The sequence below is a fragment of the Dermacentor andersoni genome, chromosome 1, assembly GCF_023375885.2.
Source record: "Dermacentor andersoni chromosome 1, qqDerAnde1_hic_scaffold, whole genome shotgun sequence".
Classification (NCBI taxonomy): Eukaryota; Metazoa; Arthropoda; class Arachnida; order Ixodida; family Ixodidae; genus Dermacentor; species Dermacentor andersoni.
The window spans coordinates 23,402,594-23,454,134 of NC_092814.1; the positions used below are offsets into that span (position 1 = coordinate 23,402,594).

At 46.2% G+C, this 51,541-nt stretch overlaps 1 long non-coding RNA gene across 1 annotated transcript; it reads right to left on the minus strand.

Moving 5' to 3' along the window:
* Positions 1-16,240: 16,240 nt before the first annotated feature.
* On the minus strand, positions 16,241-51,288 carry LOC129380412 (uncharacterized). The gene is made up of 2 exons (XR_008608420.2): positions 51,214-51,288; positions 16,241-16,372 (listed from the first exon to the last, which is right to left on the minus strand). It is a non-coding gene; the product is annotated as an uncharacterized lncRNA (long non-coding RNA).
* Positions 51,289-51,541: the final 253 nt, after the last annotated feature.

Genomic DNA, 51,541 nt, shown 5'->3' on the forward strand with positions numbered 1-51,541 from the left:
GCTGTGTGTGTTACTCTTCTTTGTGTGCCGTCGAATTGTTGTGCGATCCAACTTCAGATAGAGCATTGGGCCTCTTTGGTGCAGGACCGAGGAAGTGTGAGCTATTCGACACCATGCCAGTGCCTTGCCACACAATTATGGAAGTCTGAAGGTTTGCAAACAAAGCTTTGCTTTCAAATCCACCTGCTCATGTAATACAAGCACTGATTGAAAGAACCATCATACAAAAATAATGGTGAAATGAATGGCCTTTGAAAATTTGTATGTTGACACTAATGACATAATAGGTGCCACAGCAAACTCGACAGTTGTACTGGACAGAGCACTTTGTTTCCTATGTGAAGCACAAGCTTTCATTACATGCTGTGCAGATAACCAAGCTCAGTTTGTTTTAACGTGGTACACAACATTCACTGTAATCTGTTTTTGATTCTAAAGTGCCAAACACCACCTCTTTTTCAAGAATGTCATGGGAATATTTGGTGAGAACTGTTTACAGCCCCTCATAATAGAAGTGTGGCCAGCCAGCTTTGGTTGGGTGCCTTTATAGATTTCTGTTCCTGATCATTGTGTGCTATCAAGTTGCTAAAGTCTATGCAACCAGTGCAAGGCATTACGTGATTCTATAGTCGGATACAACTTTAGGAGGCCGCAGAGTCTGCACTTCAACGGCAGGTGAACACAAGCCTGCACCTATGGGCACACACTCTACACTGACGTCGTGCCGCTGGGCGCACTAATACCCGCTCATTGGAGAGGGACTATTTCTTTAGATGTGGAGGCAATCGACTGGTGCGCTTTGGTCATCTGGGCGGGGCCTCTCCTGTCTTGTGAAGTTGTATCCAACTAGAGGATGCCGCTTTTCATACAACACAAAAGGACAAAGTGTACAATTATTTGGCCTATGAAATGGATACATCATAAGTGAGTTATGCATGCGCTTAAGCTGTGTGAAAATTAGTACATGCAAATATATGACATTGTTAAAGAATATGTGGTATCGAACATGCATGTAATGGCACGTTTAAATCGGGGAGTGTTGCATTCATGTGCACAGTCTATAGGTGATAGCATTATTAAGGTCATGCCGTTTCCTGTCTTTTCATTGTTAAATACACACACCGTTCATCTTGTGGCTAATCAACACCCACTGTATTCTTGCACATAGAAAGAACAAACTGCACAATGACGTATATGCTGCATTAGTGTCTTTTTCATTTACACAGTCCAGGTTGTCTTATGTGTTTGCCCATTTTGAAGAGACATCAAGTGCATGTTACAAGTGTCCCAATATGCACAGCACAATGTTTACTGCAATAATTTTATTCATGCTCTTGAATGATAAACAAAATAATAAACTGAAAGCTCTTTTAAAAGGTGTGTTCTGGAGGCTCGACTGGAAAGCAGTGAGTGCACTGATCCTACTGTTGCAGAGCAGCCCTCTGGACCTTGCCACACTCTCAAGAGCATGTGCCTGGCGCTCGCCTACTGCCACCAGGCGGTTGAGTGCCTCCAGCAGCAGAATGTGTTGCTGCAAAAAAAGTGGATTGTTGGAATGAATCAACCGCATATAAACCATTATTTACAAATAAAAATGCTCATTGCACTATTGGCACTAACTGCCCTTGACTGTGGAAGCCTTTAGTGTATGCATAACAAAACAATTTGTCGGGACAACATTGCTTTATTTTTCATAACGGGTTGTATTTTTCAGAGCCAATTGTAATGTTTATTAGTGTACCAACAGCTGATGTGTCCTCGAACCTTCAAGAGTCTCTACTGTCAGCACCACAAACCTATTTTTTGTTCACTGCAAAATCAATGGCGCTCCCTACACTCCCGTCTTATGCGAGCTGACTGCATCCTATGCCTACAAACATCATATTTTTGTCCCATTGCGCAATTTTCTACCATCCTCGGCTGCAGTTCTCTCTCCTTGACATCCATTCTGTCACGCTTATGTAATCACCTGTTATAAATTGGCAGCAAGTGATTGAAGATGTGTATGGCCTGCCCACCGATTCCATTTTTTTTTCTTAATCTCAACTAGCATATCAGTTGCCACGGTTTACTACGCCACTGTCTTCCTGCCTTAATGCTATCTCCAACAATTTTTGTTACTTCGCTTTCTGCACAGTCCTCGACTTCTCAAGTTTCTTTGTTAACCTCCAGGTTTATGTCCCATATTGCATAACCGGTAGAATGCAACGATTCTAAACATTTTTCAAGGATATCGGTAACGTGGCGATCACGATTTGGTAATGCCTCCCATGTTCTGTTCAACCCATGAAATTTTTGTATAAGTTTCCTGCTTTATATCAGTACCTGCTATTGATATTTCACCTGGATAAAGATACTCTTTTATAGATTCTGCGGGCTGAATGTCACTGATGAACTTCTGTTATATCACTAAGTTAGTGAAGGTTACCTTTATCTTTTCCATATTTTCGCGGGCCCACGTACATGTAAAAGCACGAACACTCATTGGCTCTCAATGCCTTTTTTAAACTGCAGGACATTCAGTTCGTTACTACGAAAGTGACTTAATCCGTGCACTATTATTATGCTAAATATGAAACAGTAGAAATATACTTATCTACAGTTTGTCGATGCCTCCGTCACTGTGTTGGTTGCGAGATCCATCGTCGGCACCACCTCCTTGTCGCATCGTAGCTATATCGGCTGTCTTCCTTTTGCACACACTATGCAATATTCGTGACGCTCGCAGTCACGCAGAGTGGAGGAACTCAGCGCACTCACAGAAGCAGCACCGGATAAGTTGTTTGTTCAGGATTGTGCCGTGAACAGTAAGTACGCGTTGCGATCTGTAAAATCGCCTAAGCTATTCGCAGTCTTTCGGGGTGCACGGAAAGATTGCTCACGGAGGAACAGAACTATCCAAGAAATAGTGGTCATCGTCGAGCCTGATCACTACGTCGCGCACTGCAAGCTCGTTGTACGTGTTTGTTTACACTGGGCCTCTTCGATGTTCAGCCGCCATGCTCGCCCGATGAATGTATGTGATGACGCCACCACAGCGTTCCCTCGTGGTATAATGCGAAGCGTACTAAATTACAAATTAGTCGAATACACATTCAGTGCACATCTTGTAAGCTTTAAAATGCTTTTAAACCACGCTAAACTAACTAATAATATTGTATTAAATGCATTTGTTTTATAACTCGCTTGTGCGTGCAATCCACTCAGTGGAACGACAAACAAGTGAAAGAAGGCGCGACCATGCACCGACGGTATGATCACGTGAGCCCCAGTTTGTCGACCGCCCAGAAGGCAACGCCCAAGGAATGATAGCCACCCAGAGTGAATCTAGATAAACCAATGAAACAGGAGGCTTCTCGAAAGATAAACTGTGTCTCAGTACCATTTGTGCTTTCATCTTGGGGTGTCGCCAGAGCTCGTGAAGATCCCGAGTTTCGCCAAACTCGGCGCATCCTGCATAGCACCCCTGGTAAAGTTTAATCTAGTGTTTTTTTTTCTCCTTCAGAGCCATAAATAATATAATTCTAGCTAACATCTTGGGTGGAATTCCTCCAGTAAACACACAGAAAACTAGATTCTCTCGTAATAAAAATGTCTTGTTGCCAAGCATGCACACTAATTATGGTAGGCGCACAGCTTCCTTTACTGCACTGTCGATTTGGAATAACCTAACATCTCACTTTAAAAACATGTCATCATTAAAACAGTTCAAAAAAGAACTATCTTGTCAACATCTAATACCCCGCACTTCACCAAGCATTCGACGATCTCCTTTATATTTTCACTTCTGCTTTGGTATTATGTTCCTTGTGTTTCATTTCGTGCGATAATTATTAGAAGTATTGTTTTTGTTGCTCTTGGTCGGCTGCTTTATTTCACTTGTTTTTTATATAACGACCTGACAAGAGGTCTCCATACAGCCCTGTGCTCTCGGACCTCCTTCTGAATGCGTTTCTTTTTTTATGTATGAACAACATAAACGAATAAACTTGAAACAGGAAACCTGACAAGGAGGTGTCATGTATAAATGAGCGCCTTCACAATGCTACACATATTCTCCATCCCACCATACCAGTCACGTGCCGCCAAGCTGCGTGGCTGCACGTGAGAACTCACGCTTGGCAGCCACGTTCAGGGCTGGTTCGTACCACTCTCGATGGTGACTCTCCCGTGTCTTGAAGGCCTATCGGACACGCGCCAAGAGGCTGTTCGCCCAGCGGGGAGGCGAGCTTCCCCGCAGAGCAAAATAGCCACGCTGATTGGCCGTCGGCCACGGGGGACTGGGACTTCGTTAAGGCAGCGGCCACTACTGATCGCTATTGGTGTTTGCTTGAGGCCCGAAAGGCTTCAAGCCACAGCCGTAACCGCCGCGGGCTGCGAATTCCTCACTGTCTTCAAGCGCTTGCTTTTGTTTGTGTTTCTTTCTTCTTTCTTATCTTCATCTCCCAGCTCTTCTCGCCTTCCGAGACCATCGTTAGAGGCTATGCAGCGCAGCTCTTCCTGCTCGCTGTGGTGCTGTGAGAAGACGGGATTCGCTGGAGACTAGCAAAGCAGACTGAAAGGAGCCGAAGATATTCGCCGCGGCGCTCGAATCATACATTCTAGCGAAACCAAGCTTAGACTTTGCGGCTTTAGACTAACTGCGGCTTCCGATTTCGTGCAAGTTAGTCGAGTGCAAAACGCTAAAGTTTCAATGTAGCAAACATGAAAACTTGGACACCCGTCCGAGGTCATCGCAGAAGGGAAGACATTTTCGTTGTCGCAACATGATAGCACATTTATTCGCGACGATGGTTAACGAATAAGGTTTGCATGACGTGCGGTTCCACATCTCCCCGTGCGTACTCGACCATTCGAGAGCCGTTAGCTGAACGTATTAATGCGTCCAGCAGGCGAAAAGATTGGTTTATTGCAGCCCATCCTTATATTTCGCCCACTATAAGCCCACTTTATTAAACCTCTGTCGGAGTATGCGCGCAAGTGCGGTGACGCTGAGCTTCGACCGGTTTACAAGTCTGTTCGAACTTTATATACTGTGTCGATGGCTAACGCGGAATAGATTTGGCAAACTGGCGTAATGAGAGACGTGCCCCCACATTTCAAGGATGCGTTCATTCACGAAACGCGCACTGATTCCAAGTGTTCGCGATAAATAGATATGATCGATACACAGCAACTTTCAGATAAGGGCACTAGTGTAGTGGCTGAGAAAATAAAATTAATTAACTTAAATTCTTGGGTTTTACGTACCGAAACCACGATCTGATTATGAGACACGCCGTAGTGGGGGACTCGGGATAAAATTTGACTACCTCGAGTTCTTTAACGTGCACCCAATGCACGGTACACGGGCACTTTTGCATTTCGCCCCCATCGCGGTGCGGCCGCCGCGGCCGGGATTCGATGCCGCGACCTCGTTTTTAGCAGCGCAACACCATAGCCACTGAGCGACGACGGCAGGCATAGCTGCGAAATGTGAGGGGACCATGCAGCTAAGTGGAGCACGCCAAAGTTCTCGCGTGGTAGTCGAAGAACACCTGCTGCGTCCTTGGGAAGCGATGACGATCATATTATAAAGTGCGGTTTGCTCGTGTTCGTCGCATCGTGCTTCCCGCACAAAGCTTCTTTGTGTGGCGAAGTAAGCAAAGCGTCCTGCTCACTCAGCCGTGTCACTCATGGAAAGTCGGTCAGCGGTTACTTATGCGTGTCAGAGGAATCGGGAGACACACGTTTCCAAGTTCACAACTAGCCGTGTTAGGGAACGCAGCTTCTCGACGTCGCCGTGTATAAACAATTGAAAAGGACATTGATCGGTATCCTTGACGGAGTCCCATTCAGGGGTCACAGATACTGATGGGCATTAGCCAGAGGCCGCCGGCTAGAATAAAACAAGCACGCCGTTGCCACGAACTCTCAAAGTCACGCGATTCAGCCTTCGCGCCCCACGCCGGAAACAGCGTCGTCGTCGGCGCGTGCCGCGGTAGCGCGCGTGCCGAGGGGCTGAGGCCCCAAGGGAGGGCGCGCAGCCGCGCTCCCGGCCGATGATGGAGAGCGGGGCGCGCGGGACGCGGGCCCTGAGCAAGATGAATCAAGTGGCGGCGCAGCGAGCGCGGGGCTCCCTCGGGCTCTGGGCGCAGGAATCATCTCGGATGGCTCGAATCCATCACGGGCCGGGGCCCCCGGGGACGGCGCCCGCGGGAGAGCCCGAGTCTTTGTTCCTCGCAGGGATGTGCGCTCGGCTCTCGCCATTAGGCTGTCCCTGCCAGGAACGGACAGTCGGCCTCAGCAGTTGCATGCGCCGCAGTCACAACTCCGCTTGCGAGCGACGCCGCCAAGTTACTGCGGCCATCTTTGCTGCTAGCGTTTCGTCTTCCAACGACGTGAAGCCTGGTTGCTTCGATACCACTGCGAATGACGTAGAGAAACGACCCCAGTAACATGCTGGATGCGTCGCTGGACTAACTCCGCGTGACAGCTTGTTCCTCCGCTGCACGCAACTAACGGGCCCACCAGGAATGTGCGCTGCGGCCGGAGGACGCGCCTCGTCCATACCTCCTCTGCATGTGAGAATATGCGAGAGCGTTCTGTGGAGCAGTGCCCCCCGAGAGAACTTTGCTTGACCTATAAATGCACGTTTCCTAGGAGTACGGGGCACGCGTGGGGCTCTACCTTTCATCGGGGAATTACAGGCTCGCTGATAGCGGTATAGAACGCATTGCCCAAGTTTGCGATTCTCGAGTTTCTAATTTTTCTTTGTTATCTCGGGGCTCCGTATGATAGAGGACATTTAGTCGGGCTGATGTGACTGCTGTCTCGTGAGTCCATCACCGCATCATTTTTAGCGATGGAGGCTTGTGTTACTATGAGACCCCAGGAAAATACGTAGAAAGTACTTGTACATCTCCGTCGGCGGAAACCACCGCCGCGCTTCTTTAGAACTATGTCTCGGGGCACCAGGAGTCGACAGCGACTTGACAGTGCACGATAATAACAAAACATTTTAGCGCCAGCAGACAAGGACAAAAGGAAGACGTAGACATGCTGTTTGCCTCGTTGAAGCCACGCGTGAATGTGACGCCGGCAACTACGCTCAGAGTGTTCTTCCGAGACTGTCAATGCACGATGGGCGTTTCTGTAAGAAGGTACCTGCGGGTGATTTATGAGAAATTTATTCCTTTGGAGGACAACGCTTCCCATGCTTCCACGGCGACCTAAGAAGCTGACCCATGATGGACGGCTGGTCATATTAGGCGACTCCCAGATGCCTTATTGTTACCGAAATGTTCTCAGCTTCGTCCCCAAGCCATTTGAAGTTAAAATAGCGCACACATTTTGCACGATAAGGCACCTTCTGCTGGTAATGCCATAGTTGCCAGGTCTGAACGACGACGCGGCGCCATTCAGAATACCGGCTGCTTGATTGACTTCTTTCTGACCTGTGAGTTTCTGACCTCTGGCTGAGAAGAAAGGTTCGTCTGTGGTCATCCCTCATTACGTCTGCTCTGGGAAGGCTTTCTCTGCGCTACACACAAGATTCAAGCCTGTTGATTGTAAGGCCACCTCTAGGAAAAAATGAACGATAGCACTCAATGAACTTAACCTGTACCCTGCTGTAAAAAAATTCTAGAGGTATCCTTCTTTGAACCTTTATTACAGCGAAGACACATATAAGCTTGGTGTAGTAACTTTCCGGGGCTATCGACAGGTCTCTGCCACCGTTTATAAACTCGGGGCGCACCTTGAAGTGTGCGCGTGACTAGTGCTCACTCTCTCTCTCCCTTTGCATTCTTTCTCTGCTTTATCCTCTTTCTCCCAGTGCAGGGTAGCAAACCGGACGTCCGTCTGGTTAACCTCCCTGGCTTTACTCTCTTGTTCCTCTCTCTCCCGGGTCTACTGTGCCGGAGGGGGTTTCATAACACCAGGCCGTGCCCAGTTATTCGATGAAGCATTTGAGCACTCTATGCATGGTCCATGTGTTTGTTGTCAGTAATTTTAAACAAATCATTCCCTCTATAAGCGCATACAACCCTAAGTATAGGACATATTTAATGTTCGCTTTCAGGATTTCTTGCCTTTTTCTCTCGTGGATTTGAATGATTTAATGCCACGTGGTTCTACTGCAGCCGGTTGAACATCCACGTCAAAAAAGTTGGTGCTGGGTTCCAATACCGGCACCCACCTTGCCCATCGGTTTTTATAATGGATGGGTGCGTCCCTCGGTATGGTGCTCGGCTGCGTGAAAGCGATTCTTATCATCTTGAATGGGCTATGGTTCTGGCGGGAGCGCCGCACGCTCTTTTCAAGTTGTTCGAGTGTCCAACTCCTTCCAACCACGTGTGACTTGGTATCCGCTATGGCCGTGGTGGGCAGGACGTCACTGCTGCCGGGTAGTATGAGCCATGCGCAACGTACGAGCGCACGACAAAGCTCTTTCTCTGGTTGTATAGCGGCGCCGTGTTGCCGACTTAATAGAAGAGGTTTTCGCTTTGCTGGGTTCGAACATCGCCCCTTCACGTCTGCTTCCGCCTTCTCTCCCAGGCTAGAGGACGAGATCTTTCTTTCAAAAAAAAATAACCTGGACAGACCGGTCGCTGGCCGCCTTTTGTGCGAACTGGGTATCGTTCATGCATGTGAAAATCAAAACTGCCGCCACCTCATTCTTTCGTGCATAGTTTGGTGTGTCGTCACACAGGTTTCTATATTACCGTTCAATGTTCTACATCTGCCATTTCCTTCTTTCTGCGCGCAGTCGCAATATATGCAATGTAAGCGTCGCTGCGAAGTCGCTGTCTCTTATCTGCAACACTTCAATGGTTAAAGTGCGTGGTGCAATGATTGGCGCATAGCTCAAAGTAAAGGTGGCCACCGTCTGTCCGTATCGTTCTTTTGAGACCAAGATTTTATGCTTTACACTGGGGAAGAGGGGGAAAGCAGGCATGAAGGGAGGATGCTCAAAAAAAAAAATGGCGAACCCTCTTTGTTTTAGGTCGGTAACCGCTATGCAACCTAGGAGAGCGTACTGCACCGCGCTCGTACGCTGTAGGCCGATCTGCTCATCGTTGAGGAGGAGTTCGATCTACAGCGCCATACTTCACACTGGGGCTCGTCGTGTCTTGCAAGGAGTCTGACCCCTCCGATCATATAACTTAATGCATTACCAAGTGTGCAGCAGGCTTTCGCCTTCACGTGTTACAGGAGTGTAACATGCTGCCAAACTTTTTACAAAAAAAAAAATCTGTATGGCCTAAAAATACATCCTGTATATAGAACCGGCCTTGGAGCGGAGCACCTGCCTTGAAATGTGGCATATAGGCTACGACCGAGTGGTAGTGATGCAAAACTATCGAAAATGGTAACCTTGTGCGCAGCTTTTCAACAACATAAAGGTTGACGAAAGACAATGGTGCCGCAATACTAATTTTAGTGCTCGCAAAAGAAGGTTTATACACCGCGGAAAAAAAAAACGCAGTTTGTCTGGCAGTGAACTTTTACTGCAGCAATACTTTCAAACCGTTGTTGCCTTTGCCACAATTTTGATTGCCGCCGTCGCATCATAGTTGCTTCTGGCAGTTTCGTCACTCTAAGGCTTCAACCCATGGGGCTTACACGAAGAAGCGCGATTCACACGGGCCTAGGCCGGTATTTTGTAGCGATGCCTTTTCCGATTCTATACCCGCCGTGGTGGCTCAGTGGCTATGGTGTTGGGCTGCTGAGCACGAGGTCGCGGGATCGAATCCCGGCCACGGCGGCCGCATTTCGATGGGGGCGAAATGCGAAAACACCCGTGTGCTTAGATTTAGGTGCACGTTAAAGAACCCCAGGTGGTCAAAATTTCCGGAGTCCTCCACTACGGCGTGCCTCATAATCAGAAAGTGGTTTTGGCACGTAAAACCCCAAATATTATTATCCGATTCTATGCCTTTTCAGGCTTTTCGTGCTTGGCCACCGGTCAAAGCGACGGTCTGCCCACATTATCAACGCGATCAGGCGGCCGTGTGTGGTGGATGATAAGAATAGCATAGAATAAAGCATAAGGCATCGCTACAAAATAGCGGCCCTAGTTTCGTCAGGGTTTGGAAGTCCCATTATAGCTTTTAAGCTCAACGTTCGTAGTCCGTTCACACCAGCGTATCCTAACAACTTGCACACCGCTTCACAGCGGAAAGCCGTTCACTCATTTCGGCACCGGATAGGCAGAACCAGCTGGGCGTGGTCCTCGCTTCGTTTCCGATTAGATCGAGCCTTTCTAGCCAAGCTCGCCGGTGGCGTCTAACAGACGCGAACTTAACGGCAGTTCTTCGCGACGCACAAGCGAAATGTGGGCTGAGTGCATCGTCACTCACCTTAAGCTGTCTGCGGCGAAGTCACCTTTTTGCCCCCTTTTTTACTTTGTGTTACCGATACGCTACATCTTGAAACGTTTAGCGACGCGATATGTTTTGCTGTGTCACTTACTGAAAACATATAGGCGAGTTTCACGAAACGTACACCACGCCGCGAAGCTCTTCATCCGCGCGAGCGAATTCCGAAGCCACTGCGTCTGCTGCGTGGGTGGGTCACATGACAAGCTCTCCTCCGATGTCGTCGTAAGAACGCCGCAAAAAGAAATCGCGAGAGCATTGCTGCGTGCCTTTTGGCACAAGCAAAGGATGGAACATTCTTGAGGCGTCATTCCATCGTTTCTCAAATGCCAGCTAGGCGAAGAGGACCCAGAAACTACGGATGGCCCAACACATAACGTCGACGATGGCTGCACGCTTGAGGCATTTTAAGCCAGCTGACTATTTTTGCAAGGTAAGAGAGCTTACATGATTTAACGTTCTTCCTTGAAGACAAAGCAGTTTAACTAAATTGGTGCACAGCTAAAGCTTTTAATTATTCGACTTCGCACATTCGTCTACAACGTTCCGGTTAAAAATGAAGAGTTACGGGCCGAACCGTTCATATGGTAGCGGATTAGCCAGCGAAGCTGTCGATCGCAGACCGAGCAAATGTGGCCAAACTCTGCGTTCAGAAACATTCTCTTGAATTTGAAATTCGCTCCGGTGAAACTCGAAGGAGGTGGCAACTCGCGCTTCTGCCGCTTGGACGCAGACTAGCCTGACGCTTACGAGCGCGACCTTCGTCGGTAGCTTGCGCTTGACGATGAGACTCCCGAACCTGCTCTCGCTGGCGTTCATCGGAGGCAGAGTCACTGGCCGCATTCTCCACTTTCGCACGGGCACGTCGTAGTTAGTTCTAGTCGCGTCTCTGCCTCGTACTCGGCTTGTGCCTCGGCCGTGCGCACAATGCGTGGTCTTGTTATTTTCCCCATTTTTGTTGGAGTTGCAACCGTTGCAGTGGTGTACCTCTGCATTGCGCAATCGTGCTTTTACACCCCGCGGCGGCTATCGCGGCGCACATCCCCGTTTTTCCCGCCACAACTGCCGCGCCGTTTCATTAGACAGCTTTAGTTACACGTACGTAGAGGCTTTGCGTACGTAGAGTTTCTACGTGTCAGCAGTGCGCATGCGTACAACGTAGCGGGCGCGCGCGCGTCTCACGGACGCACGTGAGATTCAATTCTTTGCGTGCGTTTCTTGCGCACGTAGACAGCTTCGCGCGGGAGTTCCGTGAGATCACGAACAAGCGATAGCGGGCCGCGCGCGCGCAGACGGCTTGCATCGAAACACGGCGACAGGATTGAATTGGCTACCGCCGTGTTCACATTTCCCGATAGATGTAGCTACGGGGTCCCTCTTGGCGTGCGTAGCGTACGTGTAGCTAAAAGCGTGTCAGATGGCGTGCACGTAAGGCACGTAGGCTTTTCACGTTTGCGTACGTGAAGCCTCTACGTACGTGTAACTGAAACTGTCTATTGAGGGCAGGCGACAGCAGACGCAGCCGGCAGCAACGGCGGCCAGCGCGGGTTGCACTCCCCCACTACGACACGTGAAATCACGTCTCGTTTCTTTCTTCTGCGCCGTTCGTTATCTTTTTTGTTCACTTTACAGACGTAAGCCAGCCCAGATAAGCCCCCTACGAGACCACGCCTGTGGGGGGAAACTCCCCGGTTTCGGTGGCAGAGGTAATTGGCGCCATCTCTGTAATGGGCGAACGCAAAAATTCGTTTCCCTTGCATGGCCTCGTAGATCGTCGCGCGCACGCGCGCCGATCCAGGTGGCCGAGCCCTTCCCCCTCCCCAACTCCTCTTCAATCGCCCTCTCTCGTTATTACCCTCGCAACTCCCTCACCTTCGACTGTCTCCGCGCGCACGCCGTGCGGCCCCGCCGGCCAGGAGCCAGCTCAGCCCGCTGCATGACGTTTCATGTTTCGTTATCTGCTGTTATCGCGAAGCGTGCGCTGCTGTGCGTTGACCGGCGTGGCTAGTTTCGTCAGTTTCGTGGTCCTCGGTAGCTGTGTGCTTGCGCTCCGCGATGTTTCACCCGTTTCACGACTCGTACCCCTCGTGCATCGTGCAGTGGTGCACAAATACCTCAAAAACAAGTCCTGCAAGGTTGTTCCGGGTGCCTAAAGACAACAGGTGAGCGCTCAGACCCAAGGACATCAGAAGGCGCATGTACACGAACACAGCCCTGTCCATTTGTGTGCTCCATGAGGCTCCGGACGTCGCTGCGCCTTGATTGTGCTACGCTTGCCTCTTCCCGGTAGAGAAAGCTGACAAATAGATGTTCCTCCTCATTGTCACCTGGTCTGTGACTTGTGTTTTTCTGTGCCAAGTCTCATTCTGCAACTTCAGTAACTTGCCCAGCTTTCCATACCACCCTCAGTGCTTTTTCTGTGTGGCACGTTCTACAAGCCTATTAACAGCTGAAAAATTACTGTTAGTGTTTGTGTCCTATCTCAGTAACCCCCGATGGGAAAACCGCGCGAACAACCTTCATGTGTAGGCATGATACGCTTTCTTTTTCTGCTGGAAAGCATTAGCATTGCAAGTGTCCTACATGCAGATTTTTGCAGTTCGTGTTTATTATACAAAGGAGAGCCCGGTAGGTACGACTTAGTGCCTTAAGTGACGTAATTTTATTGCTAAGCATTGCATTTGGGTCGAAAGAAAAGTTGTGTTGTTGGCTTATTTTACCTGGTCTTTGATTGAGGAATAAGACTTTCTTTCTGCGAATGTTTTCTATGTGCTGCTGCAAAAGCCGACTACCTTCTGTTCCCCTTGCCACTGTTACTCAAGTTGTGGCGAAGTGCAAAATAATGTGATACTGTGTGTTTGTTTTTAGTACAATGTTATTTTTATTCTGCCATGTTTTTTTCAATTTGTTCAGCAGTAATGAACATGTCACGCATTTCATATACTTTCGTGCAGATTTATAAGTAAGCTTTCTTTTGGTATGGGGGGGGAGAGGCTCTCAATCAAACAATGCTAGCATTTTATTCTATTTTTTTAGGTATTTTGCGTGTCATTGTTTTTGCCATTACCAGTGAGTTTTCCTTTTTTATAGTTGTCATGATTAAGTCATACACGTCGTCCAATTTTGAGCAATATCTTAATGCATATATCAGGAGCTCGTCTACATTTCGGTCTTGACGTTATATAAAAATCTTTTTTTATGTGTGTACGTGAAACGGCCTTCGCGTTTTCTAGCGCTTTCTTTTATTATTTCACCCTCTGTGAACTTTTGTCTTTAGTACTCTTGTATATGTCATGCACCTTTCACTTTCGCTCATTTTTTTAGCGTGTATCACACCACTTTGTAAAAAAAATCTGTTTTCGGAAACGAAGTCAATAAAGCGAGACTAAACATCTGTTGTGTTGGAAGTGGAATTTTTTTTATGTCCTGGCACATGCTGGTATAATATAAGTATGGGCAAGACTGCGTGCATGCCAACGCATAGCCCACGGCGCGCCACGCGCCAGCTCGCAAGCAATGCCAATGCGTTGCGTAGCGCGCGCATTGCTTGCGAACTGGCGGGTGGCGCGCCGTAACAAGCGCGCTATTAAAAAAAAAAAAACGCCCCGCTTACGGGTATAAACAAAAAAAAAGTGAGCGGTGCGCGCGGCATGGGGGAAAGGGGGAAAGGAAGTAGAGCGGGTCGGCATAAGCATAATAAAAAAAAAGGAAAGAAAAACGTTTGGGAGAGGAGGTGCCGCGCGGCTGCTGTTGCTGTTGCCATGACAACGTAAACAATCATGTGCGCCGCCACTTTGCTTCTGCGTCGCCCATTGGTTAGGGCCGTAACTGAAGGGGACCTTGGCGCTAGCGTCGAAAGAGCGTCTGCTCGAAAACGGCCAATGGGAGCCATACGGAGTGTCCCCCCCTGATCACGCAGTGCCGCCATATATTTTGTTGACTTTACGGACGTTAGCCAGCCCAGATACCGCCCAAGCTCCCTCTGCGAGACCACGCGTACTGCTCATTCAGACAGGTCCGTCAGGTAAACAGCTTCGCTGCAATACAATAATTTTCCCTTTCAACGTGAATTACGAGCAGCCACCGTTGTCGCTTGCTTGGTATGCTTTCGGACTGAGATGATACGCGAATTCTAATAAAGTCAGCCTTTGCATTCAGCATTCAACTCACTCGTCGATTAATGCGAGTGTCGGAACATGCTCCAGCGATAACAAATCTTGGATTATACGAAAGCATTGCACAAATGCATGACACACTTCCTTAACATATTCATAAATCTGTTTGTCACATTGGAGGCGGACCTCGCCAACTGCAAGCATCGTGCACACGATCGCATGCGCCGAATGGCACGTGCCGGGTGCGTCTTTTCAATTGCGAGGCAGCACAGCGGCCGGGGCTCGTCACGCCATGGCCGCAATTTCCGCCGCTCTGAAAAAGTAGGCGATGAGGTCTATCGTGCTGAATGCAATGTTAAACATACTTTCGCAGCGTAAGAAAATAGTGTGCGCGACGCGTACTGCTGTAATCGACACCTGTTTTCATGGCGATTGAGGGGGCGTGGCGACCTTTCCAAGCACTAATGGCGGCTCTCATGCGAACGGACCGAGCAGCGTACGGCCACCGTTGACCACTTCCCCGTGCGCTGTACCACGCAGGGCGAAATGCAAGTAAGTGTTCGCATGATACGCTGTCTAGGCAATAGGTTGGCAACGTGACGCCTATGCTTGGGTGTCCAATGCTGCACCCAACTTCTTCTCATCGCGGGACTCTGCGTGGCAGGTAATAACTACGCGCTTCCCGCGAAGTTAAACACGCTGGTGGGCGCCTCACATCGGACAACAATCCATCTGCGATCTGAAGGGAAAAAGGTCGTAGGGGCGGTTTCTGCAGAAGTTGTTCCGAAGGCACTTGTGTTAATCGAGTGAGTAGATAGCTGCTACTTCTATGCACGAAGGGGGCGCCGAAATATCGTGTCTTTACATTCGAGTTGCCCCTATACTAGCGTCGGAAATAATTATCCTTCTTCTAGTGATCACCACGCGAACTGAATTGTTGCACGAAGCAACACAGTTATTACTGAACACGTATTTCTTTTTTCTTTCAAATCTGCCATCAGGCAAATTTCATTCATTCAGGCAATTATTCAGGCATATCTATTTTTTCTTACAGACATTCGCACTAACACTTCTAATATCATTTGGAAATGCGAAATTTCCACACTTATTAATAAAATTCATTGGGAAACAGTGCACATACCACCAGCAAAGGTGTCAAGGTTAAGCTGGCTCACCATGTTTAGAAAACACCCAACATTGTTACAAATATTAAAGTTCTTGTAACTGTTTCACAATATGCACTGGCCATTTGCAGCTTCCAGCAGTTCGGCTAAAAAAATTGTCTATTCTCTGTAGCAGTATTATGCAAAAGGTGTCGGTGAGTCTTGTATAAATGAACCTGCATAACTGACAATTCCTCCAGGAAGGTTAAGCTGTTGAAATGCACTGAAATAAGAAATTGTTTTCTAAATGTATAGTTCCCTTTACTGAAAGTAGAGTTCTCAGAGAAAAAAAAACATAGCATCCCCCCATTCACCTGTACTATGCTACTGGGTGCTGGTAAAGGGCAACAGGGCGGTAGTGGACGGGGTGCATGTGAGAATTTTAAGTCATCGCTTAAAGTTTGTGCGGCTCCAAAAAGTATGGTGAACTACCTAAGAAGTCCACACACTGGAGGATTGGCGAACTGACCGAATTCTTGCTAACAGGAGTGTGTTAATGGAGTTCACATCTGAGCTGCAAGAACTTCAACTGCCGTGATGTTAATCTTTTTGCAGCAAAGCAGATGAAGTCTGTCCTTGAAGAAAAACAAATAGCACCACATGCAAAATAATGATCTTTCTCAAAAGCTATTTATTGCAATAAAGATAAAGAAAACAGAAGGAACGTTATGTCAACACTTGCAAAGGTCGGCTGCTGGCAAAACTTCACACTTCAGCACCATATGGCATGGGCCTGTGAAAAAAAGATCAACAATTGATATTTGTCTGCATTGATAACAGCACAAAAAGAAAGCCAGAGCTTTGCCGTTGCACCAACATATTCCATCACTCAGGTCATGCATGCTATGCGCTCATCTAGGTACACGACTGGCAAAAAGGTAAGAATCCTAAGCAAGCTAACAAATATGACAGCCATGGTGCAGCGAACAATTTCAAGAACAGATTTCAAGTTTCAGGTATAGAAATAAGTACACATCTGCAAATTGTGCTCTTTGTGCAACATTACCTAAAGAACTGCCCGCGACGGATTTGGAGCAGTCGTGAAACATCACATCGCAGTGTGCAACTCTGGATGTCCTGCCATTTCTGTGAATAAATTGATGGCAGATATGGTGTATCTGCGCAGTACACAGTTACGAAAAGTAGTGTTATTTTTATGTCCAAGAAATTGAGGTTAAAACATTCACGAAGCTAAAAACAAATGAATGTGAGCATGTTCCTGCTCCACTAAGAAGCCAATCCTGGCATTGGTGGCAGTGCAGGACCACTAACGCTTCTGAAGTAGAGGTGATCAAAGCAAGATTTCATTCTTAAAAAAAGAATGAAGCGTTTGTACAGGAGCTATATTTTTAACAAAACATGTAATTTAATTATTTTTCACCCTTCATCATTGGCTCAGCCACTGGAACACCACCATTGTTGCTGTTATCAGCTGCTCAGCACAACGCATGATAAGAAATGTCACGTAAAAGTTATACAGACAAGTTTAAATTGTCTGCTTTTGCCCACGCAATCAAGAATGATATCTGGGCACCAAGGTGACGCTTCGCTGTTCCCAAAAGAATGATTTGTGACTGGCGGATAACTTCTGAAAATATCAGATCCATGAAGAGCACAAAAGCGGTGGATGAAGGTAAAAAGGTAGAATGGTCATAACAGGAAGCTCGCCTTTGATCATGGGTTCCAGCACAATGCGCTGAAGGTAAGGGACTATCAAAAGCGCAGCGGTGCCTGAAGGCACGGAAATTCGTGCAATAAATGGATGCTGTGGGTTTTGTCAGCAGACCATCATGGTTCATGTGTTCAACATTCATGAGGCACGACTTGGCAATTCAACCTCGCACAACCCCGTTCTAGTTGATAGTCAAGTCTAAATAAAGAAAAAAGCAACTGGCATTTAAGGGGGATGCAAGGCTGTAAGGTCAACTTTTTAAATATTTGACCAATTTTAGCGCAACATTAGGTAACAGTAGAAAAGCCCTCACTGTGCCAAGCACCGTTCGACAACTTCTCAGACTGCGAGTTCGAAAGCAACTTATTTTCGTTGGCGAAGAACCCCTAGTGCTTTGCAGTTGCACAGTCAAGCACATGCGTTGCGTAGACTACGGTTCAGACAGCGCTGCGCTTTGTGCAGGCTGGCCGCTGAACTGGCACTCGGCAGTGCAGCTCGTCCTACGGCGTTGCCAATTGCACAGTCGCAGATTTCGAACAGGTGTCAAATTCAGCGATGCGCGTCGCGCACGGTATTTGTTTCACTTTATGAATTTTTTTTAACATTACAGACACCGCAGTACACTTACCTTCTCGTTGACTTTTTCAAACTGGCGGAAGTCGCGGGACCTGCGACGGCGTGCCGCGCTGTGCGGCCTAGCAATCTTAAAGACGCGTAACGGGCAGCTCGGTTAAAGTCCACTTTACGCAGGTGTCTCACTTGACACTGTCCCAATGATAGCAATGTTGGTTCTAGCAGAGAGCAGGCAAACGCTGGGGAATCACTTCGGTTCAGTGATCATTGTGTCAATTATGCGTTCAGGGTAGAACAAGGTATGTTCATTTGCGGACGGTGGTGCACGAAGGAGGGCAGTCAGCGGCTGTTCAATTTTACACAGCAACATTTTTATGCGGTCCATCAACCATGAAGTAACACATAATTACACGTTTCGTCCTCACGCCTCGGACGCGAAGAATCGCCGTCTGCGCGAGTAGCAGCGCATGACCACATATTAGCAGTAAAACCATTCGGCGCTTTCTCTAAGCGCACGTATACGCCTGCACTTCGCATCAAGATTTCAAGATCTATAATTTGCGCACTCACGTTCGCTATATTCCGAGCATGTATAATGCGCTGCCGTAGGCTTTGCACTGAAAAGCAGGCGAGTAGCCGCAGTCGGTGGTACGAGTTGGCTGCCTTCTGTATCGCGAAAAATGGCAAATTAAAGCATTTCCTACCTGTCGCAGTATATGAGATTACTGGTGAGCAGCTTGCATTTCCCTTATCTTCCCGTTGTGCAGGAACATTCAGTGGCACTGACGCAGACTTTAGTGAACACATCACAAAAACGCGCTTCGCTTTCACGGCAGAGGTGCATAGGCCAATGATTGCTTTTCATTTATTTATTTATTTATTTATTTATTTATTTCTACATACTGCAACCACAATGGGGCTATTGCAGGAGTAGGATGAACAACAAACATACAAAAATTTTTAACGAAGCTTCCGTGAATTGTTTCAGTGGTAGTGAACCGATATTGCCCGGTAATGAAAGCCAGACTTCAATTGTTGATGGGGAAAAGCGGTATTTAAAGGAATCAGTGCGGGCACAAAAGGTTGAGATATTGAGAGCGTGGTGACTCCTCCTAAATGAAGGTGTGGAAAAAGTCAAATAGTTATCTAGAGAGGACAGACGAGGAGAATGGATTAACGTGTGAAGGAATTTAGGTATTGAAGTTTCTGACGCTCTGCAAGAGGAGTGAGACCAAGTAGGGGAAGAGAGTTGGACGGTGAAAAGTCATTTTCATAACTCCTGCGAACAAAACGCACTGCCTTTTTTTTTCCACCGGTTCTAGTTTCTTTTTTGACGTCACAGTGTTTATATGGATTCAATACAATGCAGCCATATTCGAGGATGAAGCAAATTAGGATTTGATATGTTAGAAGTTTAGTTCCTTGAGAAGCAAGACGCAGCGTACGATGTAAGTAGCCTAGTCTTTTAAGGGCCTTGTTACAGGTGACATCAATGTGTTTCGACCACGACAAATCGAGTGTTAGTAGGATACCTAAATATTTGAATTCGAACAATCTATTTAAAGTAATATTAAAGGCACAGGCAACGAAGGAAGGGCATGAGCGTCGTGTAAAGGACATTGAGACAGTTTTGGAAAAGTTGATATTCATTTGCCATACTTTGCACCAGCTACAGAAGTCAGCGAACTAGTTGGTACTACGGTCAGTAGGGGATTTAATGGTACGTTGTAAAACGCAATCGTCTGCATAAGGCGCATTTGAACGGAGGTGTGTAGGGGGAGATCATTAATCGTATAAAGCAAGAATAAAAGGACCCAGTACTGAGCCTTGGGTAACCCCTGATAAAACAGGCATCAAGGGTGAGTTAGTAGAGTATAAACGTACATATTGCGAGCACTGGTAAAGAAAGTCCGACATCCAGCCAACCAAAGATGCATTTTTAGTATAGTGAACAGGTTGTGCATAAGTCTAGGGTGTGAGACAGTGTCGAAGGCCTGTGCAGTCTACAAAGATAGCATCAATCTGGCCACATATGTCTAAAGAGCTGCTGATGTCATGAACGAATTCTGTCAGTTGTGTTATAGTACTGAGGCCACGTCTAAAACCATGCTGGAAAGTGGATAAAATTTTCTTCGTTTAAAGAAATTCCGTATTATGCTTAAAGATCATGTGTTCGAGTAATTTACATGAATGTGCTGTTAAGGAGATGGACCTATATTTAGATAACAATTGAACGTTACCTGACTTTAATAACGGGAAAATGGAAGCAATTTTTCACGAGGGAGGAAGGGGGGATTTTCTAAAGATAATTATTAGATATCTTCTACACCAAAGAGTATCGAACGAGAAACAACAGTAGGGATAGCGTCAGGACAACACGATTTCTTGGTCTCTAAGTTTAGGACTAAGTAGACCCTCAGGAGACAGTGATACATCGTCGATTGGAGGATATGGTTCAGAATCAAAAACAGGGATTACAGAGTTATCAGTCGTAAAGACAGAGTAGAAGTAGGTGTTAAAAGAAGCTATTGTCTGCGTATCAGAAACTGCAACGTTGTTAATTATTCACGTGTTCCAGGATGACCCAGGTGGCAGGATAGCTTTCCAAAAATTATTGGGATTAGTTTTCATTAATTTGGGCAAGGTTACCTTGCAATAAAATTTGTTTGCAGCAACCATTTTAGAATAACGTTCCTTTTTAGCGCCATGGAACTGCATGAGTATTGTTGAGTCGCCAGAGGGTTTCGATCGACCTAATCTGGCCATATGACGTGATAAATGCAAAAGGTCCCTAGTCATCTAAGGAATCTCAGTGTTTGTTTTCTTTGTTTTTAAAGGAATGAAAAGGTTGATACACTTACTGACAAGGTTTTCGAAGAAACTTGTCAAGGTATTAATATCACTAGTGGTACTTATTAGTTCAAACTCATCAATAGAATCGCATAGGGCGTCTGTTATTGCCAAATCATCAGCGGGGTTAAAGTCAGGAAGTGTGCAGTAGATATAGCGTAATTTAGGGACGATGCCTGAAACTGAAATAAACACAGCATTGTGGTCAGATATTCCATCAATAACATCGCATTCATAACCGGCATTAAAAAGAGATGTAGTAAGAAAAACAGGACCAAGGACTGAAGTTTGCTGAGTGAAATAGTGATCGATATGGTGCAGGCCACAGGACAATAAAGGTGCACCAACTCCGGTCCGATAGCTACTTCGTGACCGCTCACTTTCATAGACCAATCAACAACAGGAGCCTTAAAATCGCCCATGCACATAACGTTGCATGAAGAAGTAATATAACTATGCAAAAATTCACCTAGATTGTGTAAACACTCAATATTACGATCAGGTGGACGGTAAAAGACCCCTATAATCAAAGACACATTTTCACGTTGGACTTTACACCACAAAGGTTCAGTATCAGGTGGGGCAGGGAGTACAGAAAAGGGTCGATGAGATTGAAGAAATAGACCAACACCGCCTCCGCTCCCGAAATTTTTGTCTCCCCGAACCACCTTGAAGCCAGGAAGGGTTACCTCAGAATCATGCACACCATCATGTAACCAGGCCTGAGTAACACCGATAATATCAATCAATCAATCTTTATTTTCGCATTCATTCATTTACAAAAAAAATTACAAAAATAATTAAGGCTGGGACAAGAACTAAAAGCGCTTTTTGCAGCTTGACAAGGTTCTTGCCCGTATTTATGACAACGGAGGCATAATAAAATAAAGTTTGTACACTTTAGTGTGTGCAATGTACAAATGTATGAGTGAAAAGGTGTAAGGCGAAATGCACAATTAGTGACACAAAACAGCGTGTTAATCTGTACAAATGACATATATGAATATACAGTATAATGTACAATCAGTGATACAAATCCGCGTGGTTAGTACAAATGACACATATGAATATAAAGTATATAACAAAAATACATCATTATTTTCAATTGCTGAAAAATTTATCATATAGCGTTCTCTTAACATACGGAAACATAGATAGCAAATGAAGGTGCGCATAAATGTCTTGCAGGTTGCATCCTATATGCGAGAGTGTCATAAAAACGTAAAACCACTTCATTAAAAGAGGTAAGTAGTGACTTTCCCTAGCCAAAGGAACGCTTACAAAGAATTACTCAGTTTCAATTAGGAAGTCTCGTAATGTTTTCCTAGTAATGTCAGTTATCTCGATACCGTTTTCATGAAGTTTATTTAATAAGGATGGGACGCGATTGGATGAACAATTTGATCCATAATTTGTACGGGAGAGTGGTAGCTGCCATCTCTTTCTTTACCTAATGTTATACAATATATCTGTTGGTTCTGTTAGTTTTCACAACCCCAAGAGCGCTTCATTGTTATGCTTAAAGTAGTTCAGGTATTTTACGGCAAGGTTAACGTCATATAAACTTGCTAGACAAATGATAAAAACTTCGAAAATAGTTCAGATGTATGTGCATCGAATGGCGCTTTTGCGATATGACGAACAGCCTTTTTTTGTTTAGCAGTAATAACTTAATGATATTTTGCTTTGACGTGGTACCCCACACAAGGTGGCAATACATTAAATGAGATGAGAATAGTGCATTATAAAGGATCAGTTTAACTTTAGATGGTATCGTCTCGCGGAGTCTACAAAGCACGCCGCAAGCTTTGGCTAAACGGGATTCAATAAGTTCCACGTGTTCATTCCACGTCAATTTTTGATTAAATATAACACCCAAAGTTTTGACGTTAGGAACAAGTTCAATTACTTCAGAGCCAACCTCCAACAGAACGTCTTCACTGAGATGTTTTTGTGGAGGTGCAAAAATAACAGCTTTTGTTTTTGTTGTATTTAATTTGAGGGCGTTAACCTTGCTCCATTCGGCCAATTGTTTCAGTGTGATATTTGCCAACAACGAGAGATCGCCGATATTACGAGAATGAAAAAAGAGGCTGGTGTCGTCCGCATAAATGATGAAGTTCGCGTCATTATAAATGTTGACAATGTCGTTCACATATATATTAAACAATACTGGCCCTAGTATACTTCCTTGGGAGCGCCCTGTGTAATTTCCCGGAGACGTGAGTCTTCTGATGAAATCGAAACGAGTTGTTTTCTGTGGTTACTATAATATTGTAATAGGTTGAGAGAAATGCCCCGAAACCCATAATGCTCTAGTTTAGTAAACAAAGTCTGATGATTTCGCCTATCAAATGCTTTAGAGTAGTCCACGAAAACTCCTAGCTTTAGTTCCTTATTTTCAAAACAATTTAAAATGAACTCTTTTTGGGTTAGCAGAGCCAATTCAGTTGACATTCCCGCACGGAACCCAAATTGTTTATTTTATATGATGGAATGTTTATCACAAGATGACTTTAGTCTTTTACAAATAACTTTTTCTAGTCCCTTGGGTAGGACAGGCAGTACTGAGACTGGCCTGTAATTCGATAGCATATTTTTGTCACCGGACTTGAATAAGACTAACTTTCGTGTGTTGCATTTTTTCAGAAAAAATTCCACTTGATAGCGATAGGTTAAAAACATGAGCAAGTGCTGGGAGCAAGAGCTCAAGCACAACCTAATAGGTCGTATTTGAAGCCCGTTCACATCACGGCATTTACTATCTTTAATGGCATGAATATCGTGTAAACTTCACATGGATCTGTAGGTTTAAGAAAAGCTGTACGTGCGTTCCGTGTGCCCAAATACTTGGTTAATGCTGTGTCGCGAGTACTTTTTTCCAGACTGGTAAAATAATCATTAAACGGATTTACTAATTCTTTGCCTCTTAGCGTTCTATCCTCAACTACAAGTTCAAAGTCAACGCTATTGCGGACATCGGAATGCAAAAGCTTTTTAATTTCGCGCCATAATAGACAGATCCGATTACTCACCTCTTGAAATAGGTTCTCGTTATACAGCTTTTTAGCAGTTAGTACGAATTTCGTAACATAGTTCCGGTATTTCCTAAAGCCTGCAAGATCATCAGGGTTCCTTGTTCTGACAAACTTATGATACAGTGAATCCTTCTCAAGGATCATCCTAAGGTATTCGCCATGAAGCCACGGTTTCCGTTTTTTAGTTGACTTCTTTACTATTTTATATTTAAAGGAGTTGTCATACCCTTCCCTAAGACAGCGCATGAGTTTATCCTATGCGTCATCAGCGTCCTGACATAGAAGCACCGAACTCCAATCAATATTATTAATTTGTGTCGGAAAGTGTTTAGTGTTTTTTTAATTAATTTCCTGGAAAACAAATGACTGAGACTGCCGCACTGGTTTTGAAGCCTGATGAAGCTTACAGAACATGTATATCGGCAAATGATCGCTCATATCAGCTACAATCACTCCCGATTCGGTGGTATCTTCAGAACAGTTTGTGATGAATAGCACGAGTAGTGTTACAGATGTATGACTTACACGCGTAAGTTCTATAATAACATTCCTGCAGTAAAAACAGTGAAGGAGTAGTTGTAGTTCTTGGTGTTGCGAAGTAATTTGTAAAAGATTAACAGGAAATCACCACCCACCGAACTGTTCATGTCGTTTAGACACACGAAGCTGAGAATCCTTTCAAAGAAAGTAATAAAGTCATCAATATTTCCATCAGGTGGGCGATACACAACCACAATAACGTATTTTTTGTACTGTAAGCTTAAAACTTCATAATCTCGCATTATAGAAGAGAACTCAGGGATCAAGGTGCAAGAAAACTCATTCGATACCAACTGAAGCACGCCGCCTCCGCGACGGGAAGGCCTGTTTAAGAAAAAAGATTGATATCCAGGCAGGTCATGAACGTCACTCTCTTGCTTGTACCAAGACTCAGTCACCGTGATCACATTAAATTGAAAAGAGAATTTGCTGAAGAACATGAAAAGCTCACCGCACTTGTTCTTTGCAGATTGCGCATTCAAGTGCAGAAACTTCAAGTAGTTGCAGTCGTGCAGCACTACAATGCCACCGGGTCAGGGGCGTAGCCAGGGGGGGGGGGGGGGGGGGGCTTATGGGGCTTCAGCCCCCCCCCCCCCGAAATTTTTTCGTGCTGTCCATGCACCGCCGACAAAAGCAACCCCCGGCGCCGGAAATCATTCTGGGTTTTGTCTAGAGCGTCTTTTTCACGCTCGAAGAGCCATTTCACCACGAAAATTGCGAACTCAGGCTGAATTTTGCGGCAACGCCCATGCACTGGGAGTCACATAGCGCAAGCAGCCCCATCCGAGCACAAAGTTTCAGGGGTGTTTTCATGGCGAACGGGCTCGCCGCGGCATTTCGCGGAGGCCGCGGAATCTACACTCTATCATGGAATTTACGGAGCGCGTGGATATCAGTTCTGAAACTTTATGGGTATAAAGTTCTCATAAACATCTGATGTGAAAGGTACATTGGCATTTCCAAACGTGTGCTTTAGATTTTCAATTGCGGAACTTTGTAAGTTTAATGCTCCCTTAAATATTTGACGCCAAAGGTGCATTGACTTTTCCAAAGTCGCACATTGGGCCATACAACGAGACAAGCCAAATCAACACGCTATCAGACAAGTTGACAAAGCCCGTAGCGAGGCCCGATGAGACGAAGCGTTGTGGTGGTTCATTCGTGCCGTCATGTCACATAAAAAAATATCATCTTTTTTTTCACCTGCGCCAAAGCATCCAGTGAAGACACTAAAGCCAGCCAAGGCAACTACGTTCTTATTTAGTTTTTTCTACTTTGACTTTTAATCGCGAGGACACATTGAGCCTCTTCATTTTATTTTTTGTTCTCGCTCCCCTACCCGCGCGTTGCCAGAGCCAGCCAGAGCGCACGCGTTTTTCTCGTGTTGCCCCGACCAGCGCGCGGCGCACTTCGGTGCGCGTTCGGTTTTCTCTGGCCGAGTGTATTTTCGCCTGGCAGAGCTTTGGACGCTTTATAGCTAGCAGACGAGAAAAAGAAACAATGGTCGCTAGCCGCCATCACTGTGGGGACTCGACGGATTGCACCGCGTTCGCTTGAGCGCAACCTCTCCAGAAAGTCTTGTCTCGCCGGTGTAGGATGCCGAGCAGTATGCGCCTGGTTCTTGGTGGACCAAGCGTCTTACGTTTATCTTACGTGTATCTTATGTGTATCTTACGTGAATTGGTTATGTTATGTACAAGGGTTCTGCAAAAGCCATATTTCCATAATACTTACTTTTTTGAGACTCATGTGTAACATATCAATTTTGTCCGCTGTAGATGTACTATTATGTGCAATTCACAGAATTGTGATATCAATTATCATTGCTGATTTACAGAGTTGTATACTTGTTTCGTTTTCTGAAAATTTTCGATTTTTGCCACTTTTCAATAAAATATTGACGACCTAAATCGAAGATTCGAAACAAGCAGTCACTAGAATTTAAGTTTTTCTTTTAAATGCAACAAACCTCGTCAAATTCGGAGCAGTGGTTGCCGAGAAAAACGAATTCTCCTCATACATGTATTTAGATAGGAGCATCCGACCTAATGTTTCCTTTTAAGGAGGAGGTCCACCTGCAACGTGAGCCCCCCCCCCCCCCCCCCCCCCCCCCCCGAACGAAATTTCTGGCTACGCCACTGCACCGGGTGTATCCATTTATAAATAAAAAATAAAATTAACGCGAACAAATAAAAACGCGTTTAGCTAACGGTGGTGGCGCGTTGCATTTTGTCCAATTCTGATTCACACGAAATACGCAGGACAAGCGATGTGTCTGTCTTACGTGCGAAAATCTTTCCGTTCCTAGCCCATGCGAAACGCCAGTTTACTTCTTTTTTCCCAGCAATGGCCATGCCTAGCAGCTTCTTGAGCTGCGGGCAGAGGTGCTCATTTATGTAGACAGACTGGTTATCAGGAAATCCGATCTCATTCGTAGTCAGCCTGTGCTTCCTGGCCTTATTAATGACTACATCGCGTTTAACCCTGCTCTGGAAAACCACCACTATGTTGGGATCAGAGTCAGAATTTCTCGCCGGAATTCAGTGGCAGACTTCAATGTCTTCTTCTTTTATGGTCTCCCCGAGAACGTCGCCAACTTTTCCAAGTATGCTTGCGAGGCTCTCGGACCTCTCCTGCGGAATTCCTTTCACTTGAATATTTTTATTTCTAGAATACTGATCTTGTGCCACAATTTTCATGGCGTTTCCCTACACTTTCTTTTTCAACGCCTCAATTTCTTGCGCTAGCACCTGTTTTGTTTCTTTTAGTGCCGCATTCTCGTTTTTTACTGCATTCTTTCTTTAGAGCCTCGAATTCTTTGTTTATCAGTCCATGCTGTTCTTCAGCTCTCTTAATTCATTGCGGAATTCGCGCTTCAGGTCAGCAGTTGTAGTGGTCATAATGCAAACGTCAAAATCAGGACAGAAAAAAGTCAACACAACGAGGCAGCAATGTACTTAGCAAGGCACTTTGAAAAGAATCGGAAATTTTCAAACCTCAAGAAATAAGCAGAAGGGTTCAGAGTGTGCACAGTTTGCTGCCTCCGCTGCCAAGTGACTGCCGTGGTCATCTGGGGTCCTTTTAACGGGATCCAGGCGGTGATGACAGAGTCACGTGGTGGTACGTTGATTCGGGATCCAGGCGGTGACGACGGGGTCACGTGGTCGCACGCATGTGGCGAGTAAGACGAGACTAAGGAAATAAATTTAGAGAAATTGCTGACAAGGTTTTTGCATTAATGTTTAAAATGGAAAGTTTTTGCCAGTACCGTGAAATCAAGGGGACTTGGCCCTATGAAGTGTTTCAGCAGGTTTAGTTGAGTCAACAGATGATCTGACGAAAGTATTGGGTGTGTTATCCCAATCGTATCGTACCCTGTCAATAAATACATGATCAAATCGAAGTTGGACAGATGAGCCACTATCCCTATGAGAGCAGGACGCTTCCCAGAGCTTCTTGCGAATATCGTGAACCTGAGGCGAGAAGTCTTCTGAAACACGAAAGCTAGTGTTTTTAAGTTTATAGCAATTCTTCAGCACTTTATCCTGAAATCAAGCAGCTTCATAATAACCGGACCTGACCGGCCTCTAAAATTATTGCCGACTCTATGACACCTTTCGATACGCTGACATGCGGTATTAAGAGTGTCCTGGAACCACTTAGCAATGTTGGAAGAAGTTCCTTATAATTCTCGTTACGGCCCTCGCTAAGACCACGTATAATAACGTTGTTTCTACGCGACCTGTTTTCTAAATTGTCGTTTCTGCAAGAGAAAGTTGAGATAGCGTTTTTTTTTAATTGCTTGATTTGAGTGTTTAGGTTTTCATCAGAATCCTGCGCACCGCTATATGTTGAGGGTGACTCAAGAGATGATACACGAGCTTGCAAAGTCTTAAACCTCATGTTGACAGATGACTGAAACATCTTGATTTCAGCAATATCCAGAGCCAGTTTCTTTTGGCCCTTTAGGAGTTCGGAGGGCAGTTTCGCTACCTGGGGCTGTTTATCCACATCTGTCAACCGGGTTTGGGAAGCAGGATCGCGCTCAGAACGAGGGTTGGGACCAGGGTTAACTTCCAAATCGCCGCTCAATAAAAGCCTGCAAGCAGCATACGTCGGTTATCAGAACGGATGCACCGAGAATCGGCAAGGAACATTCCTGCGTGATAAACAGATAGCCGATCAACATGATGCCCACGCCGCGGTCGCCTCGCCCACTGAAGAAGGGAACTGCCGGAGACGCTTTTATAGCGGCAAACCATGTCGTCGTGGAACTTGGTGTGTCGGTGATTGAGAGGTGGATTGTGACGTTAATCTTCTCCAGCAGAGCATGCGCGATACGGGCCGATGAAGCGAGAAGCAATCTGCCGCTGTTATCCACAAGGAAGATGGGGTCGACCACACATTGACCCCCCGGCACATTCATGACACAGCGAGGGAACGATGATAACGACAAGTGCAGCGCGACGTCAGGGACATGCGCAGCAGCATTCTCGAACATAGAGGCAGCTAGGTAGCCGGCGAACTGCGTGATGAACAGACAGTGGATCAACATGGTGCCCACGCCACTGTTGCCTCGCCCACTGAAGAAGTGAACTGCCGGGGACGCTTTTGTAGTCGCTAACCATGTCGTCGGGGAACTTGGTCTGTCGGTAATAGGGCGGTGGATTGTGACGTCAATCTTCTCCAGCAGAGCATGTGCGATGGGGGCCGATGAAGCCAGGAGCCATCTGTCGCTGTTATCCACAAGGAAGATAGGGTCGACCACACATTGACCCCCCGGCGCATTCATGACACAGCGAGGGAACGATGATAACGACAAGTGCATCGCGACGTCAGGGACATGCGCAGCAGCATTCTCGAACATAGAGGCTGCTAGGTAGCCGGTGAACTGCGTGATGAACAGATAGCCGATCAACATGATGCCCACGCCACTGTTGCCTCGCCCACTGAAGAAGTGAACTGCCGGGGACGCTTTTGTAGCCGCTAACCATGTCGTCGGGGAACTTGGTCTGTATAGGGTGGTGGATTGTGACGTCAATCTTCTCCAGCAGAGCATGCGCGATAGGGGCCGATGAAGCCAGGAGCAATCTGTCGCTGTTATCCACAAGGAAGATAGGGTCGACCACGCATTGACCGCCCGGCACATTCATGACACAGCGAGGGAACGATGATAACGACAAGTGCAGCGTGACGTCAGGGACATGCGCAACAGCATTCTCGAACATAAAGGCAGCTAGGTAGCCGGCGAACTGCGTGATGAACAGACAGTGGATGAACATGGTGCCCACGCCGCTGTTGCCTCGCCCGCTCACTCTTTGTTCTTGTTGTTGTTGTTTTATGCCGACAACCATAAAATGCTTCCCCAGTACAAGAAGTTGGCCTTCAACAAGACACCGTAATTTAATATCACATTTAGGAAACGTATGCTAGCGCTCAATCTGAGTATCGACGCAGAGTCAGGATCCAGCCACCATCTTTGCTCGCCCGCGGCACCCCCTGGAGGTCGTGAAAATCTCCTCTAGCAGCGAAAACATTAGCGGCGAAATGGTAGTGCAAAGGAAAGGGGCTTGCTCGTCCGTGTGTCAGAGGTATTAAGCTGAACCAAGAAAAAAATTATATTTTTATTATTTTCGAAAGCTCTAAATGCATTAAAGATATCCTGCACTGCAGTTTTACACATTTGCAGCAGCTTTCTTTCAACTCTTCTACAATATTTAGACGTGTCAACGTGTCACATAACCACTAGCCAGCCAGACATCTTGATATAGAAGCACGAGCATGTCAACTCTGATGCCCTTCAGTCCGCTGCTCCTGCCTTAATTTATCTACTATGGAATTCGGTGCCGTTCTCGTCAAGATTAAAACGCCGCCGCCATCCGCCCAATGCATAGTTCTTAACCCTGCCTAGCAACTGAGGACATGCCTTGTGCTAATGCTCGCATTGCTGGAAGACATAAGTACTTGAAAGCCACTTGACAGAATGCCGTTGTGCAGCATTAGCCTGAACTACCAAATAGTACCTTGCCTGTGGTTTTAAATATTAGTAGTGGTGAACCGTTAGTTCTGAATAGATGTTGTAATTAGGAGTTCCTGGTGGTCTTATGCTGTAGATACTGCTGTCAATCGTGTACTGCCGATTTCGTAATTCCTATGTTTAATTACCATCGCTAATTCGATACTTATCCAAGTATCGTAGCTCTAGTAACTCAAGTAACTCAAGGGACGTATACATCGATAGTCCAGTAGTACAATCGGTAGCTTTGCCCGGATAACGAGCGGATACCCACTGCCAATGCGTGCAGATGTCGATCCGCTATCAAATGAGGTCAAATGTAGAAAGCAGTAAATAGATAATATAGTAAAGGGAATAGAATGCAGTAAATAGAACAATATGGCCTGGCTCTCTCACAGCCCTTCGCAGATTGTTTATTTTCCCTAACAATTGCTTTTCAGAACTTTGGTCAATCTTCTTGTCTCGTTTTCTTGTGAGAACATGAGAAGTGACACTGGAAACTCGCTCGATGTGCGTGTTGGAGAAAAGGGCGGTGCTGTGACGTAACAAGACTGTTTGGGGAAATTAGCAAAAAGAAGTCGGAAGTTGTCCCTTGACAACGGAAAAATCGAGGTCCAAGCTTTAAACACGATCGTCCCGACGTGGTGGCTCGCATGCCGCACAGAAACGCGAAGCCATCGCTAAATGTATTGCGAACAATACAGGCCGCGCGACCTGCCTCTAAGATGAGAAAACAGATACTGAGCACAGGGTTAGAATATGCGCGAGGCTGCCGCGTGGCACGATTGCGGGTCTTCTGTTGCAGTTCGCGCCAAAATTAAAGTGCTCAAAGCTTGCGTCATCTGTTACAGCTTCCCTCGTCAATTTAGAAACTGGTAACATGCAATCGGTTACTGAAAAATTAATTGAACAACAGTAAGCATTAAGCAGCGAAAACGGTCATTAATCATTTACGAAAGTACCAAAACATGTAATTGATTACAAGCCATTAATAGCGGACGTTAAAATGTCAAGCGTCGCCTATAGACCTGTCGTAAAGCGCTATCCGCTATCGTGTTGGCGGCACGACAAAAGAAACTGCTCGCTCGGCAGCATAGCTGCCACTCATACCTGCTGCTTTCACCTTTACTCTATGGTGTCCTCCCACTGCAGTTCGTTGCTATAGGTGAAGCAGTAGAACCGTGGCAACGCCAGCAACACGCTTTTTTTTTTGCAGTGGCTGGTTGTGGGTTCGGTTACCACAGGCGCCAAGTTGTTATTTCATCCACTTTAATTTCAATTAATTTATCGTTTCTTTGTTTCATTTATTAAGCACAAGTAATTTCCCCTATGTTGTCCTTAGTGTCTGTATTTGTTTGCTTCTTATGATATGAATAATAAAAATCAGGCCCCTCGGTTAACCCCCTTTCTTCCCATTTATATATATATATATATATATATATATATATATATATATATATATATATATATATATATATATATATTCGCTCAATGAAAGTTAGCGCCAGCGTTTTAAAATGTTTGTTTAGCCTACTACGGCGACTATATTTTAAATGTTAAAATACTGCTCTGTTAAAAGATATTACTTCGAAAATGTTATGCATTATATCAGCTAAAGTATCTTCCGCAATAGGAATAAGAAGCCATGCGAGTTGCTGCAGCACACATTTCGCTCTAAATTGGACCTTCGGAGAAAACAGGGCGACGTTCACGGAAAAAATTGGGCTTCAATCCAAGACGTGAAGGTGGTTGGCCAGTGTAGCTGGGGTATCACCTGATCTGATAGACCAATGTGGCGTAGCCTTGAACGATTGAGCAAGGCACTACAGCAAATGATTGACATCAAGAAAATTAAATGTAATCGCGCTGCTCTTCACGCACCATAAGTGTGCGCGGCTTCTTTTCGGCAGGAACCGCTTCGTACTCCCGGGGTCTCGTGTAGCTCTTTGGTGGCATGCCTTTGCGCGTGGGCCGGTAAAGGAGTAGTTCGGTCTTGCTCCGTCCTGCCTAGCCTGAGCACGACGCCGTTGCGCATATTCACGTTGATGTTCCCGTCGCCGTTCATCGTGTTCACCCTGCTTTCGGGAGTCGAAACCATGCGAGCCCGTTCCATAGCTATAACAACACAAATGAAATCAGTTGCTAGGCGATTTTTCTTTTACATATGAAAGTGTAGTGATGTCACTCCCTGCTTCGTATGCGACAGTTGCCGCTTCGCGGAAACTGCAGCTTATGCAAACGTAATCTTTACCGGGAAACGCATGCAGAGAATGCTACGTGCTTCGCATTGCCGCCTTGTCATTCATCATGTGGTTTTGATATTGTTTTGTGCTTTCCTTTATTGAAACGAATACTAAGGTGTGTCTTGCATGCGTAATTACAGTGCAGATAGGCACTTTTCACTTCAATTCGTGGAATAGTTTTCCGTCGACTGTTCTGTCGACGGAGACAAAGAAATCCCTGAATCCGAATCATATATAGCTTCACTGTAGAACAGCGATGTTCACGAAAATTGTATTTCAATGTTTACTGGGAAAACAAAAGCGCATTGACATGTTTTTGTGAGCGTTCAGATGGAAAATTTAATATTTACCTTTATTCACTCAAAAGGTAAGACAGCTCCGCAAAGTTTGTCGAAGCAGGTTTTGCCAACCGGGGGAACAAAATGGAAGAGCAGTTTCGACGTAGGTGCCCGTTAATTGATACTGCACATATACGCCTTAACGGTAGAGAGAGGCAAGACCCGCCGCCTCTAGCCGTCGCTGCTTCATGCATTAACGCTGCGCGCTGTGGAATCGCATGCACGTTTGTTTTTCGTACTTTGGCATTTAAGAAGCTTGTGCTTCTTGGTAATCGGCTCTGGTATCGACATTTAACGCTGATGGGTCTAGCCATGCACTTCCAGGATGGATGGATGGATGGATGCAAAACTTTAATGAAGGTCCTGAGGTGCGCGACTCAGCGCGCTGCGGGCCGCTCCCATGTTGGGACAGTCAGGCCATGCCCGACCACCGCATCGTGGGCCCTCTTCCAGGGTTGCTCTGTTTTTGAACTGTGCTTGCAGCCACAGCGTCCGTGAACACTGAAGTCCGAAACTTACTGACATAAAGGCAGTGCGATAATTAAAGAGTGCACAGATCGCAAGGAAGAAAAAACAAGTTCAATGCCATATCAAGCGCAAACCTAATACGTGCTGCGGTGAACGGCAAAAAGCAGGCACGGAACTCCTGACATTCAACTCGATGACCCCCCTCTCTTCCGTGTTTCCAGCACATACATGTGCAACCTAATTTCAGAATTTTAGTTCGCACACTCGAAGCTAGAATGCTAAGCGAACAGAATAACCACAGTTATCAGATACTTGCGTGTGTGGAGCTTCATGATCTTCTTCGATGAGCAGCAATTTTACCGGATCTTAATTTTTTCCCAAAGTGACGTGTTTTCTTGAGGAAGCAATGGATCTGGTGCATTCTACTGCAAGGTACGGTTGCTTTCGCGGTTTCACGCTAAGATTTGAGACTGAATGATGAATTTTTTATGTCACTTAGCTAAGGTTCGAGCGCAAGTCCCCGCAAGAAGTGGCTCGGCGTATATAGTTTCGGCTTCAAAGCAGCACCTCTCTTGAGAATGCCGTCCGGATGGATATTCGAGGATGCAAAAACCCGCTAGCGTGGCTTCCTTGATCCGTGGTAGCGCAGTGAGAGAGAGAGAGAGAGAAAACATGTATTTGGACCATCGAGGTCGTTGCTCTTGAGGTTGAGCGGGTGGTGTCCTCATTCCAGGACTTCACTGGTTATGGCTGCTCGACGTACTTGCTGGACGAGAGCTTCGTGTCTCGCCAGGGTATCGCCGGTCAGCTGTACCTCCCACCACTCAAATGACGTGCTAGGCGTCTTTAAATGTTGAGGTTCGCCCCCGCACCCCCCCCCCCCCCCTCCGAGGTGTGAATGAGTGTAGGGTGTGTGAATGAGGGGCAGATGCCGCGATATGTTTGTGGGTACATTTTGTTGTATCTCTGTAGGTTTGGGAATCTGTTAGTCTGAATAAGTCTGAGAGCGCAGTGGAATTCTCTTCTCTTTAATCGCTGGACAATTAAGCGGGTTGTTGTAATTTAGGGTCCTGAAGAGCCACACAGCGACGACGGTTTAGACTGGCATCGTACAGCCATGTCGTAACTACGCCGTCAGCAACATGGCAGATGCGGCCAATGTTTCCAGATGACGGTGCATTTTGAATGTTACGTGTGACCAGCGGCTCTAGACACATCATTCGATGTGCACGGGCTTTGGATTTTTCTGTCCAACCAGGTTTAGCTTTTGGCTGAGCACCCGCTGAGGGCGTAGGACGCGTTCTCAAGCATGGGCGTCGTCAGATACCGGCTGGTCAAGCAGGTGCTCTCCGGATAGACCTGTCCCTGTTTCAAACAGCGTGACGTCGCTGAGAGTGCCCCTCCCGTCGCACCTTCGAAATGGGCGCTGGTTGGCAAAAAACGTTCATGTGGCCCGTTCTCTCTGCATACAAGCGCTACTTGCATCTAAGTTTCTGCGATGGCAATTACGGCATACTAGCGTTGTTTGAAGTGTACGAACTCTGCTTAGAATGTAACCGTCCTCGTTTTTCCTTTAGGTCAGCATATGGTCATTTCGCAAGAATGCCTCTTCTGCAGATCACAGTCACAAAAATTTTATTACTCTTCGAAAGTGAACACTTTACCACAGAAGATGCACGCTTTCAGGAGCCGAAACTACACTTCTCCTAAATAACTGGTTTTCGGACAAAAATTTTTTTTAAAAATAAACCTGAATTGCATTGTCGTGAAGGTACATAATTTGTGCTCCAATTGCAGACTTCTTCTGAAACTACAACGGCGGCTTCCAGTGGCAGCGCCTAAATTGCGATGGAGGAGGAAGGCTCGTTACCCTCATTTATGTGCCCAGTAAGAAATCCCAGGTGGTCAGAATTCATCAACAGCCTTTCCTTGCAGCGTCCCTCATAAGCAGTTGGGCCACTTAGGGTTGCTAAGCACCATAGTTTAATTTTAATTGTTAGTCATCGTCATGTGAATGCACAAAGCAAAAGCGCACGTTAATACGTAATCCGTTGCGCGGTACCTTCGCTGTATCTGATGCCCCCAACGGGTCTGCTGCCTCCCTTTGCTGCTCTCAATTTAAAGACCCAACTTTTGCATATTTACGTAAATCATCACAGCATAAAGTTAGGGCTGTAAAGATAAATATAACAACAATGTCTTCGTTAAAATGCGATAATTTCAATTTAGTGGTGACGTGCACACAAGATGCTTGGGTAGTGGTAACAACATTCTAGGAGCTAATTTACAGTCATGCCTTTCAGCCCATAGAATATGCCCAAAAATCTTTTTTTCTGCACACAGTGCATGCAGATGGCTAATCATCGCATTTCATTCATTCTCACCGGACAAAAATGACGGGCCCTGAAGTTCTGTCACCACCTGATCGCTGTAACTCGCCCTATTACATGCAACACGCGTCCACATTTTCGCAAGCGAGGTGCATTGTTCATCGTGCCGTACAGCAAACGCACACAATGTGGTCCGTTTTCCTACGCACATGTCAGCGGATATCGCCACTTTTTTTCGCAGTGCAGTTTATTACGCCACAGCAAACGTGGCACATTTCCGTGGAAAAGCCGATGTCGCTGTTCTCCATCGCACAGTACCACAGGCCACCAGTTGGTTCCCGTACGCAAGTAAAAACGCCAGCGTCACCAGATTTTCTTCACGCCAGTTTTATCACACATAGATGTTCTCCGGCACACAATACTGCTAATTTGGCTGATAAAGGAACTGTGAAGGTTCACACACAAGAAAATACCCGCATCTACGCGGCGCCCACCAAGCACTGCGCGACTGCACAACGCCGAGAGCCGGCGGTGTTTTGCCAACCAGAGCCACTGCACTAACGCCGGTGACGTACCCGGGACATGTCTGTTTTGTTCGACTAGTGCAAGGGGACTTTTGGGAAGGAGACTCCCCTGTTAGGGAAGGAGACTCCTCTGTTCGGAAATTTCCCGCATGAGACCTGCAGACAGGCTCTTCGGAATTACAGCAGTGACATTGTTGTAGAGAACCCAGCTCCTCTGCGGTAGCTACTAGACTCGAATCAGGTGCCGGCTGAAAACTCATAGGTTTTGCAGCGAAGCTGTTTATGCGGACTCTGTGCAGTCGTTGTCGGAGTTCGCTAAAACTATCATCATCAGCAGTGGCTCGAGCGTCGTCTTCTTCCATGCTGGCTCCGTTACCGCTTTCTGGTAGAAACACGGCCTCTTACGTGGGCCGCGATGGGGCGGAGGCGAGCGCCATGTGAAGGTATTGCAAGGAACCGGGCGCGCCGCTCCGTGGCCTCCAAGAAACTCACGCGCCGGCGCTCGCAAATGGCGGACGCCGTGACCGATCTATAGATGGTAGAAACGCTGCAAAAGGGGTTTATTTGAGTTTTCATGTCACATAGTTATCTTTTCTCGTATAGTCAAATTATAATCCGACGCTATCATGTCTGTAGGTTGTGTGTAAGTCGTACTTTACAATTTTTCTACGTATTTTAGCTTGAGAAATAGTTCAGTAGCTTCCTTGTGCCACATGTAGGGCCCGGGTATGAGTGGTTCGAAAATATTTTTGCCGAATCGACGTACGACGCGGAAAGCCGACGCCGGATTTTCTGCGACACGTGGCCCTTAACGCTTTCAAATTAAAAGCGGTTAGGCAATGGTCTCAGTGAGTGATGAAACTTCTTTATTAAAAACAAATTAATAAAAATAATAAACATAAATAGAAAATACACATGACCTCAGGGCCTAGGCAATAAATTAATGCATAGAGCTTGTTGCTCTTTATAAAACCACGGAGCAACGGGTCCGGAACTCACCTGTGAAATTCCTGAGTAGGTGCTTCAAACTCACTTTATGCTTTCAACCAGAAGATGTTTGTTGGTTTTATGACCTTCTATGCACTATATTAAACCGCTTCAGAATTTTTAATCTGCGTGCTCAAAATTAGCTCAGAACGGGTTGGCAGGTCCATTCATTTTATCGTCAATATGCAAATCTTGTTTTCGTTACGATAAACTTAGTTTTGTAAGAAGGGTGGTCGTTTGCGATCCGCTGAATTTCCTACTGCCGTCATTACTAGTAGATAGGAAAGGCTACTTAGGAAAATCATAAATTCTTCCAGGTATGCCCCTCAGTTATCTATTCCTTCCGCTACACAAACAAGGCTCACCATTATCGCGTAAGTGCCTTCACCCAACTCTTGTTTTCTAGTATGTGCAGTGATTCTCGTGTCGTTCGAATAAGGCTTGATGATATATTTTTTATGGGTAAATGTTTAGTAAGTTCTGTGCCGAGGTTCACCACAGAGCTCAACCCAATGTTAGGAGGTGTTCCAACAGTTGATCCGTTAGTAATGTTAATCAGTACACTGCACGGGTGTTGCTCAGGTACAATTTGATTTGAATTGAATAATGGGGTTTTACGCGCCAAAGCCAGGATTCAATTATGAGGCACGCTGTTGTGAAGGACACCGGAATAATTTTGACCATCTGGGGATCTTTAACGGGCGCCCAATGCACGGAACATGGACGTTTTTGTATTTCGCCCCCATGAAAATGCGGGCGCGCCGTGGCCGGGATTTCATGCTGCGGTCTCTTGCTTAGCAGCGCAACACCATATCCGCTAAGCCACCGCGGCGGGTTGGGTACAATTTGCCTCTGTCATGTGACAAAGTGTACATCACACAGAAAGGACGCTGCGTTAATGTCGGTATAGGCAAACTGTATAATAGCATGAGTGACCGATATGCCACCTGTCCACTCAATGTCGTCACTGTAGTTTCGTTGAGCCCTTCCGTAAGCACAACTATAATTGCAAGGCACAGAGACCAACGTACGCACAAAATCGTAGCAGCTCTTTCAGATATATAAATTGGCATACACATGCGTAAGCCAAGCATCAGTGGCACTTAAAATGGCGATGTTCCTTTAATGAATAATAACCTGACATATGTCATCGGACTCTTGTGTTATCCCATTCTCAGCAATGACCCTCATTAATTTTTCGCTGTATTTGTACCTTTGCTACGTGTGTAAATAACGTATATATCTTGACAGTTTTCAATAAACTTGCAGTTGTCAGGACTTGCCAGATTTCAGAATGGAGACAAACTGCTTGATCTCCATCGTTCTGGAAGGGTGTCGTTATGCCACGAATAATTAAGTAACCGACCACGTGCTCGGCGAGTATAGGCGAAATCAATTTTCGGTGCACTGGCTCGGCCCCATCAAATTCCTCTTCAGCGTGCTCCTTTCCTCTTGTCAGCCAATTACACAAGCCGTTCAATGTAGGCAATGTTATTCGTTTTTAAATCGAAATGTGGCCTCCTATAAATGAAAGCGTTTGATTGGTCTCTCCAGACAACCATGCGGGTCACTGCCCGATGCTTGCGGTTACGCAAATTTGACGTCAGGAGATTGGAATAAAAACATACTGGAACAGTTTTACGTTATAGGGCCCCTTGTCCCGTGGGCTTCTCTGTGTGACCGTCGTATTAGCGCTGCCGTCACAGCGAGCTCTCACCGGCTGTCTTCGATGCGCGCAATAAGCTCGTTTTCTTCCTCGCCTGTGCCGTCGGCGGCCGAGGCAGTTCGTTGGCGCGCAGCCGCCAGTGAGCGAAACGCGAGAAGGACTTTGCGGTCCGCAGCACATTGGGGCGAGGCCGCTAGGGGACGAGGCCACGATTACGGTGGCATTTATTTTGTGCTCTTCGAGTACGCCGGCGCGACGAGCCGCTGTGAGGGGGCGTCCCTTTGATGCCAAGACCACCTTCAGTTACCGTGTCACTTCCGGCACTTCGCTAAGAAGCTAAGGGGGCTGGAGCTTCTGCGCATGTATTCGTACGCAAAGCAGTCCGGCCAAGTTGGATATCGGTTTAGGGGCCCTATAACGTATTTCAATATGTTTTTATTTCAGTGTCCTGACGTCAAATTTGCGTAACCGCCGACGCAAGCATCGGGCGGTGACACGCAGTGTTGCCTCAAGAGCCCAATCAGACGCTCTCTTAGTCTATAGGAGGTCACTTTGCTTTCAAAACGAATAACACTGCCTACACTGAACGGCTTGTCTTATCTATCTACTTGGCTGACAAGAGGAGAGGAGCACGCTCAAGTGGAGAGGGATTCAATGGGACAGAGCCACTGCACTGACAATTGATAACCGGATGAAGAGGGTGGTGCCGGCGTCTGCGATTGGTCCGCTTTCCCTTACTTGGCTTGCGGTGGCTGGTTGAAAATCACGGCGGCATGCACCGGAACGTTAAGAATGCTGCTAAAACGGATCCTCAGCAAAGAATAGTTGGCAGAGCGAGGTCGTAAGCGTGCCTAAAGTGCTTCAAAATGCTACGCGGCCACACAAAAGGTGTTATTGTACGCAAATAAACCCATGCTCTCCGGCAGGCGTGAGTAGCAAGTGCCTGAGCGATCGGCGGCAGCCATCTTTTATTCCTTTCAGAACGGGGTAGCCTACGGCTATTCAGAAAAACAGTTTTGGTCGGCATATTAATGCATCTTTAACGCGTACACGTCACTTTGACGCGGTGAGTTTTCGTGGTTTTCTGACGTCGCCTTAGAGACAGATGAAGTGGGTGCAACCCGAAAACTTTTGGCCGACAGCCGAAGGCCAACGGTCAGAAGGCGTCGAATCAGAAATAAGTATTTTTTTTCTTTTGTTCGGTCCAATCATATCAGATGAGGAGCTAGCACGGTTTTCGTGACGCCGCGTGACAGACAGGCGAAGTGAGGGTGGTCCTTGACTAATCGCGGAGGGCTGATTGCAGAATTGGAATAGAAAAGTTTGGAATAGCTTTACGTTTCGGTTTTTCCGGCCTGCATATAGCTCCTTTACTTCAGTGAACTCAGACACAGTTGACTTGCGTGTCTATCTGAAACGAATCTTTCTTTATAGGCTTCCGTAATAAGTTATGCAATGTTATGTAACCCCCTATGTAATACCAGTAAAAGGGCCTTTAGGGTAGCAAAATAAAAAAAATAATGTGTTCTAACAGCCAGCAACGCCACCTAAGTGGGGGGAGGGGGGGGGAGCCTAAGAAAACACGAACGAACTTGCGCGTCTACTTGAGGCAGTGGTGCCACAGGCGCGCTTCGGTCGCGTAGTCCGCCAGTATCGTCGCATGGCCTGCCGACGATTAATCTCTTGAGGAGATTCCGCGATGATGATCGTTCCTTCCGCCAAAGAGATCACCAGGCGTTTTAACAATACACAACACGGTAGAATAAACGCAAGCTAAGGACGTCACATGAAAATGCGAGTGAGGAAAAACGCGGGGACGAAAGGAGGCCGAAAATAGGCGTGATGCTTCTGCTACTGGAGTCCTCACCAGGTGGAGGAGGGAAGCTTCATGAAGGCTGCTCGATGACAGTGAGTTGCAGTTCCGAGTAACCTGAGATTTGTAGAAGAGGGGATCCGCGAAACTGCGTGGGTGTGTGTTGCAGGTCTCTCGTCTAAAAAAAAAAAGAAGGACTGGGAAAAGGTAAGGAAGGAGTAAAGTTGAATACCAGACTGAATGTCTGCTTGGCTACACTGTCCTGAGGGAAGCGGAAAGGCGAAGGAGAAAAGAAACGAAGGCGTGCAAAAGTTGGAAGTTAATAAGAAAGTCGTTGCAAAAAATTTAAAAATTCTGGAGCCGAATTCACAAAGCTTTTCATTCGTAAATTCTTTTTTCGTATTGGCTGGCTACCGTCGTCAATTATATGTCCAACATCACCATTGGCTGGTGTCTCATCTTCCGAACACTTCTGTCGTAAGCGCACTTTTTGTTTGTACGGGCCCCGGTGGTTTACGCGGCAAAAGCACAATTATCCAGATTTATTTTGTCCACCTGCGGTTCTTTGGCGTGCGCCCAACGCACGGGTCCACTTCGCGCCCATCGAAACGCGGCCTCCGTGGCCCTCCGGCGCTCTGCTGCGCTGTGCGAACCGGATTTTCTGCGCTGCACTACACCCACGCACGACGATCATTTTGCCATACGTGCTTCGTTTCGAAGGACTCGCACACCCTCGGCTCTGGATCAAACACGAACAATTATTTTCGCAGCTCAAGGGTCGCAAAACCACAGCATCATCACGTCGACGACGAAGAGGTAGTCAATAAAAGTGCTGGTGCAACCGTTACCGCGTCTCTGTGCTTAGTTTTTTTTCGGCCTCCATTGTCTCAGCGCATTTTAAGTGTCTCTAAGCTAAAGGCGTTACGATACAGTCATTTTCCGCCTTAGCAATCTTAGCATCGAGTCACCTTTTTTTTTTTTTCAGCCAATGAAACAGCTTAAACTGTGCCTTAAATGAAGGTAAGCATGAAAACTGGTGGTTAATTAGTGGTTTAGAGTGTAAATCGGTTGAGCCAGCAGCAGTCAGTAGTATGCAGGTAGCGTGCGTAGTTATTCATCTTACATGCAACCTGTCGAATTTACATGCCGCACTTTCAATGTCAGAAGGCTGTGATTCAATTATTCTCACTCTCAGTACCGCGTCTCTCTTTGCGATATCTGCCAACAGAATATCAACAGACCCTTCACACTATTTTTCTGTGTTATCCTGTCTCCGCATGTGATAAATATCCTTAAAGTTGTGCCTAATCACGCAATGCCCACCGCCGAATTACGACACTTTTCTAGCCAAGCAAAGTAAATATGTTTAGATGGTGCCGTTAGAACATAGGCAGCGGTAAGTATAAAACAAAGTGTTTTGCCCTGTGCATCCTTTTGCACCCCCCTACTATATACATTTGCGTCTGTGGAACTAAACCCAGCACAGTTTAAAAGTTATAAAAGAACTACTGGCTGAGGAACATGAAACTTCTCGTGGGGGCACGACATCGTTTTAGACATGGAGCATTCACCGATGCTTCTGTTCCAGGTGCACCTACTTCTGCTGGCCCTGCCGTTGTCTACCGCATCATGTACTACTCAGGAAGCAGTCAGCACGCCAGCAACTAACCGCTCCGTGGAATGCCCGCCATCGCCAAAGTTGGGATTCATTCCGGCCTGCTGCTGGCAACCAGGAATATCAAGACGACATGCCGGCACTATCGGCACGGGATACGCAGCTTATAAGCAATCATTCGGCGCCGCCCGGCTGGGGCACGACATCGTTTTAGACATGGAGCATTCACCGATGCTTCTGTTCCAGGTTAGTTACCTGAATGGTTGTTCTTGCCTGAAGAGCAGCAATCGCTGTCTTTTTGTGGTGTCGTGCCCCAGCGAGCTGCCACTTGCTATCAAACGCTGTAAGAACTTGTTGTGCTTGTTCATATGTCGGGTACGCTTACTTCTTTCTGGAGACGTCGAATCAAATCCTGGTCCCGTTGACCTAGCTACCATTTTGGTATCGTTGCGACGTATCGAACCTGGTCAAGATGAAATTCGAAATGACCTGCGAGCCCTTAAAAGTTGGCAGGCATCTGTCGACGGCCAACTGAAACAGATATCCGTTAGGCTTCAGACTGTTGAGGGTGATCTCGAATCGATTAAAAGTTTTGGCAATAGGTCATCACCCGAGTCTCCTGAAGAATGCCATGCTATCTCGAGGCAGCTTAAAACAATAGAGACGCGTTGCGAGGATGCCGAAAACAGACTTCGGAGGTGTAATTTACTCTTCTTTGGCATCTCTGATGATTGAAACGAATCATGGCCATCATCTGAATCTAAAGTTATCAACTTGTGCAGTGAACACCTTGGCATCACCATCGAACCCACCAAAATAGAACGCGCACACCGCCTTGGCCAGTTCAACAGAGAGAAGAACAGGCCAATAATTGCTAAATTTACGTTTTTTAAAGATAAACAAAACATAATAGAAAATGGCTATAAATTCAAAGGCACGGAATTCGCTGTTCGCGAAGATTTTTCCCTTCAAACACGCATCGCTCGACGCAAGCTCATTGCCTTCGCGAAAACCAAGGGCGTACCGTTGAAGTTAACCCTCGACAAACTGCGAGTAGATAACACTACTTACAGGTATGACTCGCTGTCCGATACCGTGGTACCAATTTCGCGATAGCTAGAAGTTAACCCGATAACACGCGCGTCTGACAACCCCTCTGCTGCGCAACATACACACATCGAGCCTTCGTACCTAGCTTTATCATTTACTAACATTCGTAGTATAATTTCTAAACGCACCGAAATCGTATCGTACTTGGAAAATAGTAACTGTGATATTATGGCACTAACGGAAACTTGGCTCTGTGACGGCGTGAATGACAGCGAAGTTTTTCCTGATACGGAGGACTATGTCATTTATCGCCGAGACAGACATAATCGAAGGGGAGGTGGTGTCTTGCTGGCAATAAAGAAGCACATCACTTCGTTTAAAGTACCGATACCCTCCGCTATTGAGATAGTGTGGGTTTGTATAACATCGACACTATCAAAGTCACTTTACGGAGTGTGTTACAGGCCTCCTGACAGCACTGATAACTTCGTTTCTAACTTGCGTGAGAACCTTACTGCTGTTCGTTCTAAATTCCCTAAAGCTGATATATTCATTCTTGGCGATTTTAATTTCCCGGACATAGATTGGCCTAACTTAAGAGGCAATTCGCGTGCATCTAATGACTTTGTCCAGCTCATCCTTGATTTTTCTTTTGAGCAACTAGTCTTCCAACCAACGCGCATTACTAACGTCTTAGACCTTGTTCTAACAACAGCACCTAATAGAGTTAGCACCATTTCAATCACTGATGGGTTCAGTGACCACTCGTTATTAGAATTTACAGTTCGCACACCTTCATGTACACGTAATCTAACAACAAAACGAATATTTGACTATAAAAGAGCAGACTATAATGCCATTAACCGAGATTTACAAAGCTTTTCATCTAGATTTATCGCAACATTTTCTCAACGATCAGTCAACAAAAATTGGTGCCTGTTTAAAGAACAACTACTAGGTTTAGCAAATAAATACATACCTCAGATCTCATTTCGCACCAACTGCTCCAAACCATGGTTTAATAAAACTTTGAATGCGTTAAAAAACAAAAAGAAACGTTTATACAGGGCAGCCAAAAGTGTCAACACGTTAGGTTCGTGGAATAAACATAAAGCCTGCGAAAAAGCCTACTGCAGTTCCCTTCGTCGTGCAAAGCATAAATTCTTTTCCGATGACCTTCAGTCACTGATAAAAAATAATCCTAAGAAATTCTGGAAAACGATATCTCCTTCAAACAGCACTGACACTCCCACACTCGTGGATAGCACTGGTCTTCCCATACCGCGAGAGCACTGCGCATCTGTATTTAACAACTACTTTCTTTCCACGTTCACAAAGGAAGACCATTCCGATATGCCAAAGATGGCAGACTGATTACCAATATATGACTCCTATTACCGTAACAGCCGCTGGAATCGCTACTTCGATTAACAATCTCAAATTATCGAGTAGTTCCGTATTTGATGGCATCAACACGAAAATCCTAAAGAATACAGTAGTCCCTTCCAGTACAATCCTTAGTCATATATTTCAGCAGTCCCTGTCAACAGGGGAGCTGCCGAATGATTGGAAAGTCGGCAAAATCATACCCATTTTCAAGTCAGGTGACAACAGTGATGTGAGTAATTACCGTCCCATATCACTAACTAGCGTTCCCTGCAAGTTACTCGAACACATCATTTTTACTAATGTCGTTCATCACTTAGAATGTAATAACTTCTTTTTTAAACATCAGCATGGATTCAGAAAAGGCCTTTCATGTGAGACACAACTAATTGAATTCACTACGGATCTTTTTCAAAATATGGACAACAATGCTCAGACTGACTCAATATTCATCGACTTCTCTAAAGCATTTGATCGCGTGGCTCACTGTCGCCTCATTTCTAAACTCTCATGCTTAAACCTTGACGAACTAACAATTTCTTGGATAAGAAACTTTTTGTCTTTTCGAAAGCAGTCCACTGTCATTGACCAGTACTCTTCCCCTTTCAGTAACGTAACATCAGGCGTACCTCAGGGAAGTGTCCTTGGACCCTTACTCTTTCTGATTTTCATCAATGACTTGCCATTTAACGTTACATCCAGTGTTCGACTATTCGCAGATGACTGCGTTATCTACCGTCAAATCCGCTCCCCCGCTGATCATATTGCTCTTCAACGTGACCTTCAATGTGTCACTAACTGGAGTTTGGATTGGCAAATTACCCTAAACACTAACAAATGCAAACTGATGACATTTACTCGCAAAAAGTCCTACTCCATTTTCAGTTACTCACTTGACAATAGTATCGTCGATCGCACATCTTCATACAAGTACCTTAGAATTATTCTAACACCTAGCCTTTCATGGTCATCCCACATTGAGAAAATAACGGCTAAAGCATCGCGCACTCTCCGATATTTAAAACGTAACCTTCGCAGCGCTCCTTCCCTCACAAGAAAGATAGCCTACCAAACATTAGTGCAACCGCAGCTCGAATTCGCAGCTTCTATATGGTCACCTCATCAGGCATATCTAATCCATCTTCTGGAGTCGATCCAAAACCGTGCTGCACGTTTCATTGCCAGAGATTATAGCCCATTTTCGAGCGTAACTAACATCAAGCTGTCGTTGTCGCTTTCATCTTTGGAATCGCGCAGGAATATAGCATTACTTTGTCTTCTGCACAAAATCATGCATAATGTACGTCCATCTACTTTACCACTCGTTCGTCCCTCCCGCACATCTAGACGCCTGCATAATCATCTGTTTCCAACGCATCTTCGGTCACACCAATGCATTCAACTGCTCAGCTTTGCCACGTGCGATTGCACTGTGGAATGGTCTTCCTGATAACCTCGCTGACATTAATGACCCATTAACCTTCAGACAAAAAAATCACTGCATATTTGGCTAGTACTTAGCTAAAAACAAGTATCTGTTCAGTTTTGTTACTTTTAACTTCATTGTTATTTATTTATGTAAGCATTTGCTCTAAGGTTGTTTGCTTTACTGTATACTGAAAGCTAACACCTGTTCGTTTACCTTCCTTGCTTTTTATCTTTGTTTACTTCGCGTTCTTTGTTTATTATTTGATTCTTGTTTTGTTCATATTTATGTAACAAAAGCTATGTTTTTGCTCCGCATTTGTTATCTGTACCGCCCCCCTCACGCAATACTTCTGGAGCCTGTGAGGTATATGAAATAAATAAATAAATAAAGTATCTAAAAATTGCTTGCTGTGTGTAATAGTGTTCAAACACAGTAAGAGCCGCTTCACGCTTACGCTTACTAACTATATGCGTATTTCACGAAATCTCTTTTCTGTACTGATTTCTTACAACTTGCTAAGCTTAATGTGCTTGTCATATGGCTTTTCTTGATGCCACTGTATCCTGCAGCTGCTGTGCTTCCAGGGTGGTACGCCCAACTCAGGCATTTCCTCAGCCTTGATCCGCGTTTCTCAAGACGATTCCCTAGTAAGTGGTCTCGAATGAAAGGTGAGAAACAAAAGCATTCGTCAGTTAACTTGAGCGCTGGCGGGTTGAACATTTATCCGACGAATGTACATCAACATGCTCTGATTTAATTTCTTTTTCATAGCCACTTAAAGGGTGACAAACGAGCTACTCTAAATTAGTTCATACCGGTGAAGTATTCTTGCCCAACTCCAACTTCATTTATTTGCATTGATTTTAACATGAAGAGATGAAAGCGAAACTCCCTTCATTAAATTTTGCGCCAACGCTACAGCGCCGGTAGGTTAGTCAAATATTGCAAAATATTACATATCTATGCCACTATCTCTACATAAAAAGTCCTCAAAACTTGCCAGGGTGAGTATCTGGTTACTTTTGGATGCGGCTTCTAGTCTCCTTACCGAGTAGCCGCTGCCCAAGGGCACAGTGGGCTGGTGCGGCAATTGCAGGGAGCGTTTCGTCTTCCCCAACCGCTCACGGATTCTTAAAAAAAAAAAAGGGAAAACAAATCTGTGGTTTTACGTGCCAAACCCGCGACCTCGTTATGAGGCACGCGATAGTGGAAGGCTCCGGATTAATTTTGGCCACCCGGGGTTCTTTAATGTGCACCCAATACGCCCCACCGTAATGCGACCGGGGTTGAGCCCATGCCCTCGAACTCAGCAGCGCAACGTCATGGCCACTGCAAGGGCTGCACTACCGTGGCAGGTTCATTAGTGTCCTTTTAACATTGCTCGCCAATGAATGATTCTGGGTCACCAAGGGCACACGGAACGTAAAGCGTACTCGTCAAGATGCATTGCTTACCAACAGTGGTGCTTCTACAAACGGCATTATACCATGTGTCCCACGTACCTTGGGCCAAAATTTTTAAAAAATATGCAAGTGTCACGTAGCTGGACAGAGCCAAGGTAATACTGTCTGCCGTCACTTGGAGCAACGCAGACTATTTTTGTATTGCGGCTAATTACATAATTAGTTATTATTCATTAAATGACTTCATTAAATATTATATTCAGAGCAAAAGTCAGTGAATATATTTGAGCAGTTGATTAATGTGGCCTGACAAAGCCAGCATGCACGTAGGTGTTTGGACAGCTGTGTCGTGAATCGCCCTTCCGCATGATAGCAACTGACAGCGGGCGCGCAGGCATGGATCACGTAGACAAGCAGTTAGGTGAGGCGTTCGTCCAGGGTACTCTGCGGAGAAAGAAAGCTTCGGGTCTGCTTTTTGCTGTGGAAACAAAAACGAAGCCTTCGGTAAGCTCCTCAGAAATTGATAGTTTATATAAGTCACCCTAGGCTAATAGACTAATAGGGCACTTGTCACGAGCCTGCACACGAGGTCGCGGGATCAAATCCCGACCGCGGCGGCCGCATTTCGATGGGGGCGAAATTCAAAAATGCCCGTTTCCTGTGTATTCGGGGTACGTTAACGATCCGCAGGTGTTAAAAATTTCCGGAGTCACCCACTACGACGTGCCTGATAATCATATCCTGGTTTTGGCACGTAAAACCCCAGAATTTAATTTTTTTTTTCTCACGAGTGAGCCTAACCTATTACCTCGTAACGTACCCGCTGCGGTAGTGGGCGCGTTAAGTTACCGCGCTCCGAACTGCGAAGCCACGCACTCGAGTGGGCGCGACGCCTTTGCAGCGTATCTAGCATACCGGCGATTTTAGGCTACTACGGCCGGGAACACAAACACATCATCTCGCTTTGCAGATATAGCAGGAGGACGCACATCATTATGGTTCGAGGCACTTATGTGGTCAACTAATTACGTGGCTAACCGGAGAACGACCATTTTGTTGCGTACCAGTGCGACTGACAAGCAGAAATCGTGGAGTTTCGCGCGATACAAGAGTGCAAATAAGAAACCAAACAGTGCGTGCAACGCGCCCAGTGCAAGCAGGGCGGAAGCACGTCACCTTGCCGGAAGCCATAGCAGGGACGGGCCGCCCCCTTGCACAACTCTCCCAGGCTGGAGTGCGCTCCCTCACCGCGCACCGGAAGTCGTTTTCGGCCGTCAGGTTGACTTAAGAGCGCGACACTCAACGCGCCCAGTGGCGTTCTGCTGCTGAGAATGCGGTCACGGGTTTGTTTCCCGACCGCGGCGAGCGCATTCCAAAAGCGGCCGAAGAGCAGGTACGCCCTTTTCTAAACCGCTAGTGGTCGAAATGGAGCCCTCCACTACGGCGTCTTTCATAGGACCAGTGTCGCCATGGGAGCCCGTCTAATCAATCACTCAATCAGAACACCTGCTTTCGAAGTGCAATTTAACTAGTCACGGCAGGTACGATCGCACTCGGCAAGACCATGCTGGCAAAGCCAAAGCGAGAAACAAGCTTTGCGCAAGGAAGAATTACCTCATCCGCATGCTCGTTCCGCGTGACGTCACACCGTATCAACAGCAGGGCGTCCCATTGTACCGCGGCGGGTGCGTAGTCCGGCAGCAGAAACAAATTCCCATTTTTAGACTCCCCGTGGAGAACAAGCGGGAGAAATTGCAATCTGTCGCAGCAGAGCAAAAAAAAGATCGCGCGTTGTAGGTGGGAGGGGGCAGGCAAGTGCGACGCGGGGAGAAAAGCGCAACTCGCGTGCTGCGGTAGAGTGGCGAAGGGGGGCGGTGAGGGGAGTGCGGCTACGAGGGTCGACACCGTACTCGCGCGAAAACAAATGTTTCGCGGGGTTACGCGGGTGGGTCGCGTTGCCCCACCACGCGGCCGCGGGCGCAGACCCCGTTGCGCGCCGCGAGCGGCAGATGGCTCCACCGCGGCTTCGGCAGATCTCATGGCGCGCTTTTGATCCAATCAGGACACCCATTGTGAGCGGCGCAGGTCGCAGGCGCGTCTACCAGTGCCCGCGAGGCAGTACAGATGGTGAGTAGCTGCAGGTGGCTGGGCGCTGTGAGGCCGGCCAACTAGCTCGTGGCGTTTGAATTACGCGAATGGCCAGCTCGAGACGGACCTAGATTCGTGACACTTTCTTTACTTGAAACTATAGCTGCGCGTAGAAACGAGGAGGAAGCGAGAGCCACGTAGAAAGGAAGCAAAAAAAAAAAAAAAAAAAAGAAGAAAAACACGTACGCTTTATTTGCGTCCTCCTCGCTGCATGCATGTTTGTTCGCGCATTTAGCTTCTAGAAGGGATCTCAAGAGGTAAGGCGTGTGTGCAGAAACTTCTACACCTTACTTGCTTAATTACGGCGCTCTTCCGACACCGCGAGTGCCCTCCCTTCTTCAACGACCGCCTAGTTCGGACGCGCTATCCTTGCGCAAACGGGTCGTTCGCAAGCGCGTTAAGCCGCCATACAGGTTCGGTAATGAGTCGTAAAGACACTAGTCACACGATTTTATTCACTGTAGCCGGATGCGAGAGTTTGCAGTAAACTTTTTTCTCTTCTGTCATGAAGATGCAGCGACGGAACGTGAACTGATCACTGTTTTTGAAAAAATAAATTCTCTGGCCCCTGGGTGAATAAATTTTGAGTGTTTGAGATTAGCAAAAGAACGGTGAAAGCTTAGAGACTTCACCGTTGACAGGCTGAGTTAATGCCTTGGACTGACCTCTAACAATATTACACCAAGCTTGTGAAGTCATTCTTGGCAAAGACCGGTCTCCGGCGAGTCAAGTCAACGACACCTTTATGAAATCATCTTGTCGGCCACGAGGCTGCTAGAATATGTAAATGAATGGTCCTGTGCATGCGGCAGCTGAGACATTAGAATATCGTGGGATTTCTACGGAGTGTTTGGGGTGCGAATGGTTTTTCCTTATTACTTATTTTATATGTGATTACGTTACTCTGTGGAGGCGTTGACGCTTCTGACGTAAATCACTGTATGTATCGACAATCGTGGGAGCAAATAACTGAATGATGTGCATGTAGCTACTTGCACTTCCAGACAGCCTGCGTGACATAACTGTGATTAATGACCTGATAGAAGATTACTATTAATTATCTTATTGTCGCAAACAGTTAAAAAATTACGTCGAGAAATAGTTCCATTCCCCGTCCCGTGACATCATCTTGACTACTGCGCGGGAAATTTTTCGGCACGCTGGTTCTTCCCGTGATCGACTTGGAAAAATGCGATACGGTGGAGTCTTATTGCGCTCTTCGTTATGTGTTAAATTTCTTGCAAAGCTTCTGTTAGGAAGTGATGGAAGAAACAGGAGTGTGTATAGTGTTCATGAATCGCAATAACTTCAATAGAATTTGCGAGAATGCAGAAGAAAAAAAAAGTAAGGATCAAGGCATACACGAAGAGAAAGAAAGAATATTGCACGAAATGTTGTGATCATTTTGCTGGAGTGTGTGCAAGAGTTACGTGTGACACACAAGCAGTTGTCTCAATGTTGGATCAAGGGAGTGGGAGTACGTACAAGGAATGGAACGTTAGCTTGTCACGGCGCTAGGCTTTACCTCGAATGGGTGCTCGCCATTCCTCGACCAGTGCGGTGTCCTAAAAAGATAAGGAGGGCAAGGAGCACGAGACACATTTGAAATGTACATCGTATACCTGAAGGCCAAGTCGGTACATGTTCGATTTCCCTTTGGGGGGGAGGTCTTCTCTTAATGAAAAGAAAAGAAAGAGGTGCAGTTATGTTATGTTATGTTATTTATTTATTTATTTATTTATTCATGTGAAATACCTGCAGCGCCCGAGGGCATTATTGCAGGGGGGGGGGGGGATACAAAGCGTTTGTATGA